General features: G+C 50.6%; 1 protein-coding gene and 2 long non-coding RNA genes across 4 annotated transcripts in view; 1 reads left to right on the forward strand and 2 right to left on the reverse strand.

The window, feature by feature from the left end:
• Positions 1–31697: 31697 nt before the first annotated feature.
• On the reverse strand, positions 31698–36621 carry LOC142908577 (uncharacterized). The gene is made up of 2 exons (XR_012931871.1): positions 36445–36621; positions 31698–33339 (listed from the first exon to the last, which is right to left on the reverse strand). It is a non-coding gene; the product is annotated as an uncharacterized LOC142908577 (long non-coding RNA).
• Positions 36622–37314: 693 nt separating this feature from the next.
• LOC142908615 (fibroblast growth factor receptor 3-like) lies at positions 37315–39164 on the reverse strand. Its single transcript, XM_076059382.1, has 4 exons — positions 39080–39164; positions 38364–38584; positions 37455–37677; positions 37315–37319 (listed from the first exon to the last, which is right to left on the reverse strand). The coding sequence occupies exons 1-4, from the start codon at positions 39162–39164 to the stop codon at positions 37315–37317; spliced, it is 534 nt and encodes a 177-aa protein (XP_075915497.1).
• A 28975-nt stretch (positions 39165–68139) lies between these two features.
• Positions 68140–72089, forward strand: part of LOC142908638 (uncharacterized) — a 10313-nt gene continuing 6363 nt past the window's right edge. For both annotated transcript variants that reach the window (XR_012931889.1, XR_012931890.1), the window contains exon 1: positions 68140–68460. This is a non-coding gene — a long non-coding RNA (uncharacterized LOC142908638). The remainder of the gene's footprint in view (positions 68461–72089) is intronic.

The following is a 72089-nucleotide window of genomic DNA, read 5'->3' on the forward strand; positions in this document are numbered from 1 at the left end:
CCGTGTGATGAATTTGGGACACTTTTCCACTATATCATGAATATGTGAATAAGTATAGACGTGTAAGTCACGTGTTACTGTGTGTATATGCTTTCCTCTGTGCATCAATACTGAAGTGTAGATAGTGTGGATATTATTTTTTTCTGTCTGCAGCTGACGCTTCCTCTGCAGAATTGGTCTGATGGAGCAAATGCACTCAGCGCAGCTCGGTAGGGCAAGTCAACAATGCGACCGGTGTGCATACAGCACGGACCGGACTGGAAATTTGACAGAGCACCAGAGAACACACACGGGAGAGAAACCCTTCAAGTGCACTGTGTGTGGGAAGGCGTTTTCACATTCATCTACTCTTGTAGCACACCAGAGAACACACACGGGAGAGAAACCCTTCAAGTGCAGTGTGTGCATGAAGGCGTTTTCACATTCATCTACTCTTGTAGCACACCAGAGAACACACACGGGAGAGAAACCCTTCAAGTGCAGTGTGTGCATGAAGGCGTTTCCACGTTCATCTCTTCTTGTAGAACACCAGAGAACACACACGGGAGAAAAACCCTTCAAGTGCAGTATGTGCGTGAAGGCGTTTGCACATTCATCTACTCTTGTAGTACACCAGAGAACACACACAGGAGAGAAACCCTTAAGGTGCTCTCCGTGCGGGATAACGTTTGCACAGCAACAACAACTTCAAGTACACCAGAGAACACAGAAGCATCAGAAGATCCACAAGGAGTGGAGTCTGAAATCAGCTTGTGAAAGTCAAAGTGCCACCATGAGCCCATCCCTCATGAAACAAGAACCAGAAGAAAATCCCAGCTTGGACACTTTTAAAGGTATCGGGGTGAAACATGAAGAGGTGATGGTGAAATGTGAAGAAGTGAAGAGCAAAGGAGTGAAGGTGAAATGTGAAGATGAAGATTCAACTCCAAAATGGGACCTTCACATCGACAGAGGCAACGTGAAGCAGGAGGAGATTTCTGACTGTGAGGCAGAGCGAGGCAACTCCCAGCAGTTTGTGGAAGTGGAGGTGTGGGTGGACTTCCTCCGAGACAATCCAAAGTCAAGTGGAGACCCGGTAGATGTGTAAACTTTGCGTTTTAATAATTGTGTTTTTTTTATTTTATTTTGGGCACCATTATAATATATGCCACAGGACCCGCACGAGCTTAATCCGGTACTGTCCGGGATACCGTTCCAGTGCCCAACCAGGCTGTTGAAAACACCGTGAGTCACGTTGAAGGGAAACAAAATAATAAAATATATATAAAACAAAAAAAATTCTCATGACGTTTCGACCATAACACAAACGGTCGTCATCAGGTGTGTCGAAACGTCGTGAGAATTTATATTTTTTATATATATTTATTTTATTGTTTCCCTTCAACATGACTTTACCGGAAGAGCTAAGAATATGAATTACTGCAATCACAAAAGCTTTAAATCAAAATTTAACCGCGAGTAGAGTTGAGGGTGACGGTGGAGGGCGCGAAGGGGGCGAGTGATGCCGATGGGCGGCGAGGGGGTCATCCGAGAGGATGCCCAGTGGGGAGATCAAGCAATGAAATCGCTCCACGTGTCAGGCGCTGGGTGGATCACCGCACAGCGGCATCGTGGGAGGTGGCGACGGCACGGGGGAGGTCTCTACCCGCTAGTGGATTGACCGTGGCTGATGGTGACGACGACGACGATGGATGTTGCTCACTCAACTCTGCGACGTACGAAACGCCGGAGACGCACGGCGATGTGCGGGGTGTTCAGCGGCACGGTGGAGCCGATGGCCTCCTTGCAGCCGCTGTACAGCTGACGCACGACATGGAGCAGGGCAGGGAGCACGCTGTCCACTATGTCCTGGCAGCTGCCGCTCAGCTGACCCATAGCCTGCAGTAGAGCAGGGAGCACGCTGTCCACTATGTCCTGGCAGCTGCCGCTCAGCTCACCCATAGCCTGCAGTAGGGCAGGGAGAACGCTGTCCACTATGTCCTGGCAGCCACTGTACAGCTGACCCATAGCCTGCGGCAGGGCAGGGAGCACGCTGTCCACTATGTCCTCACTGTGGCTACTGCACAGCCGACCCATAGCCTGCAGTAGGGCAGGGGGCACGGTGTCCACAATGTCCTCACTGTAGCTACTGCACAGCTGACCCGCAGCGTGCAGGAGAGGAGTCGGCGCGCTGTCCATGAGCCAGGACATCCCGGGGGGCCAGGCTGGGCCGTCCCTCTCCTGTCCGTCTGCGTGGCCGCTGGTGAACATCGGTCCCCAGGTGGCGACCGCTGCCGGTGGAGAGACGTCCTTCACGAGTCCCGAGTAGTTGTTGATCGTGGTGGTGGTGGTGGTGGCGTTGGAGCCGTTGATGTTCGAACCCCCACGCCGAGATCCTCCGAGGAGTTCCACCACTGGCTGCGATAGCAGCAGAACCAAAGTGAGCACAGCCGTGAAGATCGCCACGCTGGTGGTGGTGGTGGTGGTGGCGAAGTACTCCGCAGACCTCGAAGTGGAGGAGCGCCGTGGGGCAAGGTGGTTGCCTCTCCCGGAGCCGACTCCACTCTGGTCGCTCCAATGGATGCACCTTTGTCACAGGCCTTTAATGACAAGAATGTGAAGTTGGACACTCAGTTCCTAGGTTAAACCTGCATGGTTAGAGCGGCCAGTTTTTGTGGACCTGTGGGTTGGGTAGATCTCGAACCAGGAGCGAGAGCCAATAAGCTCCCAAGCATTCACTCGGTTTTAAAATCCATTTATATGGTGCTTGCTTAATCGCCTCTGGCAATTTGGAGTTTTGTATCTCGTCTCAAACACTTGAAGAGCATCCCCAAGTAGCAGCTGCCCCTGTGTGGCACAAGGTGGTGGCCCTACACCGGCCTGCATGTGGACAAGAGCCTGTCAGTAGGGGGCGATGATTGATGTGGCATCTTAGTTGTGGAGTTTGTAGGTAATGTTTAGAATTTGATCAATTTTGACCCAGACGCCAGCATGCAATGGCCTACTCGTTTTGAATGACAATACAATAGCACGTTGTACATACACTGTTAAGCAGACGGTGCGTATTTTTAAAAATAGCTTCATGTTAATGCGATGTAACCTGATGCAGTATATTTCAGTGCAGTAATTCAATTTTGTTAATATGCCTGTCAATAATTTAGAATTAATACTTGTCTGATTGTGTGCGTACATGTAACATTTTGTCTGTAAGGGTCAAACATTGAATAAGTGATGTTAGGACAAAGTGTGTGTTATGGAAGTAACCTGTACAGCTTACTCAGGTGAGACTCATTGTTATTGTGATACAGGTCAAAGGGTATTTTTGTTTTTCGATTTAAAGCTTTCGTGACTGCAAGGATTCATCTTCTTTGGTTCTTTAGGTAAAGTCACCACGTAGAATGAGAATAAAATAATACATTGATAAAATAAAATCACGCAATAAAATTCTCACGACGTTTCGGCCACAACACAAGTGGCCTTCATCAGGTGAAGGGATGAGACTGTCTGGAGGAAAGAACCAAACAAGGGTATTTTTGTGTTTTCAGGAAGCATCTCCCTCTGGAGCAACTCATTGTCTTTGAAATAGGGAGAACACTTGGATCATTAATCAGTTACGTGGCATACCACTCAAAGGTTACACGTAGAGGAGGTTCATTCTCTGCAACACGAATTGTAGTTTTGTATTACGTGTTGACGTAGATTTTGTCGAACTAGGACATAGTTCATAGTTCATTTATTTGGTATAGCCCTGTGAGCCATTCGGCTCTTGAATCGGGTGCAACCGCAACAAACAAAAACATGAACAAGAAAATATCTTACAGTGGTTATGTGACTGTGCAAACAGAAAATACAGGAAAAAAATATCAAAATATTCCTAAAATAGCACCGTACACCAACGCTGTGTGCAAAAATCCCAGTGGGATGCAAGTCAAATAACAGCAACAACCACAAGACAACTAAGATTAAGGCCATCAGTCTAACTCCGTACTACTATAAACGATTATATAATTACATTACCCCCCCCCTCCGCCTCTAATCTCTGCACCTGATATGAGTTAAGTGATGACGTCACCCTGCTGCTCTATATAAAACCGGGAGCAAGCGAGGGCTTCACCATTCTGGCGAATTGCCCGATGATGCTGGAAGTACTTACCAGCGAAACGTCGTACTCAAACTGTAAATGTGGATTCACTCTTCAACACACCGGTGGGCTAAAGTAGTGAATTATTTGTCTTTTGTCAACGTGACACTTTTTTGCTGATTGGCCGTGTCGGGTGGTGGAGGGTTACGACACATTTATAAACGCGATCTAACCCAAAAACCGTTATTATGAAAACAAAAACATGGCCAAAACAAAAAAAAAAACTTTTCGAAAATCACCAAAATAAAAGCCATAAATCCAATGTAACAGTGATCATAGGGACTGTGACCGAATTTTTAACAATAAACTACATAAATAAATTAACACCAAAATCTAGACCCATATTTTAGGCCACTGAATAGCAGTGGCAGCTAGGGTTGTACAACTCCTCTAGAGCAGTTTTGAGTGAAGATCTCATAGGTAGTGATTCAAGTTGCAGTTTATTGGCAATAGCATTCCAGACCCTGGGGGCATCAATAGCAAAGGCCCTTCCTCCAGTTTTTGTACGGCAATAGGGAATGTGAAGCTGGTAAATGAGCGAAGACCTGAGGTCATATTTGTTCTTTGAAACAGAGAGGAGATCCAGTAGGTAGTCTGCGGAATTTTTTGTAAGGACATCGTGAATAAATAAGATCTGGTGCACAAGCCGTCGAACATTAAGAGATGTTAAGTTTGACTCAATGTAGAGATCACAGTGGTGAGTCCTATATGGGCAGTTCAATGCAAATCTTAAGGCCGAGTGATAGATGGAATTAAGCTTCTTCAGTACAGTACTTGGGGCTGATTTATACACGATGTCACAGTAGTCAAGTAGAGGCAGTATGGTAGCTTTTATCAATTCCAAACGGAACATTGGGGGGAAGCAGTGCTTGTGTCGATACAGAAAACCAATTTTTATTTTTGTCTTTTTACCAATATAATGAATGTGATCTTCAAAACTAAGTTTTGAATCCAGGATGACCCCAAGATACTTATAGATCTTGACTTGCTCTATTTGATAATTATTCAAGGAATGTAATTGGGGAAAAATAACTTCCTGCTTTAGTCCCGGAGAGAAGCATAGCACCTTGGTTTTGGAGGTATTCAGGACTAGTTTAAGAGAAACTAGCTGATGTTGTAGTTTGTTGAAATCACCCTGGAGCTTAGCAATGACGTCATCCAGAGAGCGGCCAGCAGTAATCAGTATCGTGTCATCTGCAAAAAGATTTACCCTGGAATGATCCAGTTCAGTGCCCAAGTCATTGACATAAAGAGAGAACAAGAGGGGGCCGAGGATGGAACCCTGTGGAACCCCTTTTGTTATCTTAACACTGTTTGACCTCCAACCATCTGTGAATACAGTTTGGGTGCGAGAAAAGAGGTAATTTTTTTAACCATTGTACTGTGTTCTCGGAAAAACCGAGGCAACTTAGTTTACTAAGCAGGGTGTTGTGGTCAACTGTATCAAAAGCTTTGGACAGGTCAAGAAAAAGACAGACACAGTACTGCTTATTATCAAGGCTATTGTAAATTTGATTCAAAGAGTCTAATGCAGCAGATGTGGTGCTGTATTTTTTCCGGAACCCAGATTGTTTTAGATGTAGTAGATTGTTGGTGGACAGGAAACTGCTAATTTGGTAGTTCAATAATTTTTCAAAAAATTTCATCAATGGGGACAAAATTGAGATAGGTCGGTAGTTATTGGGATCATCTTTAGGGCCCCCTTTGTGAAGTGGGCGGACATAGGAATGTTTCCATTCTAGAGGAACTGATGCTTCTTTGATGGACAGGTTGAAAATATGGGCTATAGGTTTGTATATTAGGTGACCAACAGTAGAGCAAAGACGGGAAAACTATCTGCTCCGGTAGAGGAGGACCCTTTGAGGTAGGACAGTTGTTTCAGAACATTACTTTCGTGGATTGGTTGGAAACTAAATTCGTTTAATGTTTGGACAGGGGTGTAGGAATTTGCAGGAGCAGGGGTGACTCCCAATACATTATCAAAAAGATTACCAGCTTCAGAAAAATGAAGGTTAAAATTGTCAACTATTTTTTTGGGATCTGAAAAATATTCCCCATTTCGGTGAAGCTCAACGGGCAGATTTTCTGTTTTTAGATTTGATTGTTTTCCAAAAAATCCTGGCATTTCCATGTGATTCCAGGAGAGTGGAGGAAAAATAGGCATTTTTTGCATGCCGTATTTTTTACGCATCTATTCCTTAAAATCCTGTTTTCTAGCCAGTCATTTACCAAATTACTTTTCTGAGCACATGCCCAAGCCTTGTCCCTAGTTTTCATGAGCTTTGTAATCAAAGGATCATACCATGGTGGGCGGTTGCCTTTAGTTTTAAATCTAACCAACGGAGCATGTTTGTTAAGAATTTGGAGAAATGTGTACCTGAAAGTCTCCCAAGCCGTAGTCAGGTTGGGTATATCACAGACCTTATCAATATCCGAGTGAAGCACATCATTTGTAAATGCCTGAGTGCTGAAGTGCCTCAAAGAGTGCTTCTCAACAATTTTAGGGGGGCTTTGGGTCTGGCTGATGATCTCACACCAAAAATGAAGGAGTGATCACTAAGGTTATTACCCAGAACACCAGTCAGTGCGAAATTGTGAGGGGCATTTGTCAATAGGACGTCAAGCAGAGTTGACTGTCCCGGATTTTTTAGGTTGGGTCTTGTGGGGACATTTATTAATTGAAACAAGTTAAATTCATCTGTAAAATTTGTGGCCACGGCCGGCGGGTTTAGCCAATTCCAATTTAGATCACCCACTAAAATTATTTCACCTTTAGGGAGGCCCCCAAAAAGCTCTCTCAGTGCCGATGCAGCTTCAACATCCTTCCCACAAGGCGGTCTATAGCAGCACACTACCAATATCTGTTGATTATTTGGGAGAGTTATTCTGAGAGCCAGACCTTCAAAGCAACATTTTTTAAACAAAGAGTGAGCTGGTGAACATGCAATAGTGTTACGAACATAGATGGCAATTCCACCTCCTTTAGATCCTCAGTCAAGCCGAAAAAGGTTGTAGTTTTCAATCGTAATCTGCAAGTTATTGACGGCAGGAGTGAGAAATGTTTCTGTTAGGCAAAAAATGTCCGGATCAAGATTTGCCACTTCTAGTTTTAGTTGACTTAATTTAATCACAAGCCCTCTGATGTTGATATGTAGAACACCAACACCTTTCCTGCCAGAAAAATCTACAGAATTATACGAGCTCTTTTCATTTGGGCCTGGATGAAGCTCAATACCACCCAGGAATAAGAAATGTAGAATTAACAGTTTGCATAAGTATTTTCTGTGAAAGGATGAAAAGCGGCGAACCTTGGACGAATAGCAGCAGCTCGCAGATGGTGTTATTTTTAAGAGCAGAATGAAGTTTGGAAGGAGTGCTGGTGAAGTAATGGGACAAAGATAGGGTTTAAAAGGATACAATGATGGAGTGTAGAAGTGTCTATGAGCTGTTTCATTTGCAGGTGTAGTGGCAAATCGAGCAACAAGTATTGACGCAAAATAATGAGGGTAGCCGTTTGTAGAGTTGAGTGTGACACTAGATATGGCCGGGAGGGACAGCAGTAGGACACACAGCAGGAGAATTGCCATCTCTAAAATATCCGGGGTATACACAGATTTACACACAAGTGGAATAGAAAAATATATATACTTGTAGGCCGAGCGTGAGAAAAACGTCTTGCCGCACTCGTCACACATGCACGGCTTCTCGCCCATGTGCTAGGGTTTAACAGCGCCCACCCCCCTCTCCCAGACAGCAGATTCTTGGCTGTTGTGGGCTCGGCTGAACCTCTTGCACCGCCTCCTTTCCCCGCCGCAGGATGGTGCTCGAGTTAGCCCTTTTGAGCTCAGCCCACGACTGGAATGTCGTTTCTTGGCCTGCTCCACGTGAATGAGTTAGCTGCGGGGTTCGCCACGGTGTGACACATCAGCTGAGCGTCAGCACGCTCCAGGTACCACTGTCAGCGGCAGGTGAGTAGGCCTCCCAGCAGGTGGGTAGGCCTCCCAGCGGCAGGTGGGTAGGTCTCCCAGCGGCAGGTGGGTAGGCCTCCCAGCAGGTGGGTAAGCCTCTCCAGCAGGTGGGTAGGCCTCCCAGCAGCAGGTGGGTAGGCCTCCCAGCAGGTGGGTAGGCCTCCCAGCGGCAGGTGGGTAGGCCTCTCCAGCAGGTGGGTAGGCCTCCCAGCGGCAGGTGGATAGGCCTCTCCAGCAGGTGGGTAGGCCTCCCAGCGGCAGGTGGGTAGGCCTCTCCAGCAGGTGGGTAGGCCTCTCCAGCGGCAGGTGGGTAGGCCTCCCGGTAGGTGGGTAGGCCTCCCAGCGGCAGGTGGGTAGGCCTCCCAGCGGCAGGTGGGTAGGCCTCTCCAGCGGCAGGTGGGTAGGCCTCTCCAGCGGCAGGTGGGTAGGCCTCCCAGCGGCAGGTGGGTAGGCCTCCCAGCGGCAGGTGGGTAGGCCTCTCCAGCAGGTGGGTAGGCCTCTCCAGCAGCAGGTGGGTAGGCCTCCCAGCAGGTGGGTAGGCCTCCCAGCAGGTAGGTAGGCCTCCCAGCGGCAGGTGGGTAGGCCTCCCAGCAGGTGGGTAGGCCTCTCCGGGGCACAGTGTGGTGAGCAGTGTGTGTGAACAGTGTGTGTGAACAGTGTGGTGAGCAGTGTGTGTGAACAGTGTGTGTGAACAGAGTGGTGAGCGTTTGTGGTGAGTGTGGTGAGTGTGGTGTGGTGAGTGTGTGGTGAGTGTAGTGTGGTGTTTGTGAGTGTGGTGTGTGTGGTGTGTGTGTGGTGAGTGTGTGGTGAGCGTTTGTGGTGAGTGTGGTGTGTGTGTGTGGTGAGTGTGTGGTGAGTGTGGTGAGTGAGTGTGGTGTGTGTGGTGAGTGTGTGTGGTGAGTGTGTGGTGAGCGTTTGTGGTGAGTGTGTGGTGTGTGTGGTGTGTGTTTGTGGTGAGTGTGTGGTGTGTGTGTGGTGTGTGTGTGGTGAGTGTGTGGTGAGTGTGTGGTGAGTGTGTGTGGTGTGGTGTGTGTGGTGAGTGTGTGGTGAGCGTTTGTGGTGAGCGTGGTGAGTGAGTGTGGTGTGTGTGGTGTGTGTTTGTGGTGAATGTGGTGTGTGTGTGGTGTGTGTGTGGTGAGTGTGGTGTGTGTGGTGAGCGTGGTGAGCGTGGTGAGTGTGGTGAGTGTGGTGAGCGTGTGTGTGGTGAGTGTGGTGGTGGTGTGGGGTGTGGGGTATGGTGGTGTGGTGGTGGTGGTGGTGTGGGGTGTGGTGGTGGTGTGGGGTGTGGTAGTGGTGGTGTGGGGTGTGGTGGTTTGGGGTGTGGTGGTGTGGGGTGTAGGGGAGGTGGTGTGGTGTGGTGGGGTGGGGGAGGTGGTGTGGGGTGTAGGGGGTGTGGTGTGGGGTGTGGTGGTGTGGTGGTGGTGTGGTGGTGGTGTGGGATGTGGTGGTGGTGGTGTGGTGGTGGTGTGGGGTGTGGTGGTGTGGGATGTGGTGGTGGTGTGGTGGTGGTGGTGTGGTGGGGTGTGGTGGTGTGGTGGTGGTGGTGTGGGGTGTGGTGGTGGTGGTGTGGGGTGTGGTGGTGGTGGTGTGGTGGGGTGTGGTGGGGTGTGGTAGTGGTGGTGGTGTGGTGGTGTGGGGTGTGGTGGTGGTGTGGGGTGTGGTAGTGGTGGTGGTGGTGTGGTGGTGGTGTGGGGTGTGGTGGTGGTGGTGTGGGGTGTGGTGGTGGTGGTGGTGTGGGGTATGGTGGTGGTGGTGTGGTGGTGGTGTGGGGTGTGGTAGTGGTGGTGTGGGGTGTGGTGGTGTGGGGTGTGGTGGTGGTGGTGTAGGGGAGGTGGTGGTGGTGGTGTGGGGTGTGGTGGTGGTGGTGTGGTGGTGGTGGTGGTGTGGGGTGTGGTGGTGGTGGTGTGGTGGTGGTGGTGGTGGTGTGGAGTGTATGGGTGGTGGTGTTCTTTGTGTTTGAGCGGGGAATGTTTTCTCGTGCCAGGACGTACTTCTGTGGACCGCCGTTCGCTTCGTTGGGATTTCGATTTGACGATTCTGGTGGTTTGGTTGTGGTGGTGGTGGTGGTGAGTTTGAATGGTTTTAAGATCGCTAACTTGGTTGAACACAGGCACATAGTGTAGAATTGTTGTTAGATTGTTGAATGTGCGTAAAGTGTGTTTTGGTGTTACCTCGGGATATTCATAATGAATGGTCATTCAGTCCATGCTTATTTAATCCATTTAAAATGCAGTTAGACTGCAGTTACGTTGCATCATGGATATGTTGGTTAATATCTGATGCGGAAAGTGACTGATGGATACAGCAGACTCGGCCAAATTTGTGGATTCACCGCGAATTCTCAGATTTTGACGTGAATTAACAACTCGTGGATTTTCGCCTCCTCGGCCAAAATGTGTAAATCTAACAACAGTGAAACCAACATTGGCGTTCTTGAAAATCCACGTGGCCGCCCCTACAGTGGAGCAATGGCATTTGTTTTACTGATTGTCCGTGTCGGGCGGTGGTGGTGGAGAGTTACGACACATTAACAATAACGCGAACTAACCCCCAAAAACATTCACGAATAATGCTGCTTGCGAAAAGCCTACGCGTTACACGAGTTGCATTTGTTTACAATGTGTGGGCAGAATTTGATGCCGGTGGGGCGTGGCTCTGCTATCCACGTTGTGGGCCTGGTCTTCTGCGGCGTTCAGCAGGAATTGTCATCACCGATTTGGTCGTTTAGCGCTACACGTTTTAGTTTTTTCGTTTGCAAACTCGAGCGAACTCTGCAGAGACCCCGAGTTGGATTTCCTTGCTCACGGCCCAAAAACAGTGTGACAATTATACTCTTTGGTTCTATTCGATAAAGTCACGTAGGTAAAAAAATAAAAACAACAAAAATCTAGAAGTGTGACAATTATATGAACCGGTCGTGGGCCTCCCCGAGATCGACTCCGCCTAAAAGTAGTACCTTGTGGGACGTGTAAAACATCACCGCTGGAGAGACAAAGGGGTGCCGGGCGTGGTTTCTGGCCACCCACCCCCCTCGTGTGCCACAGTGCCGGTAGCCTTCGTAGGTGCTGCTGCTCGCCACTAACAGCGCTTGCCCCCGACAGCCTGTTCGAGGCTGCACGGGGGATCTTTGGCGGCGGCGGCGGTGCAGGAGGTGTGCGCAGGAGGCCGAACGGCGTCCGGAGGAGCGAGGAGACGCGACCCGCGGAGAGCTTCCATGGAGAGAGGCGGGAGCGGGGCGAGGGAGAGAGGGGGCCAAGGAACGGGGCGAGGGAGGCCTGAGGGAGAGCATCGAAGGGGGGCGGACGAACGGCAGCGAGGGACCGGGGCTCGCTTCGAGGGGCACAGGAACTTGGCGGAACCGGGGAGCGGGAGAGGAAGAGGGGAGAGAGAGATGGGGAGGCAGGAGTCGAGGGGCGGAGACGTGGCGAGCGGGAGGCAGCGAGACCTGACGGCGTGGGGGATGCAGCGAGAGAGAGAGAGAGATCGCCATCAGAGGAATTTCATGCAACGATTTTTAAGGGAGAGGTTAGGGGCGCACAGTTCGGAAGGAGCGAGAGAGACGACGGGGCTGGAAGAGTCGAGGGGCAAAGACGTGGCGAGAGAGAGGCAAAGAGACGGGGAGGCGAGGGCACGGCAGGAAGAGAGAGAGAGACATCAGAGGGCGCCTCACCTTCAGCGACTTGTGAGCGAGAGGTTAGGGGGGTTCAGTTGGGAAGGAGGGAGAGAGACGGGGGGGCAGGGAGGGAGAGAGACGGGGGGGGCAGGGAGGGAGAGAGACGGGGGGGCAGGGAGGGAGAGAGATGGGGGGCCAGGGAGGGAGAGAGCGAGGTGCGGTGGGGGGCTTCGATCTACGATCCTTGAGGGACAGTTTACCCCAAGTGGGTGAAGAGAGAGGGGGGAAGGGAGACAGGAAGTAGTGGGAGAGTAGCGTGGGGGCGTGGACAGCAGGACGGAAGATAAATTAACAGGTCCTTGCAGGGTGGGCTGGTAGGAACATTGGATTTTTTTTACACCCAACAGCACGAGATTTCACTTCTAAAGTATTGAAAGGGGACGGATGGACGGACGGACGGACGGACACATTAATCTATTGCAGGCTGGTACACTCAGTTTACAACTTCGTTCCTACCAGTAATAATAACGTAATCAACCTGACCTTGCGTTGTGTTTTGATCGTCTGTGTTGCATTATATGGTTTCCAAATCTTGCTATAATCTGTTTGATTTATCTTCTTTGGTTCTGTAGTGTTGTAAGGACGAGCAGACTTCTTTAGGAGGCACACTCTGTTTATTGTATTATTTCCTTATACAATGCTTAACACACACAGAGGGATATTCGGTCCCCTCACCCGATACCCTAGGGAGGTACAGCCTCCGGACCTGGCGGGACTCACACGTCTACCGCTAACCTCCTTGATACCTAAGGAGGTACAACCTCCGGACCTGGCGGGACTCACACGTCTACCGCTATCCTAGTCCTCCGGCTAGGACCTAGGGGAGGCTATCTGACCCACCGCTGGCCCGGTGGGTCCTGACCACTGGGTATGCCGAGCCTTAGCCCTTAGAAGGGCTGAAGGGCTGGTCCAGGGTCCTAGCTAGGCTTCAGCCCAGTCTTCTATCTTCGTGCGGGGAGAGAACTCCCCGAGGTCCGTTGGGTCACCCGTCTTATACCCCTTCGTGGCCAGGTAGAACCAATCATACATTCCCACGTGGAACCGTCTGATTGGTTCGCACCAAACCCTGGCCACGATCCGTTTCACCTCGACTGACCCCAACCGTTGTACCCAGGGGTAATGCTGCACTGCCCTGGTGGCAATGCATGTTACGCAACAGCGCGTAGTTAACACCTCTACATCACCCCCTCCTTCAGAAGCTCCAGCCGTCCCGGCTGCAACAATGGGAAATTCTGAAATTATCAATGGTAGAAGAATTGTGAGTGTGCCTCACGAACAACAAGAACAATTAAACCACTATAAATACCCCCCTTAACAACATAACGTATGTACAAGGCACTAGACATGCCAAAAAAAACATAACAACCGGCGAGATTTCGTGCCCGTGCGTTTCGCGGGGCCATCGTAGGGGATGGCAGGCTTTGTCGGCGGCACAAGGGAAGGAGGAGGATGAGCCAGAGCATCCGGTGGGCCTTTAGGCATCTCCACGGGGACACCTGCTGCTCCACGGTCCATTGAGGCCGAACGTGGCCTGCATGGAGCCGTCACTCCCGCGTCATCTGCAGGAGGAATGACACGCCTGCGCTGTGGGTTTGGCACCAACGGGGCAACATCCGGCTCGTCGGACGCGTCGCACACTCGGCCCCCATGTCGTGTGTGTTGTGGAGGGACGCGTGGCGTGACGAAGGGTTTTAACCGAGAGGGGTGAGCGCACCAGCAACGCCGTCCCCAGCTAATTTTAACACATTGGGGACGCAGGACTTCCACTACCTCAACCGGGCCTCGCCATGGTCTGAGGAGTTTGGCCGACGTGGACACCGGCACCTGGGGGCAGTGGAGCCATGCCCTGTCTCCCGGTGCCCACCGATGCGTGTACGACCGAGGGTCCCGCAGTCGCAAATTCGCCCGTTGGCGGGAAGCCGAATTTTCAATGGCGGCCTCCCGTGCCTCGGCCAACTTACGGAGGTTGAATCGCAAGTGGTCAACGAGCTTTGACTTTTGCGGTGGCTGTTCGATTTCCAGCCGAACGTCGGCGGGAGGAAAGGCATCCCTGCCGTACATTAGAAAGAACGGGGAAAATCCCGTCGCCGCGTGAGGTGCCATACGGTATGCGGCGAGGACCCCCGGAACCTGCAAGTCCCAATCGAGGTGGGATTAATCGACCTGATGGCATAACATAGCAGTGAGAGTTCTATGAAGGCGCTCCACCATGCCGTCGGTCTGGGGATGGTAGGGCGAAGTGCGCACTTTCTTAGTGCCCAACAGGTGGCACACATCAGTCAGCAAGGCTCCCGAAAAATTTCTTCCCTGATCGGTCAGCAACCGTTCTGGTGCGCCCTTGTCCAGGATGTAGCCTTGAACAAAGGCGTCCACAACGGCCGCCGCCGACTGGTTGGGGAGGGCCCAGGCCATAGGCCACCGTGTAAAATACTCTACCCCAACCAGAAGGTACTTATTACCCCGTGGCGTAGTAGGAAAAGGGCCCAAAATATCGAGAGCCACCAACTCATTTATACGAGAGACCGAAATGGGTTGCAGGGGTGGACATGCCGGTTTAGCCGGCGGTTTACGTTGCGCACAATGGGTGCACCCCAGCAAAATGTCAGTGACGTCGCGCAGCATGCCCGGCCAGAAAAATTGCAACCGCAACAACCCAATGGTCTTATGAACACCCAGGTGCAATAAACGCTCATGCGCCGCCCATACGGCCTTGCATCGCAAGGCGGATGGCACGACGATTTTATGTTGACACGGGTCAGCATCCCAATGCATCAACAAGCCGCGCTTCATGACAAATGAATTAAATTTGCCCTGTCTTGGAACCGCATTATTCGCGTGGCGACGCAACCTCAATAACGACATGTCCTCGCCCTGGTGCCGACCCCATTCGGCCAAAGTTAGCCCCAGCAAATCGTCACTGGCCATTGGATCTGCGTGATCCAACATCGGCGCTGAGGCGGCGGGAAGTGCGGCTGACACCGTTGTGAGAGGCGCGACCTGCGCAGGCAGTGGCGGCTTACAATGGCCCGAGCCCAAAAAACACGCACATTTTTGAGCCGGCGGAAGGCGAGACAACGCATCGGCATTCGTGTGTTGTGCACCCCTACGGTAAGTGACATTGAAATCGTAGTCCTGAAGGACTTCGAGCCACCGAGAAAGCTGCCCGGACGGTTGGTCAACCTGCAGAGCGTACTGTAAAGCCGAATGATCAGATCGCACGGTAAAATGCTGACCATACAGGTACGGCCTGTATTGCTGAATAAAAAAAACAATGGCCAGCAGCTCACGTCTGGTCACACAGTATCTTTGTTCAGCAAGAGACAAGACTCTGCTACCATAGGCAACAACCCTTTCAATGCCATCAACTTTTTGGGACAGAACACCCCCAATCCCCGTATTGCTAGCGTCGGTGTCCAACACGAATGGCACGGAAAAATCGGGGTACGCAAGGGACGGTGCCGTCACGAGCGCGTTCCGCAAGGAGTCGAACGCAGCCTGTTCTGCGTCCCCCCAATGAAACGCCACCCCTTTTGACGTAAGGGCGTGGAGCGGCTTGGCAATCGTCGTGAAGCCAGCAACAAACCGGCGGTAGTACGACGCAAAACCAATAAAACTACGAACATCGCCCGCAGATGTAGGGGTCGGCCAATGTTGAACACATTTGGTTTTTTCAGGGTCGGTAGAGATGCCCGAGCGGCTAACTATGTGGCCCAGATAGCGCACAGACTCACGCAGAAGGTGACACTTCTGCGGCTTGAATTTCAAGTTAGCGGCCCGCATTTTCAAGAAGACAGCACTCAACCGTTCGATGTGTTCGCCGAACGTGCGGCTAAAGACGATGACGTCGTCAAGATAAATGAGACATGAGTCCCACTGGAGCCCAGCGAGGACCAGCTCCATGAGCCTCTGGAACGTCGCTGGGGCCGAGTGGAGACCCATGGGCAATCTATTAAACTCGAAAAGGCCCTGTGGTGTCCGAAAAGCAGTCTTAGGTTTTGACGATTCGTCGAGGGGGAGTTGCCAAAACCCCGACAGAAGGTCCAAGGTGGAGAAATAGTGCGCCCCTGCCAGGGCATCCAATGACTCGTCCATACGAGGAAGAGGGTAGGCGTCCGCTACCGAGATTTTATTTAGGCGCCGAAAATCAACGCAAAAACGGAGACTACCATCGTGCTTTTTGACCAGCACTATTGGAGCACCCCAGGGACTAGTGGAGGGAGAAATTATATCGGCCTTCAGCATGTCATCCACAGCCGATTTAACATGCTGTTTCTCCGCCGGGCTAAGCCGAAACGGGTTTTGTCGAATCGGGGCAGCGTCACCAGTATCAATGTGGTGACGCAGCAGCTTGGTGCAGCCAATATCAAATTGAGATTTACTAAAGACATCGGAAAATTCTCGCAGAAGAGCGCGCAATTTAATTCGCTGCGAATGAGACAGATCACCCGTGTCTGTGCAGAGCGCGTCCAACCATCTCTCATCCGATTCGGAAGGAGGTGGGACCTGCGGCGTGTCATGCACGTGTCCCGCGACTCCGGTCCCCAACGGCACCGGGGTCGCGTGAGCGAGCACAGTTCCTTGCAGAATGACGGTTATGGACAATCCGACATTCAAAACCTGCAAGAACGGCTCCCTGTCGGCTGCTACGAGGGTCTGTGCAGCCACCAAATCTAACCCCTTAGCAGCTGCGTTTGAAGGCCCCAGCAAAATGCCATGTGCCGAGGCCTCCGGGGCTAGCGGTTTTTTAAGTTGCAAGGGCACGAGCATTTGTGTCCCTGGCGGAATGCGGACTGTGCTCGCAACAAACGCCTGCACCGAGGCACTAGCCATGCGCGGATGTGAGGGTGTGGGCAAGAACGCCATCCGTCAACCCGACGGGAGTTCGATGCAGCCTTGATCTACAAGGATCTTAATAGGCATTTTCGCGAGAAAATCAGTGCCTAACAAACACGGCACGGCGAGGGAAGAAGAGACCAAAATAGGCCCTGCCAATTTAATGTCTCCAATCGAAATTTGCGCCCGAATTTGCCCAATAATGCCAAGTGAACTGCCATTAGCGGCGAAACACGGGATAGAAACCCGTTCCAAGGGGCGGCATCGTACGGGCAGTATATTGTAAATCAGATCTGAAATGATCGTAGCCGACGCACCAGTATCGACCAACACGCGAAATTCCACACCCTCGATTGATCCGACAACCACGGACGAACCTGCCGTCGCCGCGACTACCCTATGGGCCAACTCAGACCACTGCCCAGGTTTGAGTGGCCACGAACAAACGCCAGAATACCCCCCATCACACGCCGAATCGCGAGCCCTTCTTATGGTGCGTTGCAGTGTGTATGGTGTGAATGAGGGCCGAGCGTGAGAGGCGTCGCGACTTGCCTGGTTTTGCCGCGATGCCGTGGACGTCCTGTAGTCCTGGCCCCGGGATGCGGAGGGGCGTCGTCGAGGCGCACGGCAGTCAGAGGAGATGTGGCCTCGTCGGCCACAGTTGAAGCACGTCAAGTCGCCGCGTGGAGCAGGCCGTCCCCGCTGCTGGTCGTTGCGGCGACCAGCGTGGTCGGACGATCGCCGGCCCGTTGACCTGGTCGCCATGAAGGCCCGGTTGGGGGAGAACTCGGCGTCCCTGCTGGCAGGCTCCGACGTCGAAGCCGAGGCGGCGATGGTCGATTCCGTGTGGAGCAGCAAATGTGCGTGGATGCACCGAGCGGCTCGTAGCGAGCACATACCGTCGTCGTCCACCGCTTGGATGACGATGCGCAGCTCGCGCGCCAGCTCCAGCATCTTCTGGAGAACGATGGCATCGATGGCCTCGTCGTCCATGCGAGGGTAACCCGCTCTTGCCATCGCCAGTAGAGCAGTCCGGAATGCCAACGGAGACTCTTTAGGGCGGCGTCGCCTGTCGTAAAATCGGCTGCGGACGTCGGATGGAGGCCCGTACACGTCGGACATCCGTCGGAGGGCCGATTGAAGAGTCGCCCTTTGTTGCCTGGGGATGGTGAGGAGCAAGGCGAGAGCGTCGTCATCCAAAGTGGCCGGTAGTGCTCGGAGCGCCTGTGCGTCCGACCAGCCCACCATCTCTTGGTGGCTCAGGAAGCGACGCTGGAACGCCGCCCAGTCGCCCCCTTCAGATGTGAATTCTCGGAAGATGGGCAGGCGTTGTTGGAGGGCGGACGTCGTCTCCCCCTCAGCTTGTACCGTCTCGAGCCGGAGATCGGCGATTTCCCGGCCGATAGAGTCTACTGTACCGTGTCGGTACAGTGATGACGCGGCGTCCGCTGAGGAACTTGAATCCGCAGCGTCGCGTGCTGATGACGTTGCGGGTTGTGATTGGCCCCCCGCGTTCCCAGGATGCCCCTGGCTTCCGCTTCCGGCGGAATCACGTGGTTCCCCGGCGGGAAAATCAAAATGTCTGCCCTGGCCGATGGCGGGAACGTCTGCCGGCTGTTGACTCGGCCTGCCCGCAACCTCCAAGTTGATCTCTTCGAGAATGGACGCCGCGGCGTGTAGGAGTTGAGCGAGACGGCCGTGTGCTGCCCTGAGTCCGTCCCCCATGGCAGGGGGAGCAACCGGCTGCTCAACCGGTGGCTGGGCGGCCGTCAACGCGGCAGCGTTTTCAGCGGAGCTGGCGGTGCTTGCAGGTGAGACAGCGTTATCTTCGTTTTGGCTCCGCGCGTGGGCTGAACTTCTGGTTTCCATTTCCAACCACTTCTGACTCCAGTTGTAGTGTTGTAAGGACGAGCAGACTTCTTTAGGAGGCACACTCTGTTTATTGTATTATTTCCTTATACAATGCTTAACACACACAGAGGGATATTCGGTCCCCTCACCCGATACCCTAGGGAGGTACAGCCTCCGGACCTGGCGGGACTCACACGTCTACCGCTAACCTCCTTGATACCTAAGGAGGTACAACCTCCGGACTTGGCGGGACTCACACGTCTACCGCTATCCTAGTCCTCCGGCTAGGACCTAGGGGAGGCTATCTGACCCACCGCTGGCCCGGTGGGTCCTGACCACTGGGTATGCCGAGCTGAAGGGCTGGTCCAGGGTCCTAGCTAGGCTTCAGCCCAGTCTTCTATCTTCGTGCGGGGAGAGAACTCCCCGAGGTCCGTTGGGTCACCCGTCTTATACCCCTTCGTGGCCAGGTAGAACCAATCATACATTCCCACGTGGAACCGTCTGATTGGTTCGCACCAAACCCTGGCCACGATCCGTTTCACCTCGACTGACCCCAACCGTTGTACCCAGGGGTAATGCTGCACTGCCCTGTTGGCAATGCAGGTTACGCAACAGCGCGTAGTTAACACCTCTACAGAAGCACTACGACAGAATGGCTACAATACTTAAATTAACAGTGCACTGAATGCCAAATCACGATCGCAAAGCAATACTGCTGAAAGCGATCAGATTGTTAAAACAATAAAAATTCCATATATCTCAGGAGTAACTGACAAATTAGCCCGTGTTTTGCAAAAGCAAAACATTACAGTAAGATTTGGTACAGTACACAAAATTCAAAAATTAGTATCTTGCACTAAAGACGCATTACCAAAATTATCAACCGGTGTAACATCAGCATAAGACTAAAAGAACATCAAAGAAATATTAAATTATCTCAAACACAACTGTCGGCAGTGGCAGAACATGCTTGTCAACAAGGACACTCAATTGATTTTGATAACGTTGAAGTGTTGTGTAAAACGAATTATTACTGGCAAAGACTAATTAGAGAATCCATTGAAATTGAGAGGAATAGAAATAACTTTAATCGCTCTGATAGCTACAGGCTTAGTGCGGCTTGGAAGCGTATGATTAAATAATACATATTACAATTCCTTATAGGGGAAACACATACTAATAAACGGACTACTAACGTAGCATATAATCACAATAACACACATTACAACTAATTACTAATCTACAACTCATTACTAATCATTACCATTGACTGATTACCAATCGATTATATAATTTCAATACCCTCCATCCGCCTCTAATCACTGCACCTGATATGAGTTAAATGATGACGTCAGCCTGCTGCTGCTCTATTTAAGACTGGGAGCAAGCGAGGGCTTTACCATTCTGGTGAATTGCCCGATGATGTTGGATGTAATTGTGGTGCCACAACAGCGAAGCCGCTCCGTCGAAATAGGGGCCGTCGCTGTGCTGCTGCGACCGAGAAGCCACCCGGCTCCCATCACAGCACTTCAACCGCCACCCCCCCCCCCCCCCCCCACCTAAACACACACACACTCAAGTAGGGCCTCATGGGGAGGGGGGGGGCACCTGCCCTGAGTTGTTACCCGAGAGGCCCCCTCGTGGGGATGCTCCACGGTTTCTCAGGGTCAGGGAATTGGCACCCCCCCCCAGGCCAAATGGCACTGCGGCGCCGTGGCTTAACTTAGAATTAAATGACCACGGCGAACTCACTGAGAACCGCAGTGAGGAGATGCTCAAGACACACGCGGACCAGCAGACAGGTGGGGAGCGGGGCAGCGCGGGTTAAGCGTCTCTACCCATGGTGCACCGCGGGCTAGCGTCTCTACCCATGATGCACCGCGGATTAACGGCCTGACCCGTGATGCACCGCGGATGGGCGGTGCGAGGGCTTTGAAAGGAGCATAAAAAGGGACGCTTTGGGGAAGCACGGGGCCATTTTTTTTATTTGACTGGAGATCAACAGGAGGGAGGGATCGAGGAGCCGTCACCTGACTGTTACTCGCACGTCCGTGAGATGGGGCAGAGAACAGCCAGATTCTGTTTACAGCATCATCTATCCGCGACCTCCATTGCTGCGAGGTTGGACCGTAAGTACGAGGGAGAGAGGTAAGACAAAGGGACGAAATTCGGAGAGAAAATAGAGGGCAGACAGGTCGATTAGGTATCAGGCAGTAGCGAGATAGGTTAGACCTGTCCTGCTGGTCCGTACTGACACGCACAGTCTAGTTCGATTATTCGTGGGGAATAAACCGTCCGTAGGGTATAAACCGTGTCCTGTTGTCTCTGTGATTACGGAGGGGCGGTGCGTGGTGTGGCGAGCCTACCCGCGGTGATTCTTTTGTTTGCGCGTGAGTGAGTAATTTTACCCACGTGTTTACGCCCGCACGGGTGGGTCCACTCGGGGCTCGACGCGCATGCCGGGGCAGCAGTAACGTGCTATCACCCTGGGAATTAAAGTACGGGTCCTTCGATCATTAAATGCACTCGTGCGTGGTGTAGTGAGCCTCTGCATCGTGTGGTACTGGTTGCACTTCGCCCGCGCCAGTACGGGGGCGTGCAGGAGCAGCGGCGCTCACGGCACGCGCCGCGCGTGTAGCGCGTAGAGATCAATTGGTGAGCGGGTATTCCGCAGCGCAGCCTAATTAGTTGCTTCCGACCGGCTGCGAAGGTAAATGAAACAAGATTACACAATTCAAGCACGCGATGCTGCTGGCGGTGGTTACCGCGTGAGTAGAGCTGCGCCGTGAGGTACACGGGTACCCACGGGCATAATCATACACCGGGTGTTGCAGTTGTGGTAGTGGTATGAATTTAACGGAGGAGTCGGGGGCCAACGGCCCCGACAATTCGGTGATGGCGGGGGATGGTAGCCCCCACAAATGCGCATTTTTCTGTCTCCACCACCATAACCACAACCTTAGTAATGTGTGAACAACAGATCAATGTTGGTGAACCGATATACATGGGTTATCTCCACTGTAATGAAGGTGAGTGGTGCTGTTCAACAAAGCTGTAAGTATATTTGTACAGCCACTATACTGCAGTCTTTTTTCGGGAAGACTGGTTCCCATTAAGTGAAAAATGGATCTCCCCTTCTCACGCATCAAATTAGAGCAGAAATGTAAATATACACACACAGCAGATTGAGCAGTTGCTAACATTCATCATCCATATTTCATTAGAATATTTACCCAGGAAAGCACCACCGAGACTGAAGACTACGTGCATAGATAAAAATGAATGCTCTTACAGACACCACAGTGCTGCCCTGCAAGTCGGGCGTGCAGAGTTTTACGATCTCTGCGTGATCCATAAACTCAGAGTTGCTGTGTAAGAGGAGTGTGGGCACCGTACTCCGCTGATGAAAAAAAGAGCTCCATCCTCTGCTTTCACAGATACCATTAAAACATTAACCTTGTTTATATAAAGTGTTTTAGAAATGCTTGACAAATTTCTTCAACTTCCTGGGAAGACTGTTAGAAAGTTCACAGACCTTCAATAATGCACACCATAAATTTCATCAATGTGGTATACTTTCATAAAACGTATATTTGAGCTTATTTCCATTCACATTAATGAATGGCATCTCGGCTTAAATAAAATTAACGTTATGCACACTTGAAGGTCAGAAGCTGTATTCCTGTATAATCATGTTTGAATGCAAAATGCAACCTATATGTTAACCTTATCCAGAAACACAAAGCAAAGTGTCACCATTGTCAAATATACATCTATCTGAGCTCGAGGGTGGAAGTTACACATTTATTGGCAGGCACCGGTCTCTGCATAGGATGACTCTTCTATTCTATTTAAGATGTATAGCAAGGTTGGCTACGTACTGTGCGAAAGAAGTTCAACATACACACATGAGGATTACAATAATCATAACGCGAATGATTTTTGTCCAGAATAGCCTCCTTCAGTCTCGAGATATTTGTGTCGAGAATACTGCCATTGGGATGCTGTGATGACGTTGATAGGCGACTGCAAACGTGGGAGGATGAGCACCCGGAGAAGATTCCTGACCTTCACGCTTCAAGGTCGCCCCTTCTTCATATTTCACCGTCACTCATGGCCACGTAGCGAAGCGTTTTTCTGGATTTTGTTGTTGTTATTCTGTCTCTCACTGTTCAAATAAACGTATCATTAAAATTATAGACTGATCATTTCATTGTCATGGGGCTAACGTACAAAATCAGCAGGGGATCAAATACTTTTTTCCCTCACTGTAGACTCAACACTACCATAGACTCAACACTACCATAGACTCAACACTACCATAGACTCAACACTACCATAGACTCAACACTACCATAGACTCAACACTACCATAGACACAACACTACCATAGACACAACACTACCATAGACTCAACACTACCATAGACTCAACACTACCATAGACACAACACTACCATAGACTCAACACTACCACCCACAGACTCAACACTATCATAGACACAACACTACCATAGACTCAACACTACCACCCACAGACTCAACACTACCATAGACTCAACACTACTATAGACTCAACACTGCACATACACTCAGCACTGCCCATAGACTCAGCACTACCCATGGACTCAACACTATACTATAGACTCAACACTGCCCATACACTTAGCACTGCCCATAGACTCAGCACTACCCATAGACTCAACACTACCACCCATAGACTCAACACTACCACCCATAGACTCAACACTACCACCCATAGACTCAACACTACTATGGACTCAACACTGCCCATACACGCAGCACTGTCCATAGACTCAACACTGCCATAGACTCAACACTGCCCATAGACTTATGGACCACAACGCCTGTGTCACCAGACTTATGGACCACAACGCCTCTACGTGTACAAATAATGCTTTTTACCAATTCCACTTTACAGTAAAATTGTAGACACGGCACAATATATATTTCTGAATCTTTATTTTTACTAACATTTTTTAAAATATTCTCCGTTAAGGCAAAATTCTGAAATATTGGATTTTTAACAAAGTCTTGTGAATTCACCTTGTATCTGATGAACAAGTTCAATTTGTGCAAATATTTTTTTTCAAACGTATAAATAAAAATCATTGCTTACAAATATCAGCTCTATGTTTTCAAGTAAATACATTTTGGGTAGTGAATAAATTATAGTCTAAATAAGCTACACATGACGAATTGTAGGCAATTATAGTTATAATCAAAGACATTTTTAAACAATCACGTGGTCCCTGTAGTCGTCCTTAGAGACACAAAATCTGCTTGAAACAGTTTATCAACATATATGAATACATTGATTCGAATAAGCAGAGTTAATTTCCTATTTATGGCATGCCGGTTATGTGTCAGTTATCGATATCAACATCACCTTATAAAAGAATAACATTTAATATATAAGCGCACAACTTTATCCGTGATGAACGCTGCACTTTGTCGTTTTCCTGCAGGGGGCGCTGTAAACCTACATGCGCCCCCTGCATGCGAACGACGGAGGCGCAGGGACAGACGCTCGATTACGTTGGAATCGATCTGCAGACGGCCAGCAGCTCCGTGTCGCCTTATCTCGATCCCGCGATCCCCTACCAGGTGAAAGTCCGCATCGAACCGAACCCCCGGCAAGGCCATCGTCTACTTAACGACGAGAGAACATTCACGCGCAACGTCCTTTTCAACGAAGTCTTCCAGATGTAAAATGAACTTTTAATGAAGAAATAATGTAAATCAAAACACAACACAATTCAAAGATGTTTCATTTTAAAACTTCAAAACGGAGCATCGGGTACTTGTGTGAATGCGTCCTTCGTGTGCAAATGTTGTGACTTTCCTGGCCTGAAGGCCGTCAATGTGTTGGACCATTAAATGGTGCACAGCGTCTCAACAACAGCAGTGGGGTTTGCTTCAACCGATAGGTAACGAACATCCAGACGTCAATCAGCAAGGTGCACTTCTAGTCCCAGTTAGACAAAATCTACGTCAACACGTAAGACAAAACTATAATTCGTGTTGTAGAGAATGTACCTCCTCCCATACGTGTAACTTTTAAGTGGTATGCCTTGTAACTGATGAATGATCCGAGCGTGCTCCCTATTGCAAAGACAATGAGTTGCTCCAGAGGCAGACGCTTCGTGAAACACAAAAGTACCCTTTGACCTGTATTACAAGAACAACGGGTCTCACCCGAGTGATCTGTACAGGTTACTTCCAAACACACACACTTTGTCCTAATATCACTTAATCTAGATTTGAACACTTAATCAATGTTTGACACTCATAGAAAAAATGTTACATGTACACGCACAATCAGACAAGTATTCATTCTTAATTATTGACAGGCATATTAACAAAATTGAATTACTGCAGTGAAATATCCTGCATCAGGTTCCATCGTATTCACAAGAAGCTATTTTTAAAAATACGCACCGTCTGCTTAACAGTGTATGTACATATTCTTGGTTCTCAGTGCAGTCGAAACGTCGTGAGAATACTATTGTTTTATATTTTTATTATTTTATCATTTCCCTTCTACGTGACTTTACCAAAAGAACAAAGAATATGAATCCCTGCAGTCACGAAAGCTTTAAATCAAAAGTGTATGTACACCGTACTATTGCGGCATTCAAAACGAGTAGGCCGTTGCATGCTGGCGTCTGGGTCAAAATGTAGCAAATTCTAAACATTACGCTACAAATAATAGATGAGGGCGCTTCGATGGCAACACAAGCAATCGTCATCAGGTGGGACAAGCACAGCAGCAATAAGAAGAAACTGCTGGAGTAGGCGCCTACTACTTCAGCAGTTTCTCTTGCTGTGGTTGTCCCACCTGATGACGATTGTGCGTGTTGTGATCTAAACGCCGTGACCTGTTATGTTTCTACCCACGTGGTGACTTTACCGAAAGAACTCAAGAGTGTGGATTCCTGCAGTCGCAAAAGCTTCGAGTCAATATTGCCTACAAACTACACAACCGAGATGACGCATCAATCAACGCCCCCTACTGACAGCCTCTTGTCCACATGCAGGCCGGTGCAGGGCCACCACCCTGTGCCACACAGGGGCAGCTGCTACTTGGGGATGCTCTTTGAGTGCTTCAGACGAGATACAAAACTCCGAGTTGCTGAGGCGTTAAGCAAGCACCGTGTAAATGCAATTATTATAACATAGTGAATGCTTGGGGGCTTGTCTCTCGCTCCTGGTTAGAGATCTACCCAACCCACAGGTCCACAAAGACTGGCCGCCCTTACTCTGCAGGTTGAACCTAGGAAATGAGTGTTTCAACTTCACATTCTTGTCATTAAAGGCCTATGACAAAGGCGCATCTATTGGAGCGAGATAGTCTCTGGCTTACACATCTACCGCGTCTCCACTTGACTTTGTATTGTCTCGGAGGAAGTCCACCCACACCTCCACTTCCACAAACTGCTGGGAGTTGCCTCGCTCTGCCTCAGTCAGAATTCACCTCTGGCTTCACGTTGCCTCCACCAATGTGAAGGTCCGATTTTGGAGTTGAATCTTCATCTTCACATTTCACCTTCACTTCTTCGCTCTTCACCATCACTTCTTCACTCTTCACCATCACTTCTTCACATTTCACCTCGATACCTTTAAAAGTGTCCAAGCTGTGATTTTCTTCCGGTTCGTGTTTCATGAGGGATGGGCTCATTGCGGCACTTTGACTTTCACAAGCTGATTTCAGACTGCACTCCTTGTGGATCTTCTATTGCTTGTGTTCTCTGGTGTACTTGAAGATTTGATGAATGTGCAAATGCCTTCCCGCACACACTGCACTTGAAGGGTTTCTCTCCCGTGTGTGTTCTCTGGTGTGATTTAAGACCAGATGACCGTGAAAATGCCTTCACACACACACTGCACTTGAAGGGTTTCTCTCCCGTGTGTGTTCTCTGGTGTGATTTAAGACCAGATGACTGTGAAAATGCCTTCCCACACACACTGCACTTGAAGGGTTTCTCTCCCGTGTGTGTTCTCTGGTGTGTTTTAAGAGCAGATGAATCAGAAAATGTCTTCCCACACACTGCACAAGAAGGATTTCTCTTCCGTGTGTGTTCTCTGGTGTGTTTTAAGAGCAGATGACCGTGAAAACGCCTTCACACACACACTGCACTTGAAGGGTTTCTCTCCCGTGTGTGTTCTCTGGTGTGTTTTAAGAACAAATTAACATGAAAATGTCTTCCCACACACACTGCACTTGAAGGGTTTCTCTCCGGTGTGTGTTCTATGGTGTGTTACAAGATTACATGACTGTGCAAACGCCACCCCGCATATCGTGCACCTGAAGGGTTTCTCTCCCGTGTGTGTTCTCTGGTGGGTCTGAAGAACTGATGGCCATGCAAATGCCTTGTTACACACAGTACATTTGAAGGGTTTCTCTCCTGTGTGAGTTCTCTGGTGCCGTGGCAAGTTTCCAGTCCGATCCGTGCTGTATGCACGCTGGTCGCATTGTTGACTTGTCGTACCGAGCTGCGCTGAGTGCCTTTGCTCCATCAGACCAATTCTGCAGAGGAAGCGTCAGCTGCAGACATAAAAAAAGAATATCCACACCATCTACACGTCAGGCACAGAGGAATGCACACTTGACTTACACGTCTATACTTATTAATATATTCATGATGTAGTGAAAAAGTTTCCCAAATTAATCAGATTTGATGACCGTGCAAATGCCTTCACGCACACACTGCAACTTGAAGGGTTTATCTCGCGTGTGTGTTCTCTGGTGTACTTTAAGATGTGGTGACTGTGCAAACGCCTTCACGCACAGAGTACACCTGAAGGGTTTCTCTCCACGGGCTGTTATGGCACACAATGAGAGGGAAAATGTCATAAATATGCCTGGAAGCCTTCATATCTTCAAGATGAATGTTAACCCAAAACTCTAAGCACACAATTTCGGCTGTCTGACTACAAAATGAATATTTATGAAAGCTAAATTCAGCTGACAAAGCAAAGGGTGTTGAAAACAATACTATTTGTGTTATGCAGAAATGCATAAATTAACGTTCGATCATAACTTAGAGGTGTGAATCCAGGCTCAGATGTCCTTGAATGCTGGGATGAACGGTTCCGACTTCAGCTGAATGTGTGTGGTGTGTTCACCTCCTGTTTCCATTCTTATAAAGAGTTCCAGAGGAAAACAAAAATAAACTATTGTTTTGATAGAACCTCCGTGTTCAACAGAGTTAATAGACTTTACTGCAAACACAAACTTGACACTGTGACACACTGCCATGAGTAAACAGGTGGTGGTGTGACCAGAACCATGCCTGGCCACCTTCATCTGCTCAGCATTAATTCTTCCTCACTCCACCAAGTAATGAATCGAGGATCAATGAACATAGCCGAGGCTATCCGTGTCTGTCTCTCTCTCCCCGTGGTGAAGGTGTTCCCCTCCACACATTCAGAGTCAACAGCGGCATACGCTTAGCGTCTTTGACCGATAGACATTGACACACGTATTGTTGGTTCTTTCAGTAAAGTCACGTAGATAGAAAATAAAAATAACAGATTAAATTTAATAAGATAAAAACCACTTGTGTTGCAATCGAAATGTCGTGGGTTTTTTGCTTTATTTAAAAAAATATATATAATTTTCATTTAATTTTATTGTTATTTTCATTGTTATTTTCTATCTACGTGACTTTACCGAAATAACCAAGAATATTAATTCCTACAGTCACCAAAGTTTTAAGTCAAAACATTCACACACGTTGACAAAGCCTCACCTTGTGTTGTTGTGGGCAGGTCGCTTCTGATAACAAGAGCGGTATAGCAGCTCAAGCGGGCTTGGCCTGGTGAAAAAAATAACGAAAATAAAAACTGCGTGAATATTTACAATAAAACAAAGTTACAAAGTGGCGAGCCGGGTGAAGACAAATTAAACTTAAGCGAGATTATTAAAGTAAACGCAATCAGGCGAGGGCAGGAGGCAAGGCCCCGCGTGGCTAGGCCCCGCATTGTAAAGTTCCAACCTGGACATCGATTCCCATGCTCACTGCTACTCAACTGACATCCCTACGAGAGAGAGAGGCTCTACCTTGGTAAACAACAACAACCACCACCACCATGAGAATTTCTCACCTCGGATTTCAGTGCAAGCGTGGATCGGCAGCCTCCTGTTACCTCGCGACGTCACGCGGAAGCAGGTTGGGGGAGTGTGAATACCTTGGTGACATGACGTCACTAGCGAGGTACACCTCCCGCTGGCACTTCATGCCGATGAGGTCATGCTGAGTGGTGACGTCACAGAGCGGGGATGGAGTTTAAGTTGATTTAGCTTCATTTTTCATTGCCCCCTCCCTTGAGTGCGTGAACTCAGCAACAACAACGTGGACATTATTGTGTGTACAGTGTGTGTGTACACTGTGTGTATGTACACTATGTGTATACACTGTGTGTGTACACACTGTGTGTGTACACACTGTATGTGTGTGTGTACACAGTGTACACGTACAGACTGTGTGTGTGTACACTGTGTGTGTGTACACTGTGTGTGTGTAGTGGGGGCAAAGGCGGTGCATTGGCCAGTCATCTCAGTCAGTCGACCCATGGTATCTTATCATCAATTAATTTAGAAAAATTATTATTTTTATTTATTTGTATACTTTTTATTTTTTAATCTTTAATTTAGTTTATTTTTTGTATTCTATTTACGTGACTACCGAAAGAACCAGGAATATGGTAGTGCATTCTCTATTTGTTGCAGAGGTTCAAAGTTCAAATCCGACAGGCACACCTGGCTACCCCAGTAACATTCACCACAATATGCGCTGTTCTGCTTCACGGCGGATGTAAAACAGAGTATTGTGTCACTCACAAGGCACAGGTCATTGCATGCTGGTGTCACGGTCAAAAATTGTGGTTAATTCCAAACGTTGTCCAGAAACTCTACAACGGAAATGTTTGGCTACGTACGGTTTGAAAGAAGTGTTAGTCAAACAGAATGTGTATTTGCGTGCGCGTGTTTAAACGTATCTTTGTACGAGCGGTAGGGCAGCGGTTAGCGCTACGCTGCGCTACGAACCCGGAGACCCGGGACCGTTTCCCGCTCACGGCCAACACCGCCAGTGACGATTATCTGAACCGGTCCTGGGCCTTCCCTAGGTCGACTCAGCCTAAAAATGAGTACCCAGTGTGATGTGAGCATCGCCACTCGGGAGACAAAGGTGGCCGGGCGCGGTGCTGGCTACCCACCCCCTCGTGTGCCGTGCCATCCTTCATAGGTGCTCGCTAACAGCACTTGCCCCTAGAGTCTGTTAATGCTCTACCGGGGATCTTTGTTCTTGTCGTTGTGTACGAGTGGGGAGCGGTAATTTAGTGGCTATCGCACTGCACTCATTAAACCGGTGACCCAAATTGGATTCCTGCTCATGACACACAACAGTGGCAGATATTTAAACCAGTCCTGGGTTTTCCCTACATCGATGTCGTCTTGAATGACTTCCGAGTGTGGTGTGTAAATATCAGGGGAGACAAAGGCGGCCCGGTGCGGTGTTGGCCACCCTCCCCCTAGAGTGCCGTGCGTGCCGGCGTTTATAGCTCACCATCAGCACTTGCCCCAGCAGTCTGTTGAAGGCTGTACGGGGGATCTTTGTGTGTGTTTGTGAGTGTGTGAGTGAGTGTGTGCAATAAGATCAGGCAATGACTGGCAGAGAAAATTGCTTGAGATTATTTTAAAAGCATGGGTTTAAAAAAGTGAACAAAGCATGTCTCTATTATGTGCATTACCATTGAAGGGTGCATTGGGTTCAAAGCCATCCGCATAGCCTCAAATCTGCATTAATGCCAATTTGTCTCCGTATTCTGCAGCAGGTACAAGCTAACCACTCAGCTATCTCAATGCTAAATTCTATGCTAATTCCATTGTCAAGATGTGTATGCCTTAACTTAGCTATTTCAATGCTAAATTCTATGCTAATCCCTTTAACAATGGGTGCCTCTGCGGGTGTGTATGCTTTAACTTTTAACATAGCTATTTCTGTGACCAGTCACAAGCTAATCATTCAGCCATTTCAATGCTAAATTATATGCTAATTCCTTTGTCAAGGCGCTTTGTTCCTCTCACACAGCTTAAAGGCCGTATCTGAACGTGGCTCTTTCACTCCAGCGCTGTCCTACCAGACAGTCTTGCCCCCTTCACCTGATGAAGGCCGCTTGTGTTGTGGCCGAAACGTCGTGAGAATATTATTGTGTTATTTTATTTTATCAATTTATTATTTTATTATCATTCTACGTGACTTTACCGAAAGAACCAAAGAAGAAGATCATAGTATTACAGATCCTCTCATGCGCTAACCCAGACTGATGTGAGTGCACGATTTCTGTATTACAGTTGTTTTTATTGTCCTTCACTGCATCGCGTTTCACGGTGAATAACCGTTGCCTGGAACATGTATGCTTAGTGGAAAAGATTTGTACATATTGGGCCAAATTTGCATTGTCTTAGAAATTACATGCAAATCAATCAATATGCAGTTCAGGTCAAATAAGACATTCCTTTTTAACGCTTTCCAACCAAGTTTGAGATGTTAATGCATTAGCTCTGTTCGTTCATAACTGCCCATCTGTCTGTAGCATGGCATTTCGATAACCCTCTTAAAGATGTATGGACTGATGCTGTACAAGAAGGATGTGGAGCTGAGTGGGCTTGCCGATGACCGGTACCAGCGGTGTCAAGATCGGCCTCTGTGGAGGAGGCTCGTGAAGCACGCTGCTGGGCAGTTGGAGGCAGTCGCCCTCCAGTAACAACGGAGGGCGGATGAGCGACGCTCACAACAACCAGCGGAGCGCCGGCCACACCAAGTCGGTGCAGTGGTGCCTCTGTCAGTCATCTTATTGAGCACACGGCACTTGGGTCTGTCCTGTGAGCTGGCAGAGAGCCTTCGACACATCACGTGGCCTCAACACGTAAGACAAAACTATAATTCGTGTTGTAGAGAATGTACCTCCTCCTATACGTGTAACTTTTAAGTGGTATGCCTCGTAACTGATGAATGATCCGAGTGTGCTCCCTATTTCAAAGACAATGAGTTGCTCCAGACGCTTCGTGAAACACAAAAGTACCCTTTGACCTGTATCACAAGAACAACGGGTCTCACCTGAGTTCTCTCTACAGGTTACTTCCAAACACACACACACTTTGTCCTAACGTCACTTAATCTATGTTTGACCCTTATAAATTAAATGATGCATGTACACACAAAATCAGACAAGTGTTTAATCGAAATAATTGACAGGCATTTTAACAACATTTAATTACTGCAGTGAAATATACTGCATCAGATAATATCTGATTAAGAAGCTATTTAAAAAAATATGCAGCGTCTGCTTAACAGTGGATGTAAAACATACTATTGTAGTGTCATTCAAAACGAGTAGGCCATTGCATGCTGGCGAATTCTAAACATTAGCGACAAATTGCAGAGGGGTCAAATACTTATTTCCCTCATTAAAATGCAAATCAATTTATAACATTTTTTGACATGCGTTTTTCTGGATTTTTTTGTTGTCATTCTGTTCTCTCACTGTTCAAATAAACCTACCATTAAAATTACAGACTGATAATTTCTTCGTCTGCGGGAAAACGTACAAAATCAGCAGGGGATCAAATACTTATTTCCCTCAATGTACATATACACTGTGTGTACACACTGTGTGTGTGTATACACAGTGTGTATACAGTGTGTATACACTGTGTACATACACACTGTGCATGTACACACAGTGTGCGGGTTGACTGAATGAGGCGGTGTCCAGGTCTGGCTCAGGTGTCACTCCGCCACTTGACGGTTAGCCGTGACGGAGACTCAAACTCGGGCGGTGGAGTTCATCGCGCACCGCGCTCACCGCGGCGACAACCGCTCCACCCCACGCGTTATTGAAAGATGAAATTTTCACCGAAAACTTTTGCGGCTGCTGGAATTAAAATATTCCTCATTTGCCGTCTACGTCTACGTGACTTCACCGAAAGAACCGAGAATATAGATATATGAAACACAACACACGATTCGCAATAGCTAAACGGTTTGCGCCTCGGTACATGCTAATTTGTGTCCCATTGTCTCTGAAACCCAGTCCCTCCATCTCTGGCTATTTAAGGCCTCGGTACAGAGCTGCTTCACCTCTTAACTGTTTGCGTGTCTCCCCCCATAGGTCTCTCTACGGTATGTATTCTATCACTATCTTAAATTTCACGCTCAACTTACAATTTAACAATCTTTGAAATAGCGTATTCAACCAGACCATGCGTTGTGTTTTAACCGACCGTCTGTGTTGCTTTGTACAGTTTCCAAATTTTTCTAAACCCTGTTTGATAAGTGTGATGCTCCGTCTCTCTGTATCCCCTGGTATATCTGTGTTAATTCCTTCTCCTTAAGGTCTGTATATATATCTGCGGTTGTGTTTCCTCTACCTGATGATGATTGCTTGCGTTGCAATCGAAAAGTCGTATATTATGTAATTTTATTTTTTCTCATTTCTACGTGACTTTACCGAAAAAACCAAAGATTAATTCAGTGGATGTTTGTTCGATGCGACGTCGGTGTTGGCGCGTAGGGGGCTGCGTATTTGTGGAACGTCGTCGGTTCAGACTCAGAGTTTGCTGCCAGCGGCGGAGACCGCTGTGGCTCGCAGCTGTGGGCTTGTCGGAGCAAACCCCGAACTTGGGGGGGCTTGCCCCACTTCCTCCTCCCTCGGTGGCCGTACCAGACGAGAGCCGCTGACTTCTTTGCCAATGGAACCCATTTCAAAGCGTCTCTTCTTCTGCTGCTGCTGCTGCTCACCCAAGCATTGCCGCCACCCTTCCCAGATTGGCAGCTGTGAGCTCGTCGTGAAGATCCCTCATTGCTGCGACGCGAAAGATGACCACGATTACAAACAGCGTCTTACAACGACAATGAAACTGAAGATGTGGATAGCGGCGACTGGGCGCATTGGCAGCTCAGGCTACAGTACGGGAGAGTTTGATGTGTGCACGACCGTGTCTCGCGTTATATATTAATACATACGCCTACTCGGCATGTGTTTTTTAAGAGAGAAGGGCCTTTGTGGTGCTCGGTTTTTTTGTTATCACCTCTGACGGATTATGGCCCAAGTCGAACTTCGACTTTCATTTGAATGTTCAACCTCTTGACCCCGAGTAAGACTATACGCAGTTAATACCGCTCAGCTTATACAACAACACCTCGCTTTTACAGTTGTGTTTGATCAACCTCTTGACCCCGAGTAAGACAATACGCAGTTAATACAGCTAAGTTTTTACAACAACACCTCACTTTTACAGTTGTATTTGATCAACCTCTTGACCCCGAGTAAGACTATACACAGTTAATACCACTCAGCTTATACAACAACACCTCGCTTTTACAGTTGAGTTTGATCAACCTCTTGACCCCGAGTAAGACAATACGCAGTTAATCCCGCTCAGCTTATACATCAACACCTCGCTTTTACAGTTGTATTTCATCAACCTCTTGACCCTGAGTAAGACTATACACAGTCAATCCCGCGCAGCTTATACAATAGCCTCGCTTTTACATTTGTATTTGATCAACCTCTTGACCCCGAGTAAGACTATACACAGTTAATCCTGCTCAGCTTATACAACAATACCTCACTTTTACAGTTGTATTTGATCAACCTCTTGACCCCGAGTAAGACTATACGCAGTCAATCCCGCGCAGCTTATACAACAATAGCCTCGCTTTTACAGTTGTATTTGATCAACCTCTTGACCCTGAGTAAGACTATACACAGTTAATCCTGCTCAGGTTAAACAACAATAACCTCGCTTTTACAGTTGTATTTGATCAACCTCTTGACCCTGAGTAAGACTATACACAGTTAATCCTGCTCAGGTTAAACAACAATAACCTCGCTTTTACAGTTGTATTTGATCAACCTCTTGACCCCGAGTAAGACTATACGAAGTTAATCCCGCTCAGTTTATACAATAGCCTTGCTTTTACAGTTGTATTTGATCAACCTCTTGACCCCGAGTAAGACTATACGCAGTTAATTCCACGCAGCTTATACAACAATACCTCGCTTTTACAGTTGTATTTGATCAACCTCTGCACACCTTATTCGTACGTAAATGGAATTGTAAATCCACGTGAGGCAGGTAGGACTTGTGACAGCCTTTATTACGAACGAGCTTTACTACCAGGCTTCGCCCGGGACTTGGATTATCGTCTTGGATTAATTTAATATTCCCTTTTATTTCAGTGGAAAACCCTGAAAAAACATTGATGCCTGCAAGAAAGAAAAACATCCGAAACAAATCAATTTAACTAAATCGGATTTCTTTCACTCAAGGAAATTGAACCTTAACCAGGCAACTCGGAAATGGAATGATGTGGCGAGCTGAGAATCGTCGCGTTCCCTTAGAAATTCCAGACGGCGTAAGCTGTGCAAATTTCATGACGATTTAAAGCTTTCGTGACTGCAAGGATTCATCTTCTTTGGTTCTTTCGGTAAAGTCACCAACACGTAGAATGAGAATAAAATAATAAATTAATAAAATAACACAATAAAATTCTCACGACGTTTTGGCCACAACACAAGTGGCCCTCTTCAGGTGAAAGGAACAGACCTGTCGTCCAACCTGAAGAGGGCCACTTGTGTCATGGCCGAAACGTCGTGAGAATTTTATTGTGTTATTTTATTCTATTAATTTATTATTTTATTCTCATTCTACGCGGCGACTTTGCCGAAAGAACCAAAAACGAAATTTCATGACGTTGGAGGGTCAGCGTTCGAGAGTTTTTTGCCGCTTCGCACAAACAGACGAATCTTTATTTTATTTCGATTTAAAGCTTTCGTGACTGCAAGGATTCATCTTCTTTGGTTCTTTCGGTAAAGTCACCATCACGAAGAATGAGAATAAAATAATACATTGATAAAATAAGATAATTTTATTGTCTTATTTTATTTTATCAATTTATTATTTTATTCTCATTCTACGTGGTGACTTTACCGAAAGAACCAAAGAAGACTTTATTTTATTATTTTATTGTTTCCCTTCAACGTGACTTTACCGAAAGAGCTAAGAAGACGAACCTTCTGCTTTGTGTTTATGAGGGCGAACTGGAAACAGCCGCGTTGACTCAGAACATCGAGACAACGATGCGGCGCGTCTGTGCGGGACACACGGCCTACGCGGAGGCTTGGGGAGGGATGACGTCAGCAGGCAGACCGCGTGACGCTGCCGCATGCCGGTGACATCACAGACGTGACGTCACCGCTCACTTGACGTGCAAAATACACGAGTCTATTTTTATACTTTTTGCATTGTGTACAGTCTGGAAGCTACCCAAATGCCAAATTTCAAGTTTGTTTTGCATGTTGGGAGGCACACTAAACATTACTGCTCAGCGCCAAACGTTTGTTTAACGTTTGTTTAATGTTGTGAAAAAGAGTGCCGGGGTCACTCTTTTCACAGTGAACATCTACGTAGCCACCGTGATGAGGATGATGATGATGATGGCAGAGACATGCAAACTACTCCCCCTTTATTATCATTGTTACCATTATTATCGTTGTTTTTATCATTATCATTGTTATTAAAACTAGTTTATTGCACTTACAAGTGACTGCCAATCCACCACCACCACCACCACCGCCACCACCACCACCTCCATCACCACCGCCACAGCCACCTCCACCTCCACCACCACCTCCACCGCCACCGCCACCTCCACCGCCTCCGCCACCGCCACCACCACCGCCACTACCGCCTCCGCCGCCACCGCCACCGCCGCCGCCGCCTCCGCCGCCGCCTCCGCCATCGCCACTGCCACCGCCACCGCCGCCACCGCCACCGCCACCACCGCCACCACACACCGTCACCGCCACCTCCACCGCCACCACCACCACCACACACCGCCACCGCCACCACCACCTCCACCACCACGACCACCACCACCCCCACCACCACCACCTCAACTGTACCTGCATCTCCACCTCTCCGCCGGTCGACTCTCTCCTCGCCCTCCGCGTCTGCGTGAGGCAGAAGGCGGCGACGCCGGCGATGGCGGTCAGCAGGAGGAAGCCGGTGGTGCAAGAAACGTCGCCCGCCGTCAAGGGAGCGACCGAGACGGCCTCCACCGTGACGGAGACATCGGGAAACATCGCTGACACGCACACGGAGAGCACACACACGGTGACACACGGGGAGCATACACACACACGGTGACACACGGTGACACACGGTGACACACGTGGAGCACACGCATGGTGACACACGGTGACACACGGTGACACACGGGGAGCACACACACACACACACGGTGACACACGGTGACACACGCACGGTGACACACGGGGAGCACACGCACGGTGATACGCGGTGACACACGGTGACACACGGGGAGCACACGGTGACACACGGTGACACACGGTGACACATGGTGACACACACACGGTGACACAAGGTGACACACACACGGTGTTACACGGTGACAAGCGGGGAGCACATGGTGACACACGCACGGTGACACACGGTGACACACGGTGACACACACATGGTGACACAAGGTGAGCACGGTGACACACACACGGTGACACACGGTGACACACGGTGACACACGCACGGTGACACACACACGGTGACACACACACGGTGACACACAGTGACACACGGTGACGCACGGTGACACACGGTGGCACACGGTGACACACACGGTGACACACGGTGACACACACACGGTGACACACGGTGACACGCGGTGACACACACACGGTGACACACGGTGACACACACACGGTGACACACGGTGACACACACACGGTGACACACGGTGACACACGGTGACCTTGGGGTCACTCTTGTTGTCACACCTCCCTAGCCACCGTGATGATGACGATGATGACGATGACAGAGAGAGACGCAAACTCCACATATACAGCAGCAGCAGCAGGCGTCGTCAGGGTTGGGATGAAACCCACGACCTCCTGCGTACCAGGCGAGGCGGTCAACATCTTCCCGGCCCTCGCGGTCGTCGTGGCGGCGAGCGTGCGGCCCCCCGCCGGCGTCTCGCCCGGCATGACGAGCAGCCAGGCGGAGCGCCGAGCGAACCCCACGGCGTTGACCGCCAGGCAGGTGTAGCGGCCCGAGTCGTCCGTGCTGACGTTGCGCAGGTAGAGGACGTTCGTCTCCACGTCCGTGACCTCCACTCCGACCGTCTTGACGCGAACCGACGGGCGGCACGGAGAGAGCGAGGCGGGAGGAAGTCAGAATCTTGCGTTCCCACGCCAACGTGGGGTTTATATTTTTGTATTTGTTGTTACTCAGCGAACGCATAGAGTCTGAGCCAAGCGGGGAGCTGCTGGGTCCTGTTGTGTTGAGGGCGACGTCGGACTCCGCTGAGTTTGGGTGGGTGGGTGGGTGAGTGGGTGGGTGGGTGGGTGAGTGGGCGAGTGAGTGGGTGAGTGAGTGAGTGGGTGAGTGAGTGGGTGAGTGGGTGGGTGGGTGAGTGAGTGAGTGAGTGGGTGGGTGAGTGAGTGAGTGAGTGGGTGAGTGAGTGGGTGAGTGTGTGAGTGGGTGGGTAAGTGAGTGAGTGAGTGGGTGAGTGAGTGAGTGGGTGAGTGGGTGGGTGAGTGAGTGAGTGGGTGGGTGAGTGGGTGAGTGAGTGGGTGAGTGAGTGAGTTGGTGAGTGAGTGTGTGAGTGGGTGAGTGAGTGGGTGAGTGAGTGTGTGAGTGGGTGAGTGAGTGTGTGAGTGTGTGAGTGGGTGAGTGAGTGTGTGAGTGGGTGAGTGGGTGAGTGAGTGTGTGAGTGTGTGAGTGGGTGAGTGAGTGAGTGGGTGAGTGAGTGGGTGGGTGAGTGGGTGAGTGGTGAGTGAGTGAGTCCCCTCGTGCCTCGCTCGCTCACCGTGACAATGCGTACGTAGGGCGAGCCGTTGGGTGCCTCCAGACTCCCGTTCACCTCCACGTGCTTGAGCCACTGCACGTGGTGGTGGTTGTTGTGGTGCTCATTGCCACCATTGCTGCCCTTCAGAACGACGCAGCGGAGCTGAGCGTCGCTCCCCACCACCGCCGTGACGTTGGCCGGGAGGCCGTCCTGCAGGGAGGGGCGCTGGGGCTGGCCCCGCCCTACACGCCGGGGGGAGGGGGGAGCCACCCCCCGGGTGGTGACGGGGTCAGGACGAGCGTCGGGGGTCACGGGGTCAAGGAGGGAGGGAGGAGAGGGAGGGAGTGTGACACACAGTGTCACACAGTGTGTGTCACACACTGTGTTACACACTGTGTGTCACACGGTGACACACGCACGGTGACACACGGTGACACGCGGTGACACACGGTGACACACGGTGACACACACACACAGACGGTGACACACGGTGACACACGCACGGTGACACGCGGTGACACACGGTGACACACACACGGTGACACACGGTGACACACGGTGACACACGGTGACCCCGGCAGTGGCGAGAGACATTGCCGGGGTCACTCTTGTTGTCACGTCTCCCTAGCCACCGTGAGGATAATGATGATGACAGAGAGAGAGACGAAAACTCCACAAATATACAGCAGCAGCAGGCGTCGTCAGGGTCGGGATGGAACCCACGACCTCCTGCGTACCAGGCGAGGTAGTCAACATCTTCCCGGCCCCCGAGGTCGTCGTGGCGGCGAGCGTGCGGCTCCCGGCCGGCGTCTCGCCCGGCATGACGAGCAGCCAGGCGGAGCGCCGAGCGAACCCCACGGCGTTGACCGCCAGGCAGGTGTAGCGGCCCGAGTCGTCCGTGCTGACGTTGCGCAGGTAGAGGACGTTCGCCTCCACGTCCGTGACCTCCACTCCGACCGTCTTGACGCGAACCGATGGGCGGCACGGAGAGAGCGAGGCGGGAGGAAGTCAGAATCTTGCGTTCCCACGCCAACGTGGGGTTCATTTTTTGGCATTTGTTGTTACTCAGCGAACACGTAGAGTCTGAGCCAAGCCGGGAGCTTCTGGGTCCTGTTGTGTTGAGGGCGACGTCGGCCTCCGCTGAGTTTGGGTGGGTGGGTGGGTAGGTGAGTGAGTGGGTGGGTGAGTGGATGGGTGAGTGAGTGAGTGGGTGGGTGGGTGAGTGAGTGGGTGAGTGGGTGAGTGGGTGGGTGAGTGGGTGGGTGGGTGAGTGAGTGGGTGGGTGAGTGGGTGGGTGAGTGAGTGGGTGAGTGAGTGGGCGAGTGGGTGAGTGGGTGAGTGAGTGGGTGAGTGGGTGGGTGAGTGTGGGTGGGTGAGTGGGTGAGTGAGTGAGTGAGTGGGTGGGTGAGTGAGTGAGTGGGTGGGTGAGTGGGTGGGTGGGTGAGTGGGTGAGTGGGTGGGTGGGTGAGTGAGTGAGTGGGTGAGTGGGTGGGTGAGTGAGTGGGTGAGTGAGTGAGTGGGTGAGTGAGTGGGTGAGTGGTGAGTGAGTGGTGAGTGAGTGAGTGGTGAGTGAGTGAGTGAGTGGTGAGTGAGTGCCCCATGTCTCGTTCGCTCACCGTGACAATGCGTACGTAGGGCGAGCCGTTGGGCGATTTCAGGCTCCCGTTCACCTCCACGTGCTTGAGCCACTGCACGTGGTGGTGGTGGTGCTGCTGGTGCTGGTGGTGGTGCTCATCGCCGCCATCGCCGCCCTGCTTCAGAACGACGCAGCGGAGCTGAGCGTCGCTCCCCACCACCGCCGTGACGTTGCCCGGGAGGCCGTCCTGCAGGGAGGGGCGCTGGGGCTGGCCCCGCCCTGCACGCCGGGGGGAGGGGGGGAGGGGGGAGCCGCCCCCCGGGTGGTGACGGGGTCAGGACGAGCGTCGGGGGTCACGGGGTCAAGGAGGGAGGAGAGGGAGTGTTACAGTGTGTGTGTGTAACACACTGTGTGTATATAACACAGTGTGTTACATACACACAGTGTGTATAACACACTGTGTGTATATAACACACTGTGTGTGTATAACACACTGTGTATATAACACACTGTGTGTGTATAACACACACTGTGTGTGTGTGTAACACACAGTGTTACACACACACACAGTGTCACACACACACACACACTGTGTGTGTGTGTGTGACACTGTGTGTGTCACACACACTGTGTGTGTGTGACACTAACACAGTGTCACACTGTCACACACACAGTGTGTGACAGTGTGTCACACACACAGTGTGTGACACAGTGTGACACACTTTGTGAGCTCCCCACTCGTCTCGTTACCTTCGTGAGCGGTCACCACCGCGTAGACGGCGGTGGCGGCGACGCAGACGGCGAGGAGAGACCCTAGACGCCTCCTCCTCCTGCTGCTGTACAGAGACGACGTGCGGACAAATCCCGAAGCCATGGAGCTGATGGTGGTGGTGCTGGATCGTGGTGGTGCTGGATCGTGGTGGTGGATCGTGGTGCTGGTGGATCGTGGTGGTGGATCGTAATGCTGGTGGATCGTGGTGGTGGTGGTGCTGGTGGATCGTGGTGGTAGTGGATCGTAATGGTGGTGGTGCTGGTGGTGGTGGTGCTGCTGCTGCTGCTGGTGGTGGTGCTGAGGGGGGTGGTGCTGGTGGTGGGTGGTGCTGATGGGTGGTGTTGCTGCTGGTGGTGCTGCTGCTGGTGGTGCTGGTGGTGGTAGTGGTGGTGCTGCTGGTGCTGCTGGTGGTGGGTGGTGCTGATGGGTGGTGCTGGTGATGGTGGTGTAAAAATTCCTCGTGCGTACAGGGAGGGAGGGGTCAAGTTTTGACAGATTTTTGCGTGCCGACTAAATTGATGGCCCCTTAATGGTTTTATTATATTTCATATTATAATATTAAATATATAATACACCTTTTTGTTCATAATTCTTTTTATAGATTTATTTCATATAATATAGCATTTTATTTTAATGGTTATATTATATTTTATATGTTATAATAAACCATTTTTTACATAAAAAATATATTTATAAGTCTCCACAGAGCTACGTAGCTATTTTTCAGAAGCGACCTGGCCACAAATGAAAGTTCAACTTAGTTGGCTTATCACGTGGACATGGATCGCAGCCAAATACCGGAGGACCCGGAGAAACATCCACACGATCACGGAGAGAGAGACACAAACTCCAAATATACAGCAGCAGCAGCAGGCATCGTCAGGGTCAGGATCGAACCCACGACCTCCTGTACATCAGGCGAGGTAGTTAACATCTCATAGCCACCGTGATGAGAGGCACACAAACTCCAAATATACAGCAGCAGCAGCAGGCATCGTCAGGGTCAGGATCGAACCCACGACCACCTGTATACCAGGCGAGGTAGTTAACATCTCTCAGGGACATGATCTAACCCACGACCACCTGTATACCAGGCGAGGTAGTTAATATCTCACAGCCCCCGTGACGATCGTCAGGGTCAGGATCGAACCCACGACCTCCTGTATACCAGGCGAGGTAGTTAACATCTCTCAGGGACATGATCTAACCCACGACTTCCTGTATACCAGGCGAGGTAGTTAACATCTCTCAGGGACATGATCTAACCCACGACTTCCTGTATACCAGGCGAGGTAGTTAACATCTCTCAGGGACATGATCTAACCCACGACCTCCTGTACACCAGGCGAGGTAGTTAACATCTCACAGCCCCCGTGATGATCGTCAGGGTCAGGATCGAACCCACGACCTCCTGTACACCAGGTGAGGTCGGTAACATCTCAGCCACCGTGATGAGAGGCACACAAACTCCAAATATACACAGCAGTAGGCATCGTCAAAGTCAGGATCGAACCCACGACCTCCTGTACACCAGGCGAGGTAGTTAACATCTCTCAGGGACATGATCTAACCCACGAACTCCTGTAGACCAGGCGAGGTAGTTAACATCTTTCAGAGACATGATCTAACCCACGACCTCCTGTTGACCAGGCGAGGTAGTTAACATCTCTCAGGGACATGATCTAACCCACGACCTCCTGTAGACCAGGCGAGGTAGTTAACATCTCTCAGGGACATGATCTAACCCACGACCTCCTGTACACCAGGTGAGGTAATTAACATCTCTCAGGGACATGATCTAACCCACGACCTCCTGTACACCAGGCGAGGTAGTTGACATCTCTCAGGGACATGATCTAACCCACGACCTCCTGTACACTAGGCGAGGTAGTTCACATCTCTCAGGGACATGATCTAACCCACGACCTCCTGTACACCAGGCGAGGTAGTTAACATCTCTCAGGGACATGATCTAACCCACGACCTCCTGTATACAAGGCGAGGTAGTTAACATCTCTCAGAGACATGATCTAACCCACGACCTGTACACCAGGCGAGGTAGTTCACATCTCTCAGGGACATGATCTAACCCACGACCTCCTGTAGACCAGGCGAGGTAGTTAACATCTCTCAGAGACATGATCTAACCCACGACCTCCTGTACACCAGGCGAGGTAGTTCACATCTCTCAGGGACATGATCTAACCCACGACCTCCTGTACACCAGGCGAGGTAGTTAACATCTCTCAGGGACATGATCTAACCCACGACCTCCTTAATACCAGGCGAGGAATTAACATCTCTCAGGGACATGATCTAACCCACGACCTCCTGTACACCAGGTGAGGTAGTTAACATCTCTCAGGGACATGATCGAACCCACGACCTCCTGTACACCAGGCGAGGTAGTTAACATCTCTCAGGGACATGATCTAACCCACAAACTCCTGTAGACCAGGCGAGGTAGTTAACATCTCTCAGGGACATGATCTAACCCACGACCTCCTGTAGACCAGGCGAGGTAGTTAACATCTCTCAGGGACATGATCTAACCCACGACCTCCTGTATACCAGGCGAGGTAGTTAACATCTCTCAGAGACATGATCTAACCCACGACCTCCTGTACACCAGACGAGGTAGTTAACATCTCCCAGCCACCACTACGCCCACTACTGACGGTGCTCCTGTAGAGTCTCAATGCGTGACGCGTGATTTACCGACGGCGATGTAAAGTGGGGGGTGGGTGGGTGGAGGCCTCCGTCCGTTGCTGCATTGAGAATGACCGCAGTGGATATCCAAAACCTTTGTTCTGACTGCTGCAACGTCCCTGCGGCGTTGTGGGAGCGGCGGTGGCGGTGCAGCGATTTGGTGGCGTGGAGCTGCACCCTCCAGAGGGGTCCTGCTCCCCAAGTGTGAGGGCACGAGCTGGATTGGCTCTTGACCATCACCCCGCTCGTGACCTTGACCTTGATGCTCCTGACTTTGACCTTTACCCCGTGCCTGACCTTGACCCTGCCCCCCCCCTCCGAGGGCGGTGTCGCCGTAGGTGCTGCTGCTCGCTACTAGCACCACTTGCCCCTACAACCTGTTACAGTCTACATGGGGATGGGGAGATAGTTGTCTTGGCATTGACATTTTGAGTTTAAGTTTCGAGATACAAAAAAAATAATGAAAGCGAACACAGACATTGGGATGATGTTTGTATTTTATTTTTCTTTGCAACTAATTTTTCTTCGTGAGAATTGTAAAATGCAAAGGGGGGGTGGGGGGTGGTGGGGGGTGCAGTAACGAACAGTCACGTGACAACTCAGCGGCGGTCGATGTTGTCGGAGAGCCCCTGACGTGAAATGAACCAAACGGAAGTCAAAATCGAAATTCATTTATTTTGGGCGACTCCGTTCCCACCGCGCACGTAAACGCCGTGACCCACCTGGCGCTGAGATAATTCTGTCCTCGTCGTGCGTCGTCCAAGCACAGCAGCGAGGACGAATGCGCAGACTGAACAAAACTTTGATTAGCGCATCGTGTAAAGCTCGTCGAGAGGAATAGTTCGCCTTCAACAGATATACAATGGCGTCGCAACGCAGTTCGTGCGAGAGCCGGGGGCTTACGGGACCCCGAGGTCACACCATGAGGTTCGAATATGTGAAGGTCTTACCAGCTTCAGAGGGCAAGGGGTCCACCCAGTTGAAATGGACGGTGGAGTCTTCCGGACGAGAGAACGAGGCAGGGTGCCCAATGAGACGAAAGAGAGACAACCACGCTGAGAGGTGTCACAGCAACAACAACAACAGCAGAAGCAGCAACAACAATGGCAAGAACAGCGTTAGGGGCACGGTTCCACGTCCACACGGACATCGGTGCCTCGCCGACCACGAGTTTGGGCCTAGTGGGTCGCCCACGTGGAAGAGCCTGGTTCTTGCCTAGTAATGCACGGTGTTGTGTCTGCTGCTATATTAACCAACTGTTCGACCCAAACCATGAAAACACACAAACTGCAGTTATAGTGCGCATTGAACAATCCTTGGCTGAAAGTTACGTAAAGTAGCTTACCTGATAATAGCGAGTGGAGTTAGTATTATATCCTTCTGTTTTGCAAAGTTAGCGAGGGTAGAGTTTGTATGATCTCCCCCTGTTCTAGAGAGTGGAGTTTGTATGATCTCCCCCTGTTCTACAGAGTGAGTGCAGTTTGTATGATATCCCCGTTCTAGAGAGTGGAGTTTGTGTGATATCCCCCTGTTCTACAGAGTGAGTGGAGTTTGTATGATCTCCCCCTGTTCTACAGAGTGGAGTTTGTATGATCTCCCCCTGTTCTACAGAGTGAGTGGAGTTTGTGTGATCTCCCCCTGTTCTACAGAGTGGAGTTTGTATGATCTCCCCCTGTTCTACAGAGTGAGTGGAGTTTGTGTGATCTCCCCCTGTTCTACAGAGTGGAGTTTGTATGATCTCCCCCTCTTCTACAGAGTGAGTGGAGTTTGTATGATCTCCCCCTGTTCTACAGAGTGAGTGGAGTTTGTATGATCTCCTGGCGGACCACGAATTTCAGAAGAGTGTTAAATTTCGTGTTCAACCTTTGGATTGCAGATACCAGCATAGATAGAATGAAAAATACGAGGTACACGGTCAGTAGAAATACATATACAAGTCCACCAAGAGGTAAGGAGGGAGGAAAGACGGACAGGGAGGCAGAGAGAGAGGGGGGGGGAGGGATGAACAGAAGCTTAAATAGGAAATACGGTTGGAGGGGGGGAGGGGCCAGAGCGAGAGCGGCAGCTCAAACACGCAACATCTTACACATACAAAACGGCAGCTCAAAAAAGGACCACCTCTTGTAAATACAAAACGGCAGCTCAAAAAAGGGTACATCTTACACATAATTACAACGGTAACTTGTAATTATGTGCTGTCCTCCAGACAGTCTCGTCCCTTCACCTGATGAAGGCCGCTTGTGTTGTGGCCGAAACGTCGTGATTTTTGTTATTTTATTTTTTACCTACGTGACTTTACCCAATAGCACCAAAGAGTATGGATCCTAGCAGTCACGAAAGCTTTAAAATCTAGAATAGAAATGTAATGCAATACAACACAGAGAGTCGGCCAACATAAGAGTCAACACCCCACCTGGTTGATAACGTTCTTCCAAAGATTGCTCAATTTGAAAGAGAGACAAAACACAGACACGGAGACACATAGACAGAGAGAGATAGCACAGAGACACACAGAGAGAGATACATACAGTGAGGGAAAAAAAGTATTTGATCCCCTGCTGATTTTGTACGTTTGCCCACTGACAAAGAAATGATCAGTCTATAATTTTAATGGAAGGTTTATTTGAACAGTGAGAGACAGAATAACAAAAAAAATCCAGATAAACGCATGTCAAAAATGTTATAAATTTACTTGCATTTTAATGAGGGAAAAAAGTATTTGACCCCTCTGCAAAACATGACTTAGTACTTGGTGGCTAAACCCTTGTTGGCAATCACAGAGGTCAGACGTTTCTTGTAGTTGGCCACCAAGTTTGCACACATCTCAGGAGGGATTTTGTCCCACTCCTCTTTGCAGATCTTCTCCAAGTCATTAAGGATTCAAGGCTGACGTTTGGCAACTCGAACCTTCAACTCCCTCCAGATTTCCTATGGGATTAAGGTCAGGAGACTGGCTAGGCCACCCCAGGACCTAAATGTGCTTCTTCTTGAGCCACTCCTTTGTTGCCTTGGCCGTGTGTTTTGGGTCATTGTCATGCTGGAATACCCATCCACCATCCATTTTCAATGCCCTGGCTGAGGGAAGGAAGTTCTCACCCAAGATTTGACGGTACATGGCCCCATCCATCGTCCCTTTGATGCGGTGAAGTTGTCCTGTCCCCTTAGCAGAAAAACACCCCAAAGCATGTTTCCACCTCCATGTTTGACGGTGGGGATGGTGTTCTTGGGGTCATAGGCAGCATTCCCCCTCCTCCAAACACGGCGAGTTGAGTTGATGCCAAAGAGCTCCATTTTGGTCTAATCCGACCAAAACACTTTCACTCAGTTGTCCTCTGAATCATTCAGATGTTCATTGGCAAACTTCAGACGGGCATGTATATGTGCTTTCTTGAGCAGGGAAACCTTGCAGGTGCTGCAGGATTTCAGTCCTTCACGGTGAAGTGTGTTATCAATTGTTTTCTTGGTGACTATGGTCCCAGCTGCCTTGAGATCATTGACAAGATCCTCCCGTGTAGTTCTGGGCTGATTCCTCACCGTTCTCATGATCATTGCAACTCCACGAGGTGAGATCTTGCATGGAGCCCCAGGCCGAAGGAGATTGACAGTTTTTTTGCGTTTCTTCCATTTGCGAATAATCGCACCAACTGTTGTCACCTTCTCACCAAGCTGCTTGGCAATGGTCTTGTAGCCCATTCAAGCCTTGTGTAGGTCTACAATCTTGTCCCTGACATCCTTGGAGAGCTCTTTGGTCTTGGCCATGGTGGAGAGTTTGGGATCTGATTGATTGATTGCTTCTGTGGACAGGTGTCTTTTATACAGGTAACGAGCTGAGATAAGGGGCACTCCCTTTAAGAATGTGCTCCTAATCTCAGCTCGTTACCTGTATAAAAGACACCTGGGAGCCAGAAATCTTTCCGATTGAGAGGGGGTCAAATACTTATTTCCCTCATTAAAATGCGAATCAATTTATAACATTTTTGACATGCGTTTATCTGGATTTTCTTGTTGTTATTCTGTCTCTCACTGTTCAAATAAACCTACCATTAAAATTATAGACTGATCATTTCCTTGTCAGTGGGCAAACGTACAAAATCAGCAGGGGATCAAATACTTTTTTCCCTCACTGTAGGCACACAGAGAAACAACGCCTCTGTGTCGAGGCCTTAAATAGAGAGCGAGGGGGGCAGAGAGAGAGGGGAGGGGGTGTAGAGAAATTCGCGAGTCAATGCAAGGCCGTAGCCATGGAGTCAACATTGGGGGGGACCAAATCTACCAGGAGGTCTGGGGTCCCCCCCCCCCAGAAATAAAATCTAAATTTGAAAACTAATTTCGTGACATTTCCTAAAATATTGAAAAATTTCACTAACACATGGGATGGAATGTTTTTGTTATTTGATACAATAATGTATAATATTGTATTGTATTACATTGCGCTGTTTTTACTTTTTAACTTTTCTTGTTTCATAGTATGTAATGGCAGAGATTAGGGATTCATAAAGTACAACGCAATCATACAAACACAAATCTACGCATTGTTATATGAAGACAAGTCCGGATTTTGTGGCAAAGGTTTAGCGAAATTGTTGTTTTTATTAACATAGCATAGCAATTATTATTTTTAAAAAATATTTTTATAGCAATATATTGGGGGGGCCATTTTGAGCATGTTTGATTATTGGGGGGGGGGGATATGTCCCCCACCAATATATATTATAATTATTATAACATATTATAATTACGGCCTTGTGTCAATGAGAGATTTGGAACTTTGGTGACTGCAGGAAATAATAATAACACGAGGACACGCAGAGAGAGAGAAAGCACACTTATATTCTTGGTTCTATCAAAGTCACCACGTAGAAGGGAAGTGACGTCATACTACTTCCTGCTGTCGCGAGGTAACAGGAAGCTGCCGTGTGCTCGCTTGCACTGAAATCCGAGGTGAGAAATTCTCATCGTTGTGGTGGTGGTGGTTGTTGTTTACCAAGGTAGAGCCTCTCTCTCGTAGGGATGTCAGTTGAGTAGCAGCGAGCATGGGAATCGATGTCCAGGTTGGAACTTTACAACGCGGGGCCTAGCCACGCGGGGCCTTGCCTCCTGCCCTCGCCTGATTGCACTCACTTTAATAATGACTTCACCCGGCTCGCCACTTTGTAACTTTGTTTTATTGTCAATATTCACGCAGTTTTTATTTTCTTTTGTTAGCAGGCCAAGCCCGCTTGAGCTGCTATACCGCTCTTGTTATCAGAAGCGACCTGCCCACAACAACACAAGGTGAGGCTTTGTCAACGTGTATGAATGTTTTGACTTACAACTTTGGTGACTGCAGGAATTAATATTCTTGTTTTATTCGGTAAAGCCACGTAGATAGAAAATACAATTAAAATAACAATAACAAAAAATTGAAAATAAAGCAAAAAACCCACGACGTTTCGATCGCAGCACAAGTGGTCTTTATCTTATTGAATTTAATCTGTTATTTTTATTTTCTATCTACGGGACTTTAGAGAGACAGAGACACGGATAGCCTCGGCTATGTTGATTGATCCTCGATTCATTACTTGGTGGAGTGAGGAAGAATTAATGCTGAGCAGATGAAGGTGGCCAGGCATGATTCTGGTCACACCACCACCTGTTTACTCATGGCAGTGTGTGACAGTGTCAAGTTTGTGTTTGCAGTCAAGTCTATTAACTCTGTTGAACACGCAGGTTATATCAAAACAATAGTTTATTTTAGTTTTCCTCTGGAACTTTATTCGAATGGAAACAGGAAGTTAACACAACACACACATGCAGCTGAAGTCGGATCTGTTCATCCCCAGCGTTTGTGGGGGCTCATGCCCCCTCCCACTCCCCATTACGTGGGGGCTGATCTCACTCACCACGAGCGGGGGGGGGGGCGCCACGTCTAATGGATGAGGGCTAATGCCCCCCCCCCACCCACCCACTCGTGCGTGTCTCACCGTTAACACTGCGGTGCACGCACAGACACTAGTGACACTCGTGTGTGTCTCACCGTTAACACTGCGGTGCACGCACAGACACTAGTGACACTCGTGCGTGTCTCACCGTTAACACCGCGGTGCACACACAGACACTAGTGACACTCGCGTGTGTCTCACCGTTAACACCGCGGTGCACACACAGACACTAGTGACACTCGCGTGTGTCTCACCGTTAACACCGCGGTGCACACACAGACACTAGTGACACTCGTGTGTCTCACCGTTAACACCGCGGTGCACGTACAGACACACGTGACACTCGTGTGTCTCACCGTTAACACCGTGGTGCACGCACAGACACACGCCGGCGCGGGCCACCGTTGGTAGTTTAATATGCGCGCGCGACACACCCACACTGATTTATAGTCATCCACACACCGTCGTACGCCGATCGCTGTCCCACCGCTCTTCACACGCACACATGCACCACGCGTCACAACGTCAGTCTGTGCTCAGATTTATTTCCGAATAGGGACCCCCGTTTATGGCCCCCTCCAGCCAGTACCCTTCGGACAGCGCCTAACCTCCTGTCACCTGGCCGTCGCAGAGTGCGTCTATCCCCCAAGCTCGAGCTGACTGAATTGGCCCCCCTTCCCGTACCCACTCACCTCTTCGGCTGCCCCATGGGGGCTGGGGAAGATGCTCGCCTTGGGGACTTTTTCTGTCCGACCGTTTCCAGCTCCACCCTGCATTGGTCGGACGGACGCTGAGGACGGCTGGTCTCCTCCGCCGCTCCAGAAGGACTCTGATTCAATCCGCCCCTCCGGCCCCCTTATGTCTCCAAAGCCCCCCTTAACTCCTGGGTCACATGACGTCATCCTGCGCATCCAATCGAATCCTCTTTACGGACGTTTTGAGCGCTCTGGCCGTTGGGGGGGTGGGGGGGTCGCGTCATTCCCCCCCTTCCCATTGTCTCTGTGCCTGCGTTCCTCGCCGTTGACTCATCGATAATCCCCTTGCTCCCTTCAACTTAAGTCAACTCTTATCTGCCTAGGGGCTTTTCCCTCCCACCCCACTGTTTACCCTGCCGCTGGGTGCTGGCCTTGAGGTCCCCCCCCCGTGTTGTGTATGCTTCATCAACACCCTTTGCTATGTCAGCTGAATTTAGCTTTTATAAATATTCCTTGTGTAGCCAGACAGCTGAAATTGTGTGCTCGGAGTTTTGGGTGAACATTCATTTTGAAGATACGAGGGCTTCCAGGCATGTTTATAACCATTTGCCCTCTCATTGAGTGCCACAACAGCCCGTGTGATGAATTTTTGAAACTTTTTCACTATATCATGAATATATGAATAATAAACACGTGTAAGTCGCGTGTGACTGTATATTTGCATTCCTCTGTGCCTCGATACTGACGTGTAGATGGTGTGGATATTCTTTTTTTCTGTCTGCAGCTGATGCTGGTCTGATGGAGCAAAGGCAGTCAGCACAGCAGCTTGGTACAACAAGCCAACAATGCAACCAGCGTGCATACAGCACGGATCGGACTGTAAATTTTACACAGCACCAGATAACTCGCACAGGAGAGAAACCCTTCAAGTGCAGTGTGTGTGGGAAGGCATTTTCATGCTCATCTGCTCTTGTAACACACCACAGAACACACACAGGAGAGAAACCCTTCAAGTGCAGTGTGTGTGTGAAGGCATTTTCAGATTCGTCTAATCTTAAAACACACCAGAGAACACACACGGGAGAGAAACCCTTCAAGTGCAGTGTGTGTGGGAAGGCATTTTCACGGTCATCTGCTCTTAAAACACACCAGAGAACACACACGGGAGAGAAACCCCTCAAGTGCACTGTGTGTGGGAAGGCATTTTCACGGTCATCTGCTCTTAAAATACACCAGAGAACACACACGGGAGAGAAACCCTTCAAGTGCACTGTGTGTGGGAAGGCATTTTCAGATTCATCTGATCTTATAAAACACCAGCGAACACACACAGGAGAGAAGCCCTTCAAGTGCACTCTGTGTGAGAAGGCATTTGCACAGTCAGCAGTTCTTCAAAGACACCAGAGAACACACACAGGAGAGAAACCCTTCAAGTGCAGTGTGTGTGTGAAGGCATTTTCAGATTCGTCTAATCTTAAAACACACCAGAGAACACACACAGGAGAGAAACCCTTCAAGTGCAGTGTATGTGGGAAGGCATTTTCACGGTCATCTGCTCTTAAAACACACCAGAGAAGTCACACAGGCATCAGAAAATCCACAAGGAGCGGAGTCGGAGTCTGAAATCATCTTGTGAAAGTCAAAGTGCTGTAATGAGCCCATCCCTCATGAAAAAAAAACCAGAATAAAATCCCAGCTTGGACACTTTTAAAGGTATCGAGGTGAAATATGAAGGGGTGAAGGTGAAATGTGGTGAAGTGATGGGGAAGAGCGAAAAAGTGACGTGAAATGTGAAGATGAAGATTCACCGCCAAAATGGGACCTTCACATCGATGGAGGCAACGTAAAGCAGGAGGAGAATTCTGACCGTGAGTCAGAGCGAGGCAACTCCCAGCAGTTTGTGGAAGTGGAGGTGTGGGTGCACTTCTTCGACAATATGAAGTCAAATGGAGACCAGTTAGTCGATGTGTAAGCTTGAGACAATGAAGCTCCAATAGATTCACCTTTGTCAACCTGCAGAGTAAGAGCGGCCAGTATTTGTGGACCTGTGGGTTGGCTAGATCTCTAACCCGGAGAGAGAGTCAATAAGCTCCCAAGCATTCACGATGTTATAATATTTGCATTTATACGGTGCTTGCTTAATTGCCTCAGCAATTCGGAGTTTTGTATCATATCGCATCTCAAACACTCGAAGAGCATCCCCAAGTAGCAGCTGCCCCTGTGTGGCACAATGTGGTGGCCCTGCACCAGCCTGCATGTGGACAAGAGCCTGTCAGTAGGGGGCGATGATTGATGTGTCATCTCAGTTGTGTAGTTTGTAGGTAATGTTTTGAATTTGCAAAATTTTGACTCAGACGCCAGCATGCAATGGCCTACTCGTTTTGAATGACACAATAGTATGTTTTACATACACTGTGAAGCAGATGGTGTATTTTTTTTAAAATAGCTTCTTGTTAATATGATGTATCGTGATGCAGTATATTTCGCTGCAGTAATTCAATGTTAATATTCCCGTCAATAATTTAGAATGAATACTTGTCTGGTTTTGTGCATACTTGTAACATTTGATCTGTAAGGGTCAAACATTGAATAAGTGATGTTAGGACAAAGTGTGTGTGTGTTTTGAAAGTAACCTGTACAGAGAAGTCAGGTGAGACCCGTTGTTCTTGTGATACAGGTCAAAGGGCACTTTTGTGTTTCACGAAGTGTCTGCCTCTGGAGCAACTCATTGTCTTTGAAATAGGGAGCACGCTCGGATCATTCATCAGTTACAAGGCATACCACTTGAAAGTTACACGTATAGGAGGAGGTACATTATCTACAACACGAATTATCTGGATGTTCGTACCTATCGGTTGAAGCAAACCCCACTGCTGTTGTTGAGACGCTGTGCACCAATAAGGGTCCAACACATTGACGGCCTTCAGGCCAGGAAAGTCACAACATTTCCGGCACACGAAGGACACATTCACGCAAGTACCCCATGCTCCGTTTTGAAGTTTTAAAATGAAACATCTTCGAATCGTGTTGTGTTTTGAATTAAATTATTTTATTTCTTCATTAAAAGCTTGTATCAATTTACATCTGGAAGATTTCATTGAAAAGGACATTTCGTGTGAATTTTCTCTCGTCATTAAGTAGATGGCCTTGCCGGGGGTTCGGTTCAATGCGGACACAAACAGTGTGCACACACAGTATACACACACAGTGTACATACACACAGTGTTCACACACTACACACACACAGTGTATACACAGTGTACACACACACAATGTACACACACACAATGTACACACAGTGTACACACAATGTACACATACAGTGTACACACAGTGTACACACACTGTACACACAGTGTACACACACAATGTACACACACACAGTGTACACATACACAGTGTAGACACACACATTGTACACACAATTTACACACACAATGTACACACATAGTGTACACACACAGTGACGAGTGTCGCTGTCTTCCTGCTGTCTCACAGCTACCGTGACGAGTGTCGCTGTCTTCCTGCTGTCTCACAGCTGCCGTGACGAGTGTCGCTGTCTTCCTGCTGTCTCACAGCTGCCGTGACGAGTGTCGCTGTCTTCCTGCTGTCTCACAGCTGCCGTGACGAGTGTCGCTGTCTTCCTGCTGTCTCACAGCTGCCGTGACGAGTGTGGCTGTCTTCCTGCTGTCTCCACAGCTGCTGTGATTAGTGCCGGTGACTCCAGGTTGTCTCTGGCCGCTGCCGTGATGAGTGCCGGTGACTCCAGGTTGTCTCTGGCCGCTGCCGTGATGAGTGCCGGTGACTCCAGGTTGTCTCTGGCCGCTGCTGGAGCTCACAGGAACATTCTGGTGAGTCGCTTTTAGGGGGGGGCTCATCGGTGCTCTGTGTACTACTATACACTGTACACTACTATACACTGTATGCTATACTATACACTGTATGCTATACTATACACTACACTATACACTGCACACTGTACACTATACTATACTGTATACTATACACTGTACGCTATACTATACACTACTGTACACTATACTATACACAACTATACACTACATTACTATACACTACACAACTATACACTGTATACTATACACAACTATACACTACTATACACTACACAACTATACACTGTACACTATACACAACTATACACTACAATTACTATACACTACTATGCACTACATTACTATACACTACACTACTATACACTACACTATACCCTACACTACTATAAACTACAGTACTATACGCTACTATACACTATGCACTACTATACACTACAATGTAATATACACTACTATACACTACAATCGGTCCTGGGCCTCCCCTAGGTTGACTCAAAAGAGTAGCTGGTGTAGCAGTGTGTCGTAGTAAACAAAGCCACTGGGGAGACAAAGGCGGTTCGGCGTGGTGCTGGCCACCCACCCCCTCATGTGCCACAGTGCCAGCAGCCTTGATAGGTGCTTCTCTTCGCTAACAGCACTTGCCCCTATAGCCTGCCGAGGCTACACGGGGGATCTTTGTGTCTGTGTTAGTGATGACATGTGGCTTCGTGATGCCTCTGTCCGCTGGGATGCAGCTGAAGCCGGTGCCTGCGATGCTTCGTCTGCTGCAGTCGGTCGGTGTCGAGAGCGACACATTCACGTGGGAGCAGGTGGGTCCCATCACGACCACCAACACCATCATCATCTGCGTGGCTAGGAGATGTTGACTACCTTGCCTGGTGTACAGGAGGTCGTGGGACCTACCATCATCATTATCAGGGTGGCTAGGAGATGTTGACTACCTCGCCTGGTGTACAGGAGGTCGTGGGTTCCATCGCGACCCTGACACCTGCTGTATAATTTGGATTTGCACGCTTATCACAGATGGGCTACGTGTGGTGCGAAATAAGTTCAACATAGTACAGACGTTACACTCACCCACCTACTCACCCAACCACTCGTCCACCCACTCATTCACTGACCTACTCACTCAGCCACCCACTCACCCAACCACTCACCCACTCCATTTACCCACACACTAACACTCACCCAACCACTCACTCATCCACTCACTCACCCAACCACTCACTCTACTCACCCTCTAACCCATCCACTCACTGACTAGTCCATCTCTTTCGCCCATGCCACTAAATCACTGATCCACCCACCCACTCACTGATCCTCTCACTCACTGATCCACACACCCACTCACTTACCCACTCACTCACCTACCCACCCACTCACCCACTCAATCACTCAACCACCCACTTACTAACTCATCCACTCACTCACCCACCCACCTACTCACCACTCACCCACTCAGTCACCCACTCGTGTGTGTGCATGCATGCGTGTGTGTGTGCATGCGTGTGTGTGCGTCCCACATAGGCGCACCACTATGTGGGACAATACATCAAGCGGAGACAACATTACGATGTAGAGAGGCCGTACCTGGTGAGGTGTGGCGAGGACCCCCTGGGGGAGGTGTTTGGTGTGGAGGGATTCTCACTCAGAGATCCCAGGTGAGGGAGATACAAAGAGGGTGGAGAGAGATTGGGTGGGTGGGTGAGTGAGTGTGGGTGAGCGGATGAGTTATTTAGTGAGTGAGTGAGTGGGAGGGCGAGTGGGGGAGTGAATTATTGAGTGGGTGGGTGAGCTGTTTAGTGAGTGGGCGAGTGAATGAGTGGGTGAATATTCTTTGGTTCTTTCGCTAAAGTCACGTAGATAGAAAAATTATAATAAAAAAGTGAAATAAAAATAAACAAGCACAAGAGAGAGGGGTGGAGAGAGAGGGAGGGGTGGGAGATAGAGCCTGCATCCAAACCCAGCCTGGATCTCCCTGTCTCTATCTTCCAGACACTCAGTGGCAGCGCTGTTCGTGAAGTCATTCTCCATAGTGACGGCCGACAGCAGGCGGGGTGAAGTTCCCCTCCCTGCTCTTCACTCCCTCCCTCCTTCTCACTCCCTCCCCGGGTTCATAGCGCGACGTAGCGCTAACTACTACTACACTACCGCTACCCATATACAGTCACACACTCACTCACAACAACAACCGCCATTCGCTACTAAGTGGCGGTGACGTCACCACGACGCTTGTGCCAGGCTATGTGCACCCTGAGGCCACGTGAAGTGTCGAATGCCCGCTGGCAGGTCACGGGGCAGACCCAGGTGCCACGGGTCGACTGACTGAGATGACTGGCTGATGCACCACCTGTGCCCCCTACTGTGCCAACCTGCTGTGCTGAGCCACCCGGGGCTCCGCTCGTTCTGAGCGTCGCTCCTCCGCCCTCCGTTGTTGTTGGAGGGCGACTGCCTCCAACTGCCCAGCAGCATCCTTCACGAGCCTCCTCCACAGAGGCCGATCTTGACACCGCTGGTACCAGTCATCGGCAAGTCCACTCAGCTCCACGTCCTCCTGTACCACATCACACCATCTCTTCTCTAGCCCGTGCCGCGCCCGCTTAGCCCCCTCAATCCGGGCGAACAAAAGCTGCTTCGGCATGCGGTGGCTGGGCATGCGGGCTACATGACCCAGCTACATCACCACCACCATCACCACCACCATCACCCTCACCAGCACCACCATCACCACCACCATCACCACCACCATCACCACCACCCTCACCATCACCACCATCACCACCACCACCATCACCACCACCCTCACCACCACCACCACCCTCACCATCACCACCACCATCACCACCACCCTCACCACCACCACCATCACCACCACCCTCACCACCACCACCACCACCTTCACCATCACCACCATCACCCTCACCACCACCATCACCCTCACCAGCACCACCATCACCACCACCATCACCACCATCATCACCACCATCACCACCACCCTCACCACCACCACCACCACCCTCACCATCACCACCATCACCCTCACCACCACCATCACCCTCACCACCACCATCACCACCACCATCACCACCACCATCATCACTACCACCATCACCACCACCATCACCACCATCACCCTCACCACCACCATCACCACCCTCACCACCACTATCACCACCACCATCACCACCACCATCACCCTCACCACCACCATCACCCTCACCATCACCACCATCACCCTCACCACCACCATCACCACCACCATCATCACCACCACTACCACCATCACCACCACCATCACCACCATCACCACCACCACCACCACCCTCACCATCACCCTCATCACCACCACCATCACCACTACCACCATCACCACCATCACCACCCTCACCACCACCACCCTCACCACCATCAACACCACCATCACCACCATAACCCTCACCACCACCACCCTCACCACCATCACCACCACCATCACCACCATCACCACCCTCACCACCATCACCACCATCACCACCACCCTCACCATCACCACCACCATCACCATTACCATCATCACCACCCTCACCATCATCACCACCACCATCACCACCATCACCACCACTCTCACCACCACCATCACCACCACCATCACCACCACCCTCACCACCACCACCACCACCACCCTCACCACCACCATCACCACCCTCACCACCACCACCACCACCCTCACCACCCTCACCACCACCATCAACCTTACCAGCACCACCACCACCCTCACCACCACCATCACCACCATCACCATCACCACCACCCTCACCACCACCACCACCACCACCATCACCACCACCATCACCACCACTATCACCACCATCATCACCACCATCACCACCACCCTCACCACCCTCACCACCACCACCACCCTCACCATCACCCTCACCAGCACCAGCACCACCATCACCACCATCATCACCACCATCACCACCACCCTCACCACCACCATCACCACCCTCACCATCACTACCACCCTCACCACCACCATCACCACCCTCACCATCACCACCACCATCACCACCACCCTCACCACCACCACCATCACCACCACCCTCACCACCACCACCACCTTCACCATCACCACCATCACCCTCACCACCACCATCACCCTCACCAGCACCACCATCACCACCACCATCACCACCATCATCACCACCATCACCACCACCCTCACCACCACCACCCTCACCATCACCACCATCACCCTCACCACCACCATCACCCTCACCACCACCATCACCACCACCATCACCACCACCATCATCACTACCACCATCACCACCACCATCACCACCATCACCCTCACCACCACTATCACCACCACCATCACCACCACCATCACCCTCACCACCACCATCACCCTCACCACCACCATCACCACCATCACCCTCACCACCACCATCACCACCACCATCATCACCACCACTACCACCATCACCACCACCATCACCACCATCACCACCACCACCACCCTCACCATCACCCTCATCACCACCACCACCACCATCACCACTACCACCATCACCACCATCACCACCCTCACCACCACCACCCTCACCACCATCACCACCATCACCCTCACCACCACCACCCTCACCACCATCACCACCACCACCACCACCATCACCACCCTCACCACTATCACCACCACCCTCACCATCACCACCACCATCACCATTACCATCATCACCACCCTCACCATCATCACCACCACCATCACCACCATCACCACCACCATCACCACCACTCTCACGACCACCATCACCACCACCCTCACCACCACCATCACCACCCTCACCACCACCACCACCCTCACCACCACCACCCTCACCACCACCATCACCCTTACCAGCACCACCACCACCCTCACCACCACCATCACCACCATCACCATCACCACCACCCTCACCACCACCACCACCATCACCACCACCATCACCACCACTATCACCACCATCATCACCACCATCACCACCACCCTCACCACCCTCACCACCACCACCACCCTCACCATCACCCTCACCAGCACCACCACCACCATCACCACCATCATCACCACCATCACCACCACCCTCACCACCACCATCACCACCCTCACCATCACTACCACCCTCACCACCACCATCACCACCCTCACCATCACCACCATCACGCTCACCACCACCATCACCACCACCATCACCACCACCATCACCACCACCCTCACCACCCTCACCACCACCACCACCCTCACCATCACCCTCACCAGCACCAGCACCACCATCACCACCATCATCACCACCATCACCACCACCCTCACCACCACCATCACCACCCTCACCATCACTACCACCCTCACCACCACCATCACCACCCTCACCATCACCACCACCATCACCACCACCCTCACCACCACCACCATCACCACCACCCTCACCACCACCTTCACCATCACCACCATCACCCTCACCACCACCATCACCCTCACCAGCACCACCATCACCACCACCATCACCACCATCATCACCACCATCACCACCACCCTCACCACCACCACCCTCACCATCACCACCATCACCCTCACCACCACCATCACCCTCACCACCACCATCACCACCACCATCACCACCACCATCATCACTACCACCATCACCACCACCATCACCACCATCACCACCATCACCCTCACCACCACCATCACCACCCTCACCACCACTATCACCACCACCATCACCACCACCATCACCCTCACCACCACCATCACCACCATCACCACCCTCACCACCACCACCCTCACCACCATCACCACCACCATCACCACCATCACCCTCACCACCACCACCCTCACCACCATCACCACCACCACCATCACCACCATCACCACCACCCTCACCATCACCACCACCATCACCATTACCATCATCACCACCCTCACCATCATCACCACCACCATCACCACCACCATCACCACCACTCTCACCACCACCATCACCACCACCATCACCACCACCATCACCACCACCCTCACCACCACCACCACCCTTACCAGCACCACCACCACCCTCACCACCACCATCACCACCATCACCACCACCCTCACCACCACCATCACCACCACCATCACCACCACTATCACCACCATCATCACCACCATCACCACCACCCTCACCACCCTCACCACCACCACCCTCACCATCACCCTCACCAGCACCACCACCACCTTCACCACCATCATCACCACCATCACCACCACCCTCACCACCACCATCACCACCCTCACCATCACTACCACCCTCACCACCACCATCACCACCACCCTCACCATCACCCTCATCACCACCACCACCATCACCACTACCATCATCACCACCATCACCCTCACCACCATCACCACCATCACCCTCACCACCATCACCACCACCATCACCACCATCACCACCACCATCACCACCACCATCATCACCACCATCACCACCACCACCCTCACCACCATCACCACCACCCTCACCATCACCACCACCACCCTCACTCACCACCATCACCACCACCCTCACCACCATCACCACCACGGATTGGTTAACGTGCATCACGTGACCGGGACAGCCAACCAGAGGTGCGCACCTCACAAATGTACGTTACACGGATTGGTTAAAGTGCGTGACGTGATCGGGACAGCCAACCAGACGGTGCGCCCCTCCCCAAATATGTACGTTGCACGGATTGGTTAAAGTGTGTCACGTGACCGGGACAGCCAACCAGAGGTGCGCCCCTCCCCCAACACGCGCAGTCGTTGAGCGCGAGCCGAGTTCGATTCCCGCTCACGGCCACCAGCAGCAGCAGCACTCCTGGGCCCTCCCCTAGGTCGACTCAGCCTCAAGCGGGTAAGTTGGTGCTGTGACGTCAAATCTGTCACGTGATCCTCGCACGTGGAAGCGTAGCGCATTGCAGTGTAGCGGTTAGCGTTGTCTGTGTGTGTCTGTGTGTGTCTGTGAGTGTGTGTCTGTGTGTGTGTGTCTGTGTGTGTGTGTCTGTGTGCCGGGAAAGGTCCTGGCAAGGATTATTCAGCATCGCCTTTCCAGGCACGCTGAGGAGAGGCTTGCGGAGCCCCAATGCGGTTTCAGGATAGGGCGGTCCTGCACAGATGCCATATTTTCTGTCCGTCTGCTACAGCAGAGGTGTAGAGAATTCCAACAAGACCTACATCTCTGCTTTATTGACCTGGTCAAGGCCAATGATACCATCAGTAGGCCTGGGCTCTGGGTTGTGCTTCGTGCTTTTAGAGTACCTGACCCTCTGCTCACGATCATTAAGGACCTTCATGATGGTGAGCGGGCCCGGGTAAAACTACGTGGCCGGGAGTCAGAGCCATTCTTTGTACACCTTGGGGTGCGACAGGGGTGTCCTCTGGCTCCCACATTATTTAACATCTATTTTGACCACGTAGTTTGTGAAGCCTTCAGTAGCTGTACCGGGGGAATCTCCATATGGTACAGATATAATGGAAGGCTGATCGATGCCCGGGTGCGGTCAAGGGATGGCTCCCTATTGCTCAACCACGTTATGTATGCTGATGATTTGGTAATAGCTGCTCAGTCAGAGGAGGAGTTGGAGACGCTGCTGCTGGGACTGGAGCGTGCCACTAAGAGGTGGGGCCTTACCATCAGCCCCACCAAAACTAAGCACCTGCCTGGGTATTTTGTACCATCGGACACTATCACCCCCACAACTCCCAATCGGTGATGGGGCAGTTGTGGAGAGAGTGGAGAGTTTCCCATACCTGGGCAGTGTGCTTATGACTGGCTCCAGTTTAACAGCAGAGGTCTCACTCCGAATCAGTCGAGCGGCAATATCTTTTCATCGGTTGCGTAACACTGTGTGGAAGCTACCTGGTCTGTCGCTCCGCACTAAGCTTCAGGTCTTCTCGGCCACGGTCATTCCCTCCCTTCTCTACGCTTGCGAAACGTGGACCCCCCTAATGGAACACCTTCGCCGGTTAGAAACATTTAGGCTGGCCTGCCTGCGATCCATCCTGGGTTTAACCAGACTGGATTGTGTGAGGAGCTCACAAATCCTTGAAAGATCTGGGCAAAGTCCCATCGGTGAGCTCCTCCGGCGGGCAAGGCTGCGATGGCTGGGTCATGTAGCCCGCATGCCCAGCCACTGCATGCCGAAACAGCTTCTGTTCGGCCGGATTGAGGGGGCTAAGCGGGCGCGGCACGGGCTAGAGAAGAGATGGAGTGATGTGGTACAGGGGGACGTGGAGCTGAGTGGACTTGCCGATGACCGGTACCAGCGGTGTCAAGATCGGCCTCTGTGGAGGAGGCTCGTGAAGGACGCTACTGGGCAGTTGGAGGCAGTCGCCCTCCAACAACAACGGAGGGCGGAGGAGCGACGCTCACAACAACGAGCGGAGCGCCGGGTGGCTAAAGCACAGCGGGTTGACACAGTAGGGGGCACAGGTGGTGCATCAGCCAGTCATCTCAGTCAGTCGACCCGTGGCACCTGGGTCTGCCCCGTGACCTCCTGCCAGCGGGCGTTCGACACTTCACGTGGCCTCAGGGTGCACATTGCCTGGCACAAGTGTCGTGGTGACATCACCGCCACTTAGTGGTGAATGGCGGTTATTGTTATATGTGTTTGTCTGCGTGTGTATCTGTGTGTGTGTCTGTGTGTGTGTGTGTGTGTATGTATCTGGGTGTGTATCTGTGTGTGTACGTGTGTTTTGACGATGATGGCGATGTTTGTGACGGTACGGGAAGCGTGTGTGGGCCGAAGCGGCATCCAGAGGAGCGCCATGGAGAGGGGAGGGGGAGCGAGGAGAGGACGCGGCAGGGAGGAGGAAGCGAGGCAAGGGGGAGAGAGGGGGGTCGAGAGGGAGCCGAGGAGAGAGCCGGCTGCTGCGGGCGTGCGGGCCCGACAGGGGCTCATCGCAGACAGGGACCAGTGGCGGAGAGAGATGCCCGTGAGGAGGCTGGTGAACCGGTCGGTGCCCCGCGGGGAGGACGTGGAGATGGCGATGCCCAACGCGGAGAGAGCCAGGCTGCTGACGGCGTGGGTGAGACGAGCCATTGGCGAAGAGAGGACGCTCAACAGGGAGGAGGCGGGGAGAGAGAGGCTGGAGGCGGAGAGGGCTGCGTGGGACAGACAGGCAGACGCGAGGAGGCGAGTGGATCAGAGGGTCGGCGACCCGCGGCCAAGGACCGAGGCGCAGCAAGCTCGGTTTGATATTTCCGCGAGGGAGAACGAGAGGACGGTCGACAGACTGGTGGAGAGGGCGGTGGAGGTGACGAGGCGAGAGGTGGGGAGAGCGAGAGAGGGAGGCCGCCGGGACGTGGAGGGGGGGCGGCCGCAGACGGGGGCGGCGGCGGAGCAGAGACGGACGCTGCGGCAGATCGCCGCGGCCGTGGGCGCCGTGGGGCTGCCGGGAAGGGTCGTGCCGATTAGGAACCGACAGGGAGAGAGCGGGAGGGAGGGCGGGAGAGGAGGTGGAGAGAGGGAGGGCGGGAGAGGAGGTGGAGAGAGGGAGGGTGGGAGAGGAGGTGGAGAGAGGGAGGGCGGGAGTGGAGGTGGAGAGAGGGAGGGTGGGAGAGGAGGTGGAGAGAGGGAGGGTGGGAGAGGAGGTGGAGAGGGAGAGAGGCAGAGGGGTCTGTTGAGATTGTTGGGGAGATTCGTTCCGATTAGGAGCCCTGAGGGAGGCCAGGAGAGGGAGGGAGGGAGAGAGTGAGAGGGACACGGGGTGCTGTAAGGAGAGGGTGAGCGGGGGGGAGGGAGGGAGAGGTGTGGGGTAGAAATGAAGGAGAGAGTGAGAGGGCTGGATGTGCGAGAGGAAAGGAGCGCGGTAGCTGTGGCACACTGCAGGTTCACTTCCCTGCAGAGTGGTGCTCACTTTAGTTGTGATGATGATGGGCTGAGTCAACCAGGGATTGAATCTGGCCCCCTTTTCCACTGAGCCACTTTGCCGGTGTTCATTGTTAACTGCTCGTTCACCGTTGGTTCTTCACGGGCGATCATATTTTAATATTTTGACTTGAAGAGGATTTGTCATTCCTTTGCCGAACACGACGATTGTGCGTATATCCGCCGTGTGATGATGCGTAGCGAGAATTGTAATTTGAGAGTTAATTTTACAAACTGCAACTCGATGCCGGGATGTTTAATTGTATTTACTTAATGTTCATTGTAAAAAAAAAATGTTTTATCATTTCCACCGCCCTCTGCGGGACATCGACCGCTCAAACCGAAAGCGAGATAGAAACAGACAGGGAGACAGAGAGAGACATGGAGAGACAGAGAGAGAGAGTTGGAGACGGAGAGACATGGGGAAAGAGATGGGGAGAAATAGAGAGAGAGACACAGAGACAGCGGAGACACAGAGAGACAGAGAGATACATGGCCACACAGAGAGACGGATAGGGAGAGGCATGGGGAAAGAGACGGGGAGAAATACAGAGACACAGAGACAGCGGAGACACAGAGAGTCAGAGAGATACATGGCCACACAGAGAGATGGATAGGGAGAGGCATGGGGAAAGAGACGGGGAGATATACACAGAGAGACACAAAGAGACAGAGAGAGAGACGATGTTGATGATGTTGAAGATGGTGTTAATGATTTTGATGTTGATGATGTTTTGAATGTTGTTAGTGATGTTGATGATGGTGTTGATGCAAGGTAAATCAACACCCGTTCATAATAAAAATTCATCCATCCACCACTACCACTGCTGCTTGTTGCCTGCTCCTGGTGGTGCGATTCCAACCTTCTGCAGTCCGAACCAGAAATTGCCATTGGCCTCCGAGAGTGCCGAGGCGAGTGGGGGGAGTTGAACACCCGGTCAGCCTATCCCTTGGACAATAAGTTAATGCGCACTTGTTATCGGTGTGCGACTCAAGTCTCCATTTGTCACGAGTCTTAACTTTATCACAAACTCTTAGCTTAGTGCAGTACACCTTCTTGAGGTCCTTGACTCTGCAAGTGACTCGAAATATTAAGAAAAAAAATAAAATAAAACTTTCAGTGATACTTCATCTGCTTGAGCAATAACTGAACTCTTAATTGATCAGAGCTTTTGCTTCTGCAAATCTCAACTTAAGGCTGATTGCGAGTACTACTCGGAATCTGTGCAGGACTGACGAATGTGAAGTTTGTACATGGTACCTGTTATGTAGGAATTTCTACCTTGCTTCATTAATTCTCTTAGATGCATCAAAAGCTCAAAGCTCCTGCCACTTTCACGCCTCCTGAGGATTCATGGGGCCAGCCTTGGGTCATCTTTGCTTCTGGCTCCACGGACCTCCTGGCGTTTAATGTCATCAACCCCCCCCCCCCCCCCCGCTAGTATTCTCCCTCCGGAGGTCGTCCCAAAAAACTTGTGTAGATACAGGGCCACTGAATTGCCCCTTGGAATGTTTTTCAACTCATTAGAGCGAGCCCCCGGATGTGGTGTGTTTGTGTATGATGTCACAAAGCAGTCCTTATAAGGGCCTCAATGCACGTTGGTGTATGACGTCACAAAGCAGTCCTTACAAGGGCCTCAATGCACGTTGGTGTATGACGTCACAAAGCAGTCCTTACAAGGGCCTCAATGCACGTTGGTGTATGACGTCACAAAGCAGTCCTTACAAGGGCCTCAATGCACGTTGGTGTATGACGTCACAAAGCAGTCCTTACAAGGGCCTCAATGCACGTTGGTGTATGACGTCACAAAGCAGTCCTTACAAGGGCCTCAATGCACGTTGGTGTATGACATCACAAAGCAGTCACGAGGCCGTCCCCCGGCGCAACAAACGAGGTTTCCTCCTCCTCCACCCCCCACCGAAATCTTTGGCCTTTTCGCGGTGAGAGCGTGGAGCGGTTTGCAATTTTTGCAAAATTTGGACACAAAGCGGCGGTAATACGACAAATCTGCAAACGTCACCCACCGACGTGGGGGTTGGCCATGTTGCGCACGCACGCAGTTTTGTTGGGGTCCGTGGCTATCCCCGGACTCGCTGACGACGCGCCCCAAGTAGCGAACCGATGTCTGCAGGAGGTGACACTTGACTGTGGTTTAAACGTAAGATTGGCCGCCCGAACTTTGAACAAACACCGATCGCGGCCGCTGCAGCTGCTCCTGGAACGTGCGTCCGAAGACGATCACGTCGTCCAAATAAACGAGGCGCGAGCCCCATTGGAGGCCTGCTAGGACCAGCTGCGTGAGTCGCTGGAACGTGACAGGAGCCGAGTGGAGTCCCATCGGGAGACAATTAAACTGGAACAGAGCCCGAGGTGTTCTTAGCTCTTTCGGAAAAGTCACCACGTTGAAGGGAAACAATAAAATAATAAAATATATATAAAACAATAAAAATTCTCACGACGTTTCGACCATAACACAAACTGATGATGACCGTTTGCGTTATGGTCGAAACGTCGTGAGAATTTTTATTTTTTATATATATTTTATTATTTTATTGTTTCCCTTCAACGTGACTTTACCGAAAGAGCTAAGAATATGAATCACTGCAGTCACAAAAGCTTTAAATCAAAATTTAGAGCCCGAGGTGTTCAGAACACAGGATTTGGTTTAGAGCTCTCATCAAGAGGCAATTGCCAACACCCCGACGACAAGTCAAGTGTGGTAGAAAACCCACACGGCCGACAGGGCATCCAATGAATCGTCCATCCGTGGGAGCGGGTGTGCATCTGCCACGGAGACCTTGTTCAATTGGTGGAAATCCGCGCGAAGCCGCAGACTCCCATCGTGTTTCTTAACGGGAACAACGAGAGCTCCCCTCGTCGACCGCAGTGGCGAACGTGGTCCTCCTCCTGACGACTGAGCCCGTGTGAATTCTGGCGTACGGAAGCGGCGTTGCCGGTGTCAATGCGGTGCTGCCATCAGGGACGTACGGCAAAAGTGTCATATTTACCCTGACTGAAAATGTTTTGAAAATTCGCCCCGCCGCTCGCCGGATAAAATCGGAATTCTTGCAGCGCAGCGCGCCCATCCATGATTCGTCCGGCTCGCTCCTCCGCTTCACTGTGGCCACGAGACATCTGTGGTCGCCTCGCCGGCCTCCCCACGACACGCGGCCACTGCGTGGGCCAGAACGGTGCCCGCCTGGACGACCGCAGCACCCAGGCCGACGTTGAACACTCTGAATGGCTACGTATGCATAGTCATACCGTTAGTGTCAGTAGCATAACTCTCAACCACTTATCAGTGCCCTACCTTATTACAGACCAACTCAGACCTTACTGATCACCCCGTGCCCCTTATAAATCTCAACGTTCATCCTATACATTATACTACACTATACACTAAACAGCTGTCAACCCCTTATCGGCGCTCTGCCTTATTACAGACCAATTCAGACCTTGTCAATCACCCCGTGCCCCTTATAAATCTCAACGTTCATCCTATACATTATACTACACTATACACTACACAGCTGTCAACCTCTTATCAGTGCCCTACCTTATTACAGACCAATTCAGACCTTACTGATCACCCCGTGCCCCTTATAAATCTCAACGTTAATCCTACAAAGTCCCATCACAAGGAAGAAACACAAACAAATCGACACGGATTTGTATTGTTGTTTGCCCGTATTGAAACGGCTGTACGCCCGTATGGACCTGAGAACTCAATTTGCCTGCGCAAAGACCACGACGGGGTAAAACCGTGATGGGCTTCTACAGCTCCGCAATAGTCGAGTGTGAATAGTCGCCTAATAGTCGCTATTGGTTATCAGAGGTTCTCCCCAACAACCAAACAACGTGTGGGCGGTCATCTTGGGTAGGGGGGGTGTGGTGGCTTCTCCCTTACCAAGATGGCACCCCCCCCCCCCCCCCCGCACGAGTCACGTGGTGTTGATATTTTGTGGGTGTTTTTTAATTGGTCAGCTCCATTGTACGCGCGACATTGAACTTTATTTCATAGCCCGGATTAAGGCCCATGGTAAATAGCATAGACTAGATAAGGCGCTGCTGCGTTTCAGACTATACCAAGCATAGCCCGGAGAGGGGGAGGGGGATGAAAAGCATCAAAACTCAAGACGCGCTGAATAAATGTAGCGAATTTGTTTGATGTTTAATTATTTCATCCATAGCGACCAGAAGCAAGAGGGGCTCGCTGGCGTTAGTGAACGGTGGCGTTTGCTGTGTACCCCCCTAAATTAAAATAATTTAAGTTCGCCAGTTACATTCACCCCTTCCTCGCCCGCTGCTCGCGTTGGTTTCGACCACACGACCCTCTCCCTCCACCACCAAAGTGTCGCGTTTTGGCGGGAGAAGGCGGCTGTGTGTTCTGAGGAGACTAACAACCACCACCATCACAACATCTATAATCATAAGTATAACTACTACTATAATAACAACAACATCTACAATCATAACTATAACACTAATAATAACATCAACAACTTACAACAGCAATAATATAAACAATAATACCATCAACAACTTACAACAGCAATAATATAAACAATTACACTAGTAATAAAAACATGAACTGCTATAATAACTAAAACTGTAATAACAACAACTACTACGACTATAATAAAACAAAAACGTGAACGAGAGCGAGCGACACAACAAGAGGGCGGTGAGTGAGAGTGTGGAGCCGACCTCTCGCCCTCACAGCCTGAGGCCCACAAAGACGCGCGGGCTTTGTCAGCCTCACGCAGCCCGTCAGGGAGACTACACGGGGAGACATTTGTGTTGTGTCTGTGTGTGTCTCTGTGTGTGTGTCTCTGTCTGTGTGTGTCTCTGTGTGTGTATCTGTGTGTGTATCTGTGTGAGTCTCTGTGTGTGTGTCTGTGTGTGTGTAAGCCTCAGGCAGCCCGTCAGGGAGACTACACGGGGAGACATTTGTGTTGTGTCTCTGTGTGTGTGTCTGTCTCTGTGTGTCTGTGTGTGTCTCTGTGTGTGTCTCTGTGTGTGTGTCTCTGTGTGTGTGTCTCTGCGTTGTGTCTGTGTGTGTGTCTCTGTGTGTATCTGTGTGTGTGTATCTGTGTGTGTGTCTCTGTGTGTGTCTCTGTGTGTGTGTCTCTGCGTTGTGTCTGTGTGTGTGTCTCTGTGTGTATCTGTGTGTGTGTATCTGTGTGTGTGTCTCTGTGTGTGTCTCTGTGTGTGGGTGTCTGTGTGTGTGTCTGTCTGTGTGTGTCTGTGTGTGTGTCTGTGTGTGTGTCTCTGTGTGTGTCTCTGTGTGTGTGTCTCTGTGTGTGTGTCTCTGTGTGTGTCTCTGTGTGTGTCTGTGTCTCTGTGTGTGTGTCTCTGTGTGCGTCTGTGTGTAAGCCTCACGCAGCCCGTCAGGGAGACTACACGGGGAGACATTTGTGTTGTGTCTGTGTGTGTGTCTGTGTGTGTGTGTCTGTGTGTCTCTCTGTGTGTGTGTCTCTGTGTGTGTCTGTGTGTGTCTCTGTGTGTGTGTCTCTGTGTGTGTCTGTGTCGCTGTGTGTGTGTCTCTGTGTGTGTCTGTGTCTCTGTGTGTGTGTCTCTGTGTGTCTCTGTGTATGTCTGTGTGTGTGTCTGTGTGTGTCTCTGTGTGTGTCTCTGTGTGTGTGTCTTTTTGCGTGTCTCTGTGTGTGTGTCTGTCTCTGTGTGTGTGTCTGTCTCTGTGTGTGTGTGTCTCTGTCAGCCTCACGCAGCCCGTCAGGGAGACTACACGGGGAGACATTTGTGTTGTGTCTCTGTGTGTGTGTCTCTGTGTGTGTGTCTCTGTGTGTCTCTGTGTATGTCTGTGTGTGTCTCTGTGTGTGTGTCTCTGTGTTGTGTCTCTGTGTGTGTCTCTGTGTGTGTGTCTCTGTGTGTGTGTCTCTCTGTGTGTGTGTCTCTGTGTGTCTCTGTGTGTGTGTAACTGTGTGTAACTGTGTATCTGTGTGTGCGTGTGTGTAGCTGTGTGTGTCTCTGTGTGTCTCTATGTATGTCTGTGTGTGTCTCTGTGTGTGTGTCTCTGTGTGTGTGTCTCTGTGTGTCTCTGTGTATGTCTGTGTGTGTCTCTGTGTGTGTCTCTGTGTGTGTGTCTCTGTGTGTGTGTCTCTGTGTGTCTCTGTGTGTCTCTGTGTGTGTCTCTGTGTGTGTGTCTCTGTGTGTGTGTCTCTGTGTGTCTCTGTAAGCCTCACGCAGCCCGTCAGGGAGACTACATGGGGAGATATTTGTGTTGTGTCTGTGTGTCTGTGTGTGTGTGTCTCTGTGTCTGTGTGTGTGTCTGTGTGTATCTGTGTGAGTCTCTGTGTGTGTGTCTCTGTGTGTGTGTGTCTCTGTGTGTGTGTGTCTCTGTGTGTGGGTGTACCTCTGTGTGTGTCTCTGTGTGTGTGTCTCTGTGTGTGTGTCTCTGTGTGTGGGTGTGTCTCTGTGTGTGTCTCTGTGTGTGTGTCTCTGTGTGTGTAAGCCTCACGCAGCCCGTCAGGGAGACTACACGGGGAGACATTTGTGTTGTGTCTGTCTGTGTGTGTCTGTGTGTGTGTCTTTGTGTATCTGTGTGAGTCTCTGTGTGTGTGTGTCTCTGTGTGTGGGTGTGTCTCTGTGTGTGTCTCTGTGTGTGTGTCTCTGTGTGTGTAAGCCTCGCGCAGCCCGTCAGGGAGACTACACGGGGAGACATTTGTGTTGTGTCTGTCTGTGTGTGTGTCTGTGTGTTGTGTCTGTGTGTGTGTGTCTGTCTCTGTGTGTCTGTGTGTGTCTCTGTGTGTGTCTCTGTGTGTGTGTCTCTGTGTGTGTGTCTCTGCGTTGTGTCTGTGTGTGTGTCTCTGTGTGTATCTGTGTGTGTGTATCTGTGTGTGTGTCTCTGTGTGTGTCTCTGTGTGTGTGTCTCTGCGTTGTGTCTGTGTGTGTGTCTCTGTGTGTATCTGTGTGTGTGTATCTGTGTGTGTGTCTCTGTGTGTGTCTCTGTGTGTGGGTGTCTGTGTGTGTGTCTGTCTGTGTGTGTCTGTGTGTGTGTCTGTGTGTGTGTCTCTGTGTGTGTCTCTGTGTGTGTGTCTCTGTGTGTGTGTCTCTGTGTGTGTCTCTGTGTGTGTCTGTGTCTCTGTGTGTGTGTCTCTGTGTGCGTCTGTGTGTAAGCCTCACGCAGCCCGTCAGGGAGACTACACGGGGAGACATTTGTGTTGTGTCTGTGTGTGTGTCTGTGTGTGTGTGTCTGTGTGTCTCTCTGTGTGTGTGTCTCTGTGTGTGTCTGTGTGTGTCTCTGTGTGTGTGTCTCTGTGTGTGTCTGTGTCGCTGTGTGTGTGTCTCTGTGTGTGTCTGTGTCTCTGTGTGTGTGTCTCTGTGTGTCTCTGTGTATGTCTGTGTGTGTGTCTGTGTGTGTCTCTGTGTGTGTCTCTGTGTGTGTGTCTTTTTGCGTGTCTCTGTGTGTGTGTCTGTCTCTGTGTGTGTGTCTGTCTCTGTGTGTGTGTCTCTGTCAGCCTCACGCAGCCCGTCAGGGAGACTACACGGGGAGACATTTGTGTTGTGTCTCTGTGTGTGTGTCTCTGTGTGTGTGTCTCTGTGTGTCTCTGTGTATGTCTGTGTGTGTCTCTGTGTGTGTGTCTCTGTGTTGTGTCTCTGTGTGTGTCTCTGTGTGTGTGTCTCTGTGTGTGTGTCTCTCTGTGTGTGTGTCTCTGTGTGTCTCTGTGTGTGTCTCTGTGTGTGTGTCTGTGTGTGTCTCTGTGTGTGTGTCTCTGTGTGTGTCTCTGTGTGTCTCTATGTATGTCTGTGTGTGTCTCTGTGTGTGTGTCTCTGTGTGTGTGTCTCTGTGTGTCTCTGTGTATGTCTGTGTGTGTCTCTGTGTGTGTCTCTGTGTGTGTGTCTCTGTGTGTGTGTCTCTGTGTGTCTCTGTGTGTCTCTGTGTGTGTCTCTGTGTGTGTGTCTCTGTGTGTGTGTCTCTGTGTGTCTCTGTAAGCCTCACGCAGCCCGTCAGGGAGACTACATGGGGAGATATTTGTGTTGTGTCTGTGTGTCTGTGTGTGTGTGTCTCTGTGTCTGTGTGTGTGTCTGTGTGTATCTGTGTGAGTCTCTGTGTGTGTGTCTCTGTGTGTGTGTGTCTCTGTGTGTGTGTGTCTCTGTGTGTGGGTGTACCTCTGTGTGTGTCTCTGTGTGTGTGTCTCTGTGTGTGTGTCTCTGTGTGTGGGTGTGTCTCTGTGTGTGTCTCTGTGTGTGTGTCTCTGTGTGTGTAAGCCTCACGCAGCCCGTCAGGGAGACTACACGGGGAGACATTTGTGTTGTGTCTGTCTGTGTGTGTCTGTGTGTGTGTCTTTGTGT

The sequence above is a fragment of the Petromyzon marinus genome, unplaced genomic scaffold, assembly GCF_048934315.1.
Source record: "Petromyzon marinus isolate PM22_M1 ecotype Great Lakes invasive population unplaced genomic scaffold, UKy_Petmar_22M1.pri1.0 PM_G_Scaffold_10, whole genome shotgun sequence".
Taxonomy (NCBI): Eukaryota; Metazoa; Chordata; class Hyperoartia; order Petromyzontiformes; family Petromyzontidae; genus Petromyzon; species Petromyzon marinus.

What these genes read in the sequence shown, in the direction of transcription:
- LOC142908615 (XM_076059382.1), bottom strand. Translation starts at nt 39,164, where the DNA reads ATGCCGGGCGAGACGCCGGCCGGGAGCCGCACGCTCGCCGCCACGACG. An exon ending in GATGTTGACTACCTCGCCTG is followed by an intron (nt 38,585 to 39,079) that starts GTACGCAGGAGG and finishes CCCGGCGTGTAG; the next exon opens with GGCGGGGCCAGCCCCAGCGC. An exon ending in CCTACGTACGCATTGTCACG is followed by an intron (nt 37,678 to 38,363) that starts GTGAGCGAGCGA and finishes GTTCGCGTCAAG; the next exon opens with ACGGTCGGAGTGGAGGTCAC.